Source organism: Prionailurus viverrinus, chromosome F2 (genome assembly GCF_022837055.1).
Source record: "Prionailurus viverrinus isolate Anna chromosome F2, UM_Priviv_1.0, whole genome shotgun sequence".
Lineage (NCBI taxonomy): Eukaryota > Metazoa > Chordata > Mammalia > Carnivora > Felidae > Prionailurus > Prionailurus viverrinus.
Window position 1 is genome coordinate 47,486,517 of NC_062578.1, and position 72,089 is coordinate 47,558,605.

Genomic DNA, 72,089 nt, shown 5'->3' on the forward strand with positions numbered 1-72,089 from the left:
CTGGCTTCAGATTCTGTGTCTCCCTCTCTCTGCCCTTGCCCCACTCATGCTCTGTCTCTGTCTCTCTCTCTCTCTCTCAAAAATAAATAAACGTTTAAAAAAAAAAAAAGAACATGAGCTCCTCGCCATTGGTTCTCCAGCACCCAGGACGGTGCATGGCACGTAGCAGGCACCTAACACAATGTCGTTTATTGAATGAATACATGAATATTTTGTATTGTTTTACCCTGTTGTTTTTATCATTTAACTTTTCTCTTTTTGGCTTTATTTCCCAAACTAGAGCCATAGTTTCTTGAAGACACGTCTCCAATCATCAATTCAGGATTATCATGAAGATTAAATGAAATTACACATATAAGCATCTAACCCAGAGTTTGATGTATACGTGTCAACTGCTTGTTTACTAGTTGATATTTTCTTCTATTCACTTCATACAGGTTTACTTTCCAGCCACTGTGAAAGGAATTGAAAGGCAAGGTCCTTAGACAAGTATGACATCTAAGACACTAACTGAGGTATATCATCAATGTAGCTGCATGAAATTGCCATATTTTAAACTCTGCAGTTCTGCAGGAAAGTGGTGGTATTTTTGCCACAGCCCACATCAAAGTCCAGATGGAGTGAGGGAGGGATGGAAACGGAGCCCCATAACCCCCAGGAACTCTTAAGATTTCATCTCCTGAGTAGTGTGGTCCATCTGTTTTCTGTAACTTCCTTAGCAACTTAACAAGTAAATCCTTAAATAGTAACTGCCAGCAATACTTCAGGGGTTTTTTGTATTTCTTATCAGGTACAAGAACCACGAAGGTAGCCCCTTATAAACTGTTCTGCTGTGAGAGACGTCCACCGAGTTGCTCTTCTGGATCCATATGCCCTTCAGTCTGTCTCTAGGGGAGGTCTCTACTCACAAATCCTTCATTGGACATCCATCGTTCCTACCAATTAGCATCCGATATCCCTTCCTGAGGCAGCAGCTGCCAGGTGTTCCCCGGGACACTTTCCCATCTCAGACTAATGGTTAGGGTAAGGATGGTGTCCCTTGGATAATTACTTATTTAGCAAATCATTCTGAGAAGCACACCTCTTATCTATCTATCTACCTATCTATCTATCTATTTTGGGAGAGAGAGAGAGAGAGAGGATCCCAAGCAGGCCCCCACTGTCAGCCTGGAGCCTGTCGTGGGGCTTGATCTCATGAACCTTGAGATCATGACCCGAGCCAAAACCAAGAGTCAGACACTTAACTGACTGAGCCACCCAGGCACTTGAGAAGCACATATCTTTTTTTTTTTTTTTTAAGTATGTAAAAACAATGCTTGTTCTTGCAACTTTCATCTCCTGGATGGTTCTGTCTTTGAAGAGATTTTTTTTTTTTTTTTTGTGGTTTGATTAGAAATGTGCTGGTTACTGTTTCCGATTCTGTGTCTCCCTCTCTCTCTGCCCCTCCCCCGTTCATGCTCTGTCTCTCTCTGTCCCAAAAATAAATAAATGTTGAAAAAAAAAATTTATAAAAAAAAAAAAGAAATGTGCTGGTCAGACCTGGAAATACGATGAGTGTGTTCACACGTCAAATCGGTTTCTTATCTCAGGTGATGTTTTTCAAATCAGGTCTTTTTGGTTTTCTTTCATTGTTATTTCAAATACGACTGAATTTAGTCACCACCAGACTAGTCAGTGCTGTTTTATCATTCAAACTCCCAATAGCTAGGATCCAAACCTCAGAAAATGTGCATTCTTACACTGTTGACCATCATGAAATGACATCAGCAGATTGGAATAGGAGGCTTCGTGTTCTTCATCTTGGTTCGTGGGTTCCACCAGCAAGTTCCCAGCACCCGCCAAGCTCAGAGATGACAATCATAGATATTTTCAGATTTTTCAGTCCTGATTTCTAAAATATCCTTTTGTCTCCAACCATGTCTAGTTGGCCAGCTGTCTCGATTTTTGGATTGGGAACCCAAATCACTGTAAGAATAGAGTGCTTGCTTTCATCACCCGAATTCTTAGCTCCTTCACTCCACTTACTCTGTTCCTTGTCCCTCTCGTTCTTCCTGCTTCTGGAATGTGAGTCTTTGGCTTTCAGCCCTTCCTTTTCTCCTGATGACCTTTTCTCCTGATGATTATTGTAGCAGACAATGTCATGCTTCCTGATCCTCTTGGGTCCCCTAAAATATTGCTATTTTTAATTATTGTTTAACTACACAAAGACACAGCACCGGAAGTGCTCAGGGGTTCCCCATCCCCTCCTCCATAGTCTCAAGACCATTAGCCACTGACTGTAGAAGGAGCACAAACACCCAGCTGAGGTTGGGACAACTGTGAGGCATTCCTTATGCCCACGGTTCCCCTGAGGTTGAGGCTGAGGCTGAGCCTTGCAGAGCCTTCTGCCTGAGATCTCCCCCTTGCTTGGTGTTATGGGTGGAACTGTGCCCCCCCCCCCCCTTGCACCCACCACCCAAATCACACATTAAAGTCCTGACCTCTAGTACCTTAGAATGTGAACTTATTTGTAAATAGAGTAGTTACAGGTATAATTAATTAAGATGAGGTTATACTGGAGAAGGGTGGGCCCTAATCCAATATGATTTGCATCCTTGTATAAAGGAGAAGTTTGGACACAAAGACGTACACATGTGCAGAATGCCAGGGGAATGTGAAGGCAGGGATTGGGGTGAAGCATCTACGAGCCAAGGAAGACCGAAGATTGCCGGCAAACTACCAGAAGCTGAGAGAGAGTCGTGGAACAGATTCTCCCTCTCAGCCCCCGGAAGGAACCAACCTGCCAAGACCTTGGACTTCTAGCCTCTGGAACCATGAGATAATACATCTCTGCTGTACAAGCCATTCAGATGGCAGCACTTTGTTAGGGCAGCCCTGGGAAACCGATGCCCTTGGCTTCCTACCTTTTCCTGTCCTACTGCCCACTCCCTTACAGGTGTCTTCTGGGAGCAGTTCCATGATCAAACCACTTGCACATGAATTCTCATCTCAGGGCCTGCTTCCTGGGAACCTTGGACAGATATCGGGTGTTAGATATCTCTCACCAGCATGGATCTCTCCTGAGCTAGACAGAGGATCCAACTGCCTACCCGACACCTGCACCTGGTCGTCTCTCAGATATTTTAAACTCAGTGTGACAAAATCAGACTCACCACTTATGGAAGTCTCTCTGCTCCCCAACCATGCTCCCCTCAAATGTGATGGCACCATCAAGCTTGAAATGGCTCATGTCAGAAATTTGAAAACTACCTTTGCCCACTTTTCCTCTCTCACTCTCTTAGAGCTCATCATTGTTCAAAGCCTGTCAGATTCCCCCTCAGGTCCCAAGTCTCTCCTCCCCACTCCATTCCTTTCTCTTACTGCCCTGGCCGGTCCTTCACTTATCTCTCTTGGATGATTACACTAGTCTTTTCGTCCCTAGTCTTCCCTCTTTTATCCCCTATGCCATTCATACCAGAATGCCTCCATGACCCAACCCAATGATGTTACTCCTTTTCTTAAAACTTGTCAATGTCTCTCTGTCACCAAGAGATGAGATCCAAATTCCTTGGCATGGTGAGCCTAGCTCCTGCCCCATGTGGCAGCTTCCACAAGGGCCTCACTGAACCATCAGGAGTTCCCTGGGTGTGTATGCCAGTGCTCTCCTGCCTTCTGCTTTAACTGTTTTTAAGTCTAGAACCACCCCCTGCCCTCATCCCACGGCTGGCTAATTCTCATTCGCGCTCCAATCTCTTCTGAAGCTTGACCAGCTCCATGGAGCCCCCCAGCCACTCCACCTGCCAACTCTGCTGTGCCCTGAACATCTTGGCCACACCCCAGGACGTTACCCATCATTCTGAATTGTAATCGTTCACCCTTCTCACTAGACTGAACTCTGTGAGGAGCAAAGGAGAGAACACAGCCAGAGTTAGAGCCAGAGTGAGGGAGCTGGGCAGAGCCTGGAGGAAGCTTTTCCAAGCCCTGCTTTGTTATCCTACCAGCAGTGTTTTCTTTAATACCATGTTCCTGGACACATTAAAACCAAAATTAACCTCATCTCCATCCCCCCTCTCCTCTCCTTGATTGGTGCTACCCTTTGCCTGGGACAGGCAGACAATCATGGTGGCAACAGAAAGACAAGTTCCTTCTAAGGTTTTAGGGGTTTGTGGTTGTCTTGAGTAAAGGAGGAGGGTGAAATGAGAACTCAGAAGGGGAGTATAAGCTCCCTTATATATAAAAGCTCATCTTTAAGTATAGTCTTTTTGTTTTCTGCCTCTTGTCTATTGCTTTAATGCAAAGGTTTCCATTGTTAAAGAAATGAGAACTCATTTAGACTTTGAGATTAGAATGAAGGTAATGAGTATCCTCAATGGACTACTTACATAAAATGCATTTTACTTTATCTTTACTGAGTTTACAATGGAAGGTTTGTGCTCTGTGACTCATTCATTCAGTAAGCATTTACTGAGCACCTACTATGTGCCAGGCACTGGGCTAGATTCTGGGGATACAGAATTGACTAAGAAATGGTGCATCTCCACTGGCAGACACCCAAACACTAAAGAGAACACTGTATGGCTGTCAGATGGCCAGTTGTTCCCCAATCTTTCTTCTTCCTTCTTCACGGTAACAGGTTCCTCAGCCCCTGTGGCACCTGGGGCAGATAGTGAGAGAGGGGCCGGGACTCTCAGAGGCCAGTAGGAAAGGATGACGGTGGTGTTGGATGGGGTGGGAGTGGGAGTAGTTCTCAGGAGCAGAGAGGAAGGAAACTTTGCAGCCATAACATGTGACCCGGACTTCAGGAATGAATACTGGAGTTTTGTTAATCCTTTTTTTTTTTTTTTTGGAGATGATTATATGGCTTTTCTTTGTTAATTTCTTAATATAGTGAATTATGTTGATTGATTTTTGAATATTAAACCCATCTTCCACATCTGGGATAAACCCCATTTGGTCATGATTTATGTATTGTTGGATTTGAATGGCTAAAATTTTATTTAGAATTTTAACAACTGTATTTATGACAGATTTTGGTCTGTAGTTTTTCTTCTCTTTTCTCCCTTCCCTTCCCTTCTGTTCCCTTCCCTTCCCTTCCCTTCCCTTCCCTTCCCTTCCCTTCCCTTCCTTTCCTTTTTTTTCCCTCTGTAGTTTTCTTATAAAGTCTTTCTCGGATTTTGGAATCAGGGTAATATTGTCTTCATAAAATGAGTTGGGAAGCCTTAGACCTTGGATTTCCTGGAAGATTTGATGTCGATTTGGTATTATTTCTTCCTTAAGTGTTTGTTTGAGGGAATTCACTAAACAAGCATCTGGGCCAGGAAGTTTCTTTGTAGGAAGATTTTTAACTAAATATTTAATTTCTTTAGTAGATTTAGGGCTATTCAGCTTCTCTGTGTCTTCTCGAGTGAGTTGTTAGTTCGTATTTTTCAGGGACTTTGTCCATTTCATCTAAGTTGTTCATAAAATTGTTCATATTATCCCATTATTATTTTTTAAAATATCTGCAGGATCTGTAGCAATGCTACCTCTCTCATTCCTGATATTGGTAATTTGTGTTTTTTCTCTTTTCTTTCTGATCAGTTTTGCTAGAGATTTATCAATTTCATTGATCTCCTCAAAGCTTTTGGTTTCATCAGTTTTTCTCTATTACCTCTCTAGATTTTTTTCTTTCATTGATTTGTATTCTTAGCTTTGTTATTATTTTCCCCTTCACCTTTCTTTGGATTTCATTGGCTCTTCTTTTTCTGGTTTCGTGAAATAAAAGCGGAAGTCCTTTCTTTGACAGCTTTCTTCTTTCTGAAGATTTGGTGCTATGAGATTCCTTTTAAGTATTTCTTTAGCAGAATCCCATACATTTTGTGTTTTCATTTTCATTAAGTTCTATTTTGCCTTTTGATTTCTTCCTTGACTCAGGGGTTAGTCAAAGTGTATTATTTTACTTCGTTTCCACATCCCTGGGACTTCAGAGATCTTTTTATTACTGATTTCTAATTTAATTTCATCATGGTCAGGAAACATAATGTGTATGACTTGAGTCTTTTTATACTTGAGTTTTATTTTGTTGCCCAGAATATGGTCTATTCTGGTAAATGTTCTGTGTGCACGGGAAAAGAACGTCTATTCTGCTGTTGGTGGTGTTCTATGAATGTCAGGTCGAGCAGGTTGCTAATGCTGTTCAAACTCTCTGTATCGTCACTGGTTTGCTCACTACCTGTCCTATCAGTTATTGAGAGGGACACATTGAAATCTCAGACTGTAATTGTGGATTTATTACTCCTTAAAGTTCAGTCAGTTTTGGCTTCGTGTATTTTGAATCTCTATTATTAGACACATAAGCATCTAGGATTTTTATGTCCTCTTGAGGAGCTGACCCGTTTGCCATTAAGAAATTGCCTTTTTAAAATTCCTGGTAATATTCTTTGCTCTGAAATACACTCTAATATTAATATAGCTACTCAACTTTCTTTTGACTGGTGTTGGCATGGTCTAGCTTTCCCCATCTCTTTAGTTTTATCCCATCTGTGCCTTTCTATTTTAAGCGTATTTATGAAAGGCCCTATACAGTTGGGTCTTCCCTCCGAATGCAATCTGACAGTCTCTGTACGTATTTAGACCATTTACATGTAACATGATGATCCGTATAGTTTGTTTAAATTGACCATCTTACTGTTTGTTCTCTAGTTTCACCATTTGATCTTCTTTCTTTTCTCTTTTTCTGTCTTTTGGATTCCTTAAATATTTTATATATTTTTTTTTTAAAGAGAGAGGGCATGAGTTGGGGAGAGGGATGGGGGGAAGGAGAGAGAGAGAGAGAGAGAGAGAGAGAGAGAGAGAGAGAGAGAATCTTAAACAGGCTCCAGGCTCAGCACAGAGCCCAATGTAGGGTTCGATCCCACAACCCCGGGATCATGACCTGAGCTGAAATAACAGTTGGATGCTCAACCCACTGAGCCACTCAGGCACCCCTGGATTCCTTAAATATTTTTAGCGATTCCGTTTATTGGCTGATTAACTATGATTCTTTGTTTTCTTTTATTAGTGGTTGTGTTAGGAGTTAGAGTATATATTTAATTTATCCGTCTACCTTCCAGCGATACTGTATCACTTCACATATAGTACACAGACCTTCCAATAGCGTATTTTCATTTCTCCCCTCCAGACCTTTGTGCATCTAGCACAAGCCTGGGAGGTGATTCTTTATTTCAATTTATTATTTATTATAATACTGCTATCAATAGGACAGTAGCTAACATATTGAGCACTTCACATGTGAGTTCTCATTTGGGCACTTGTTTCATCCAAGTAATCTCAGAATGGCATCTCCCATGTTACAAAATATCTTTCCATAAACAACATTTCTGAGTACTTGCTCTGGGCCCAGCACTGTTCCAGCTGCATGCAATCGCATGCACTGATTTATTAACCTTAGTAATAACCCTGCAAGGAAGGTAGAGGGAATTTGGGTAGCTTGCTCAAGCCTGGAATCTGAGCCTATCAATCTGACTCCAATATCTACCTTCTTAACTGGTACACTCTTAATAGGGACTATACTGATCTGTTAAATTGAAATAAATAATTATAATACTTTTCGTAGGAGGTACTTCACGTCAGGATAACAGATAAAGATATCAAGGAAGTCATCTTGGCTCTCCGAAGGCAACATTTTTCTTTTGAAGACCCACATACTAGTCCCCTCTTGGAGGCTTGCTGATTTTGACGGCTCATGGAGCCGTCAGGCACTCAGATCTCTTTAACTGTCTGCTTCCTCAGATCAAAGTCTTGGCTTCACTTTAGAAGTAAAATCTATGTTTTTAAGAGTATAATCTTACTTCACTAAGTTTTATTTTTTGATAAGTTTTCAGTGAAAATCATTGTCCAAGAACCATGAAGTTTAAAAAGAAAGGGCGGGGGGGCGCCTGGGTGGCGCAGTCGGTTAGGCGTCCGACTTCAGCCAGGTCACGATCTCGCGGTCCGTGAGTTCGAGCCCGGCGTCGGGCTCTGGGCTGATGGCTCAGAGCCTGGAGCCTGTTTCCGATTCTGTGTCTCCCTCTCTCTCTGCCCCTCCCCCGTTCATGCTCTGTCTCTCTCTGTCCCAGAAATAAATAAACGTTGAAAAAAAAAAAATTAAAAAAAAAAAAAAAAAAAAAAAAGAAAGGGCCAAAGATCTACTCTACCATCTGAGTTCTCCTTTTACTTTTAGAGTCTTGTAGGGGATTTATGCTTTAAAATGGTATCTCTTTTAAGATAGTTCTAGAAGAGCTATGGTGGATGGGTGCCTAGTTAACGCAACGATTTTTTTCTTGAATAAAAGAAGACTAAATCAACACGAACTAAAGTACTTGTGCTACGAGCCATGTAAATGCGGGTTATTCTGCAGGACTATACACTAAGGTATTCTTATTTCCATTTTACAGATGAAGAAACCGGGGCTCAGGTTAACACAGCTAATACATGGGAGAGGGGAACCGTGAAAGCAGGTCTCTCTTCAGCACACGCCATGCTTTCTCTAGTTCCGCTCATCACCAGAGAGTGCATCCGTTATTATTTTCTTTTTAGGGTTCTTATTTATTAACTGTAAGGGCTAAAGTACATTAAAAAAGAGGGGCGCCTGGGTGGCTCAGTCGGTTAAGTGGCCAACTTCGGCTCAGGTCATGATCTCGCGGTCCGTGAGTTCGAGTCCCGCGTCGGGCTCCGTGCTGACAGCTCAGAGCCTGGATTCTGTTTCAGATTCTGTGTCTCCCTCTCTCTGACCCTCTCCTGTTCATGCTCTGTCTCTCCCTGTCTCAAAAAAAAAAATAAAACCTTAAAAAAATTAAAAAAAAAAAGAAATAACCTTGTGGTTTCTTATTTTACATGGAAGGATATTTCTAAAGAAGTCAAGAAAGGAAAAGGAATCTGACGTTGATGCTTGCCTGGGCGAAGGTGGGGAATCCCATAGGTTTTTGTTTTTGTTTTGCATTGAGACACAGATTGCTGTAATCCGTATTCACTTTAAAGGTGATATAGCTGTTACACATTCTGCACATACTGTTTTATGTGCCCAATTTCACTGTTTTTGCTTTGGTCAGCAGGTGGCAATATTGGGTCGCAAGGAACATTTAATGTTCTTAAGCGATGAGGTCAACAGTGACTTTACTTTCATGTATATAACTGTATTTTACAATAAAATAATGGGTTACAATTTGAACTCTTGAATCCTATTTCTTCCCATGAAGAAGGTAAGACAAATATTTCAGGCAGCTTCTTTGAGGGGGGTGCGTAGACGTCAGGGTGCTTGTCCTGGAACCTCAGTGAGGAACGGGACCCGCATTCTTACCCTCTTGCAGTAGAGCCACTGGACCCTGATGGTGACCTCTGGACTCCTGAAAGTAGGCGCTAGTCACAGGGCTCAGAGTCACTTAATAGAAAGGTAGGTTCCTCACTTAAAGAAAGTGACGATGGGGCGCCTGGGTGGCTCAGTCGGTTGGGCATCTGACTTCAGCTCAGGTCACGATCTTGTGGTCCGTGGGTTCGAGCCCCGCGTCGGGCTCTGGGCTGACGGCTCAGAGCCTGGAGCCTGCTTCCGATTCTGTGTCTCCCTCTCTCTCTGCCCCTCCCCTGTTCATGCTCTGTCTCTCTCTGTCTCAAAAATAAATAAACGTTAAAAAAAAAAGAAAGAAAGTGATGATGGAGATTATAGCAATATCTCATTTCTTTAGAGATTCCCCAATCCAATAATTTCAGTTGTTAAGGTGCCATTCTAAAAGTGAATCAGGGTGGGAGAGGGGAGCATTTACACCAACAAAATGATTGTAGAGTGGATGCATAGAGACAAATTCATGTAACTTATGCCTGAGAGAGACACTGAGCTCCTATTAGAAACTGTTTACTCTTAATGCAGACGGAATTCAAATGTGGCTACTTAGTTTTTAAGGTACACAGCAGAGGTGGAAGAGAGAACAATTGCTGGGGGCAGGTGCGAAGACAAACTCAAGTTCATCCATCAGGGTAGGAGGCCTGGGAACAGGAAGATGAAAAGAACAGAAGGTGAGACTTGAAGGCCTGGGACTGCAGGGCTAGGACAGACAGCCCCAAGGTGTCACTGCACAGTGCTCAGCCCAGTGATAAAGGCCCCAAGCCATCCATCTGAGCAACGGTTGTATCTGCAATGCTCCATTTCATAAGGCAAGTTAGTGTGTAATGAGATAGAGATGAAGGGATTCCTACCAAAGTGGGAAAAGAGAAAAAATGGTTTGCTGCAAAGAGTGGTTGCAGTGACTGTGAAAGTGAACTCTTCCCCCAGGGAGAGGCAGTGTGAGCCCTTGGGCTCTGGAGGCCGACAGACCTGCGCAGAGATCCCAGCCGAGACATGTGGAGGGAGCAACCAGCAGGTGCTCACACTCCCTAAGCCTTGGTTTCCCCGTCTGTACAATGGGGATTAGAGGGTTTTGGGGAGCGTGCCAAGCCCTTAGCCCAAGCCAGCATACATCAGTCCCAGCTATCATTTTTTATGCCAGGTAAGCCAAAGTGTAAATGTGTGGTCATGACCTCCACCTCTGTTGGGATCCCTAGGACCACAGCCACGCCTTGGATTGCCCTTTTCCTGCACAGGTGTTGGGCTGGTTCCCGCAACTGGGCCCGGGGTTCTGGCTGTAGCCTACGGGACACTGTTCTCGGTGTTTGCTGCAAAGCGTGGCCACTGGTCCCACCCCACCTGTATAGCTGGGGATCCCTGGCCATATGGCCACTCTGCCCCCTGCACTTTTGGCCACTCTCAGTGCTGCTTCCACCTTGTGCCTGGACACTGCTATTCCATCCCACCAGCGAGGTCCTCACTGAGGCCCAACAGTATAGTGACCCTCTCTTTCAACTGAGGCTCAGCAAAGCCGGTGTTGTGAGACTGAGCCCGGCCTCGCGGACAGCACTGACCCCAGGATGAGTCCCTGACTGGCTGGACCCTGTCCCTTTCCTTATGTGAAATTCGCATCCCTCCTATCACCCCTCCTTGCTTCCCCCAGGAAAGCACTTTTAGCGCCTGGTGGCTTTGATGACAGCTCAGGGTTCCCACACTGCATTACAAAGTCGAACCTGGGGTGTGCCTGGTTCCCAGACACGCCCCATGTTAGTTTCTTGTGGCTGCTGTTACAAAGTACCGCAAACTGCGTGACTTAAGTCAACAGCAATTTATTCTTCCACAGTTTTGGAGACCAGAGGTCTGCAATCAAAGTGTCGGCAAGGCTGTGCTCCCTCTGCAGGCTCTAGAGGAGAATTGTCCCTGGCCTCTTCCAGCTTCTGGGGGCTCCATACATTACTTAGCTGTGGCTGCAACACTCCGGTCTCTGCCCCGACCTGCACATGGCCTTCTACCCTTCTGTGCCTTCTCTTCTTGTGTCTCTTATACAGACATGTGTCACTGGATATAGGGCCCATCAGGGTAGCCCAGGATGACTTTGTCTCCAGACCCTTAATGACATCTGCAAAACCCTTTTTCCAAATAAGGTCCCATTTGCAGGTCCCATATCTTTTGGGGGCCACCATTCCACCCAGTACACACCCCCATGCCTTGCTGGTCACTGAACGTGGAGGGAGAGCTGTGGAGGATGGCTCTGGAGTCTTTAGTTTGGGTTTCCCCAGGCTCTTATAGGAGTCCATTTGAGGTACCTACTCACCCTGCCCCTCCCCACTCCCCTCTTTCTTCCCAGTTCCAATGCCTTCCAGCAATCCAGGCCATGTTCATGCATGCTAAGAATGGACTGGAAAGATCTTCAGCATCTCCCGAGCTGTCCATAGGAGGCACTGTGGTCCCTGCCCTCATGCCACGCAGTTTTCCCAAAGCAGGGCCCTGTGAGTCCCACTAGGGGAGCCCCAGCACCCTCAACACTCTTACATTCAATCCGCGAACCTAGCTGCCTCCCTGGTAATCTACCTCGGACGTTGACATCACTCCGTGAGCGTCCCAACTGCAGCCTCACCAGGCTCTGTGTCTTAGATCACCTCCACCTGCTGAAAGTCCTCAGCACCGAAAGTGTACCCATCACACACACACACACACACACACACACACACACACACACACACACCAAGTCAATGCCTCAAGGTAAAAAACCTAGCACCGTTAATCCCCACAGGTATTCTGAAAAGATTATATCCACATTGGACTTTTGGAAACTGGCTTCATTTTTTGTAGGGATTTTCAATATTTTAGCAATGATCTACATTTCCTTTCTCATCATTTAAATGTCTTCTCTCCTAATTTAAATATTCCGGTGCAACTCCCAGTTGTGATTTGTAAGTGTTCACTGTAATGAACGCTCAAAAGTCACACAGGAGGCGGGATGACCCTTCATCTGGCCAGTCTGTCCCACACATCAGACATCGTGAAGTGTCTCTCAGCCCTGCCCCCTAAAGGCCAGCAGTGCCTCCTCATCAGTGAGGACCAGAGAGCAGCTCCAAAGAGCAGAACAGGACAGGGCACTGGGCCTGGGAACCAGAGCCCCTTCCCCCAGAAGGGATGGGGGGGAGTGCCTTCCGGGAGGAGCTGCAGGGCGTGCTTGCGAGCAGCCAGACTTTGTTGAAATGGGTTTCTCTGAAATGTTTTCTCAGTTCCATCTCTAAGAGTATCCTATTCCCTTAAAATAACCACAGATCTTGCTCTTCTGATATAAATCTGTTTTTTTTAGGTTTATTTATTTATTTTGAGACAGAGAGAGAGAGAGAGAGAGAGAGAACAATCAGGGGAGGAGCAGAAAGAGAGGGAGAGAGAGAAAATCCCCAGCAGGCTCCTTGCTGTCAGCACAGAGCCTGAGGCAGGGCTCAAACTCACAAACCTCAAGATGATGACTTGAGCTGAAGCCAAGAGTCGGGATGCTTACCCAGGCGCCCCTCTGATATAAATCTTGAAACATATTGATTTTACTGACGGGTGCTGGATAAGCTCTAGGTTTCAATCTGCCTAACATTTAATAATTTGAAGACCTGCCAGATCTTTGTGTCTATATGGGGAAATTTACCTATATGCAAATGGCCACATTTGCTGAACCCGACCAAATGCAAAGCAAGCCTTCATTCTTTCAAAGGATCGGTAGCCTTTGGGAGAGGTGCGTGAGCTGGATCCACAGATCCTTTGCCGGAGGGGGATCTGCTGGCTGCTTTCCGATTCGACAAAGCCAAGGTGGGGACTTCTACCCAGGCCCCTAGTTTCGGGTAGTGTGCTTTCCTCAGTGCAGCTAACTTCAGGACTCTGTGTGTGCTAATTACCCACATTCCCAGGGGGCCTGTATTCCCTGGAGGTTTGGAAGAGCCCTTAGATTTTTACTTCTTGGAGCAAGATCCTCAGGCCTCTGGCAGCCAGGTGCTCCCAAACTCTCCACTTGGAGCCTGCTTTCACCTGGCGTCGCTTGGCCAGCGGGTAACTCCCGGAAGTTGTAACTAGAGGAGGAGGAGACGGAGCTCTTTCTGGTGCGTAAATATTGACTTGTGGTTTTGTATCATGGCAATCAAGGCCCTTCTTGCCCTGGGCCTGCCACACTCTGGACTCCTATTCCTCCGCACATTGCCCCCCACCATTCTATTGCACAGACAATTAGATTGGCTACGATCTGAAAAATAAGCATGAAAAAAGCTCTATTTTGTTCGCTCAAGTCTTCATTTTAGATCGTCTTTCCTCTGCCTCGCTGCCTGGTAGAAGCTTCCTCCTGCTTCCTGGCCTCAGAGAAGGCTTGCTGGCTCAGCCTGGCTAACACTCCCACATAGCAGCATTTCGTGCCCAGGCCACGTGGGCCCAGGTGTCGCAGCTGTGGGCCGCCTGCCTTTGGGAGTCTGGGTTAGCCACTCCTCGCTTGTTCTTTCAGCATCTGGGCAAACATCTCACCAAAGCCCTGTCTCGGTGTCATAATGGCCCCTTGCTGAGCTGACCCCAAGGCTATGAGCTTCTGGAGGGCCCGCCCACATTTCTGTTTGATTGCTTGCTTTTGTGGCTCCCCGTCCTGAGCACAAGAAATAGCACAGACAAAACGTGCTCAGCTAAAATTAACTGAATTAAGTAGAATTTCAAAGCTGAAGGGAAGACAATTAAGTTCAGATCATCTACTCCAGAGATCACCACATGTCCAGAGAGACAAATTGGTTTGGCTAAACTCACCAGCAAGTTATGAGGGAGGGAAGACTAATCCATTCGCCAGGACAAAATGGTTCCAGAACACTTGCTTTTTACTTAGCGTTCTGCACGGCATCATGGGGTCAAAAGAGACAAGAACATTTGTTTTTCCACATAAGAAACTTACACCGCAGGGGCGCCTGGATGGCTCAGTCGATTAAGTATCGGACTTGTGCTCAGGTCATGATCTCGCAGTTCATGAGTATGAGCCCCGCGTCAGGCTGTGTGCTGACGGCTCAGAGCCTGGAGCCTGCTTTGGATTCTGTGTCTCCCTCTCTCTCTCTGTCCCTCCCCTGCTCACTGTTTCTCTTTCTCTCTCAAAAATAAATAAAAAACGCTTGAAAATTTTTTTAAAAAAAGAAACTTACACTGCAGCGCCCTGACAGTTAAATTATATTGTAGCTGACCCTCACCAAAGCCTTACTGATAGATCAGTGAGTGGGCGAAGGGCGAATCTTTTTATTATCTAAACTCCCTGGTGTAAAATGCACACAGATATGAGAAAATGCACACAGTTTCAGTATACAACACAGAATTCTCACAAAGTGAGCACTCACTTAACGACACTCCTATCAAGAAAGAAAATTACGCCGGTGCCCAAAAGCCGTCTCTACGCTTTCTCCCAGCTACTGCCTACTCCTTCTTCTTCAAAAGCAACTACCTTCTTGACTTAACCCTGGATTTGTTTTTGCCTGGTTTTGATCTGTATGTAAACGGAGCGGTGCCGGGATGGTTCCTTTGTGCTGGCATCTTTTGCCTAATGTCATGTTTGGGCTGTCATGGTATATTAGGTGTGGTTTGCTCCTTTTCATTGCTGCAGAGAATTTCATTGTATGATCCCACCAGCCTCACTGCCACTAACTTAGTTTGAACCCTAAACGGCCTGGTTTTAAACACTGCCTCCACGCCACGGTACCTGTGTGATTTGGGGTAAATTGATAAATTTCCGGTGCCTCCGTTCCTTCATCTGTAAGATGTGCATAATAATAGTTTATAATGTAAAAAGGATTTTATGTTATGTTCACAGGTCTATGCTTTGCTTTTTAAACGTAAAATTTTGTTTGGGTTATTATTGCTATACCTACGCAGATCTTGTGCGGATCTGTATCATTTTTAAAAATGGCCACACAGTATTCCATCCTATAAATGCATTATACCTTATTTAACCAGTCTCTTATTGGTGGGCATCTTAAGTTGTTGGCAGACTTTGCTAGCTTAAACAATGCAAGAATTACTAAGAATATACCTGGCTGTCCTTTTGCAAATATATTTTGGGTTAAATGTCTGGCAACGTGCCAGATCAAAAGGCACATGCTTTTGAGATTTTGATCACATTTTTCTCCAGAGGTTGTACCAATTTATGCTTTCAACAACCACATGTCAGACAACCCGATTCTCATCAACAATGAACATTACCAAATGTGTTGAGTTTTTGCAAACTGGCTAGGTGCAACATTTTTATCTTTTTGTTTGTTTTTATATTTAAACAATTTTAAGAACCGGGGTGCCTGTATGGCTCCGTCGGTTAAGCGTCCAGCTCTTGATTTCAGCTCAGGTCATGATCGCACGCTTGTGCAACCTAACCTGACCCTGCGTCAGGCTCCACACTTGGTGGAGGGTTAGGGTTAGGGTTAGGCTCCACTTGGCGTGGAGCCTACTTGGGATTCTCTCTCTTTCTCTCTCTCTGCCCCTCGCCCAACTCTGTCAAAATAAACAAATAAAATTTTTTTAAAAATTATGAGAACCATTTGCATCTACCTGCTCTTATTTTTAGTTTATTTTTCTACCAGATTGTTTTTGGTTTTGTAAGAAAAATTTAAAACTCTTTGTAAACTAAAGAAGCCTTATACATTCAAGAAATATGTTGCATATAGTTTCCTTCCAGTTTGTCATTTGTCATTTGATTATGTTTACCATACATAGTTTGACTATCTTGTTGTGCAATTTATCAGTACTTGCCTTATGGCTCTGGATCTTGTGTTTTGCTACACCACTCTGAGATCGTCTTTTGTTTCATTACTTTCATAGTTTGTTTTTTTTTTTTTAATTTTTTTTTTAACATTTATTTATTTTTGAGACAGAGAGAGACAGAGCATGAACGGGGGAGGGGCAGAGAGAGAGGGAGACACAGAATCGGAAGCAGGCTCCAGGCTCTGAGCCATCAGCCCAGAGCCCGACGCGGGGCCCAAACTCACGGACCGCGAGATCATGACCTGAGCCGAAGTCCGACGCTCAACCGACTGAGCCACCCAGGCGCCCCATGTTTGTTTTTTTAATGTTGAAGTTTCTGCCCTATTTGGGATTTATTTTGGTAAATGCGCTGGGCAGGAATAGAGCTTTATATTTTTTTCAAAGAGCTAGTCAGGGGGCGCCTGGGTGGCACAGTCGGTTAAGCGTCCGACTTCAGCCAGGTCACGATCTCGCGGCCCGTGAGTTCGAGCCCCGCGTCAGGCTCTGGGCTGATGGCTCAGAGCCTGGAGCCTGCTTCCGATTCTGTGTCTCCCTCTCTCTCTGCCCCTCCCCCGTTCATGCTCTGTCTCTCTCTGTCCCCAAAATAAATAAATGTTGAAAAAAAAAATTTTAAAAAAAACAAAGAGCTAGTCAGTTTTCTCATAATTTATTAAATGATCTAACTTGTCCAACTGGTTTCGAATGCTACTACCTTCAGAAGGTACTAAATAAGTCTATGTGTTTGGTTTTCTTTGTGAATTCTCTTTTCCATTCCATTGAATTATCTGGCCATTTCTTCTCTAGAAGAACATGGGATTTTATTCATTCAAAGGCTTTAATATCTGTTAGGGCCACTTATTCTTCCTACCCCTTCCCCCCCCCCCCCCCCCAGTTTTCTTTGTATTCATTTCTTTGAATTCTGGTATCATTTTGGAAAATTCCTTCTCTTCCGAGATACTATTTTATTGAAGTAACAACATTTATGCACTAATTCAGAGAGGTTTGATTTTATATTATTTTCTGTTTCCAGAATGAGAGAAATCTTCTGCTATATTGCTCAGTTATTTAAAAGTTTTCTGTGTATACGTTTTCCACATTTCTTCTACAATTTATTTCTTAGTATTTTACTTCTTCACTTGCTATGGTAAAAGGAGATATCCTTTCTATTATGTTTCCCAACAGGCTATTGTTTATTTATATTAAAACGATTTATTTGTATACTTTAATGAATCACCACCTTTTGATACTCTCTTTAGCTCCCAAGTTTTGGGGTGGGCCTCTTTACCTCTCTAAAAATATAACCACACCGTCCGTAAATCACAGTCACTTTACTTTCCAATATTTGTATCTCTTGTTCCTTTTTCGGACTGCTTTGGACTGTGCTTCCAGAACTCTGTTAAGCAACAGTGGGAGAGTATTCCTGATTTTAATGTTGTGCTTCCCTTTGGTGTGTGGGAAGACCTGTGGTTGAATCAAGATCAGACCCTCTTTCCTCTGTTCTAGGCCGAGCTGGGAAACTAAACTTTGGTGAGAGAATTCTCCCTGAGCCAGTCACCTCACAGGAGCTGTGTCAAAGCCCCACTCAGTAATAAAGTATTTGTTGTCTTTCTTTGTTTACCATGTGTGTCTGTCTCTCTCAGTCTCTGTAGAGGTGGATGATGTGGAAAGGGTAGCTACCTGAGACCAGATTTGAGCTTCCTTGTCTCCTAGCCAAGTTATGTCCCGCCCTGCTATGTCATTCCCAGTAATACATTTTTCACTTGCTAACTATAACTCATTTCCTGTTTGACATTTTTACCTTACATGTGTTTATTCGAATAGTCTGTTTTACCAACCCTAGTTTATGTTTTTAAAGTTCTGGAACCAAATTGCATTTCCCCACGTACACCCAATCCCCAGTGTGAAGTCCTGCATGCAGTAGGGCCCCCAACAGCTAATTAACTGACGTTACTTACGGGAGTACACCTGGAAATTAGGAAAGTACACTTTACGGACAACATGAAGATCTTAATAACAATGACAATGGGGAGGGGCGCCTGGTGGCTCAGTCCAGTAAGCGTCCAACTCTGGATTTTGGCTCAACTCATGATCTCACAGTTTGTGGGATTGAGCCCCACATTGGGCTCCATGCTGACAGCACTCAGAGCCTGCTTGAGATTCTCTCTCTCGGCCCTTCCCCTGCTCACACACTCTCTCTCTCTCTCTCTCAAAATAAATAATCATTAAAAACAAAAAACAAAAAAACAATGAGAATGGTTGCCTTCGTCACCTCTCAGCGTTGTTTCCAGAATCAAATGAATAATGGAAAGGAGAGTATTTTGAATATGTGTACCATTGCTAAGGCTGGTTTTCCACTCCGCCTACCATGTTGTAATGAAATGACGACTTTGGTTTTCTTGACTAGACCACAAGCTCCTGGAGGACAGGACCAAGTCGTATTCATCCTTGAATTCCTGGTATCCACCCCAGGTCTTGGCATATAGTAAGTACTTAATGTCTGTAGAGCTGAATAGAACAGCAAAAGGTCTTATTTTGATATGGGGCCAGTTGTGTGGTTGGTCTGAGGGTCACATGAGACATGGCTCCAGTTCTAAATGGCCACAATAGACCAATCACCTAAAACAGGACCCAGCTCTGGAGCATGCCAATGCCTTGGAGCTCCCCACCTTTGGTTTCTGATGATTTATCTGGTAATTAATCGCATGGTGCTTGGGGCTATTTCTTCTGCTGTTAAATGCTATTAAGTTATTTTATCATTTTGCTTTTTCTCATGTATTTAGGTCATTCCCTAAACAGATGGCATACAACTTGGGGAACAGTATACGATTATATCTGTTAAAGATTTCCTGCACTCCTGGTACAAAATATTGTCCCTGGCCCTGACCCAAGCTCATAAAAAAGTCTTTTTTCCTCTCTTCTATTTCTGGACTGATCGTTTGACTTCCTCAGTTAGATTCTTTTTATATTTTTAAAATCCAAAATGTTTTTCTGCTACCCTCTGGATTCGCGGGTCACTGAGTGATAACGATAATTGCCATTTATGGAGGGATTAGCATATGCCAAGCACTGTATGGGGCACTTAATATAGAGAAGGTGTCCTGACACATGCTTTGCAGAATAAGAAACACTTGAAAATTCCCTTTCTCTATTCTCTTCCCGTAGAGCAAGACATTTGGGCTATCTGCATTTCAGGATGCACACTGGGTCCCCATAGAGAGCACTGAGGAGGGATTGCTCATTTGAGGTGAAGAATCACATGGCAATTTTAAACGATTGTTAAATTACTCTGGTGACTTAGAAGCACCTTGAAAACTGGGTATTCTAAGTGCCCAAGGCATGCAATTTTCCAAGATGCAAACTGTAGTTTGGGAGTTTTGAAAGAGCCTTGGCTGCTTTTGCCCTGCAGCAAAATGAGGACTTTATTTGAAAACCGTATTCTGGGGGCACTTGGGTGGCTCAGCCAGTTAAGTGGCCGACTTCAGCTCAGGTCATGATCTCACAGTTCATGAGTTCTAGTCCCGTGTCGGGCTCTGTGCTGACAGCTCAGAGCCTGGAGCCTGCTTTGGTTTCTGTGTCTCCCTCTCTCTCTGCCGCTTTCTCACTCGCACTCTGTCTCCCTCTCTCAAAAACAAAATAATACACACTGAAAAAATTAAAAAACAAAAAAAGGAAACTGTATTCTGTGTGAAGCCTCATCACGAAAGCATAGTTCAAGGACCTTGGAGAGGTCCTAGGAGAGTGAAACCAAAGTGACTCTACAAATGCCAAAGGAGCCTTACTGGGAAGGGCCTGCCAGGGGCTGGCATCGACCTGAATTGGAACAGTAGTTGCTAAACTTTTTGTATTGTGTCTCTTGCTAGTAATACTGAAATAAACATTTGTGCCCATGTCTTTGCATTTGTTATTTTAAAATCATGCACATATACAGCTATGCCATTATATTACGTATGATACAAAGTATACACAAAAAGGGATATTTTTAAAGAATGAGAGAAAAGGGAAAATAAGATTTTAACAATAATTTAAGCTATCTATACAATACCAAGTTACTGAAAGTTGTGTAACTAAAAGTCCATTATTAGTAGTATATTTTTATTATTACTATCTTAAAATCTTATTTCGACACTTGAGCCTGAAGTCAGTTGACTTTAATACTAGGTTTAAATACTAGTTTTTAAAAAAAATTTTTTTTCAATGTTTATTTATTTTTGGGACAGAGAGAGACAGAGCATGAACAGGGGAGGGGCAGAGAGAGAGGGAGACACAGAATCGGAAACAGGCTCCAGGCTCTGAGCCATCAGCCCAGAGTCTGACGCGGGGCTCGAACTCACGGGCCGCGAGATCGTGACCTGGCTGAAGTCGGACGCTCAACCGACTGCGCCACCCAGGCGCCCCTAAATACTAGTTTTAAAATGGTATCTCATGAAGATATGCAGAGCCAAGTGCAAGAATACATCATTGGCTACATTTACTGAATCATATGTGTTTTTCAATATGTTTACATTATCCACTTTATAGAAAAAAAAAAAAGGTGCAGGAAGGTCCAGAACTTTCCAAAGCCTCTAGCTAGGGCCAGAGCCCCAGTGTCCTGACCCCCAGGACATCACTCCTTCCGTTCCAAGGAAAACCATTTTCCACCCAATGACATCTTTGCTTTACAAATACTCTCATACCAGGGGCACCTGGGTGGCTCAGTTGGTTGAGCGTCCAACTTCAGCTCAGGTCAGGATCTCACGGTTTGTGAGCTGGAGCCCCATATCGGGCTCTCTGTTGTCAGTACAGAGCCCACATCAGATCCTCTGCCCCTTTCCTCTCTGCCCCTCCCCCACTCATGCTCACTCTCTCTCTCCCCCTCTCTCTCTCTCTCTCTCAAAAATAAACATTAAAAAATTTATACAATTTATTGTCAAGTTAGCTAACATACAATGTATACAGTATGCTCTTGGCTTTGGGAGTAGATTCCCGTGATTCATCACTTACATACAATGCTCAGTGCTCATCCCAACAAGTACCCTCAAAAACATTAAAAAAAAAAAACAAAACCAAATACTCTCATGCCCTTTCACCTGTGTATGTCTGGGGTCATGTCCCTCCAAGTAATTGCAAGATTTTTTTTCAAGGCAAGAACTGTGTTTCTACTTTGTCGTATTCCCCTGGTGCTCAGTGGACAGTGGGAAGAAAGAAGGAGAGAGGTAAAGGAATCTGCTTTCACACCTCCAACAGGAGCAGCTCCACCAGCTAGGGATTACCAGGATAGAAACGTTCTCCTGTCGGAGAAAAGGTACACTCCTTGTACCACAGATGCATTCTTTCTGTCTTTTCCCATCTGTTCCTGGCACCTTGGGCCCAGAATATAATGATCAAGGATTAAGCTAACTTTACTTACCTTTCCGATCATAAATGTTGAGGCAGTTTTTTCCTTGTTTGCAATGGCTTATTAAATTGCACATTGATTTATTAAGCACCGCAAGGCTAAAAGTTCAAGTGGCAGATTTAAAAATAGTAATTTGTTCAAGTAAAATCTCAGCCATAGGATTAACCGGGACCTAGCCTCCTCCTGAGGGAAACCTGCAAAGTGGTCCCCCACAACATCTTTGTGTGGTGTTTCTCCCATTTCCTGATATATTTCTTCTTATCCCTCACAGCACACTGTTTCCAAGAATCACACCTAGATATTTCCCATTGTCCCCCTGAGATGAAGCATCAGGTAAGACCAAGGGATCTATGAAGATAGAAGAGAATACGGGGTCAAGTTCTCCTGGTGGGGCTGGCACAGTTCCAATGCCATTTCAGTTCGACAAAACCAAACTGGAGCCCCGGGGCAGTAATAAATTGTTTTGTTTGCCTAACACTCCTGGTAGCTTCCAGTAAACTTCATATTTCTCTCCTCTCGTTGGGGGAAATTGATCCTCTTCCCTGCTTCAGCTGTTCAGTTCTATCCATGGCTGCCAACAAGAACGCCCCACTCAGCTCACATTAGAACTAGGGATGGGACCCAGGCCATGCTAAGGAGACACCTTCGCTACCCTAAGGAAACTTTTTGGGATTGAATGTCTTTGGGTGGTGATGGTAGGGGCTCTGCTATCTCCTTTGGCCAGGCTGGGAAGATATGTGAGAGCGGATACTGCAGCCATGATTCCTCTGTGTGGAATAAGTCTATCTGCCTTTAGAGGAAGAAAAGAAGAGCTTATAAATACAGAGACGCAAAAAATGAGAGTGGAAAGACAGTCTTCTTTAACCACAGTTTTCCTTGTTACATAAACTCTAAATAACCCCTTTTGCTTCAACTACCTGGAACTGAGTTTCGGTCTCTTACGATCAAAACGGCCCCGATGAGGACAATGCTCCTTTAATGAGTGCCTGGTTCCATTCCCAGTGTTCAGAGACAAAGATGAATATGATTCTGCATCTGTCCTCAAAGTACTCAGAACCTATCAGGAGAGGAAGTTACAAACAATCACAAAGCAATGTGATGGCTGCCACGGTAGGAGTGAACACAGCCACAGGGTTAGGAGAAAGAATTCCGAAAGTGCTGAAACTAAAGATGGAAGTTTATCTATTTTTTAATGTTTGTTTACTTATTTGCTGGGGGGAGAGTAGAGAGCCAGCAGAAGAGGGGCAGAGAGAGAGAATCCCAAGCAGGCTCCTGGCTCTCAGTGCAGGGCCCAGTGTAGGGCTTAACCCCATGAACTGTGAGATCTTGACCTGAGCTGAAACCAACAGCCAGATGCTTAACCAACTGAGCCCCCCAGGCGCCCCACGATGGAAGTTTAAACTAGGCCTTCAAGTCTCTGGAGTCAAGGCAGATAAAGACCCAGGGGGATGGGCATTTGTATCCAGTCCCCTTCCCTTACTAACTGGGCAATTTACTTACCTTCTCAGTTCCTTCTGTAAAATGGAGACCATAATCATATCTATCTCATAGGTTTTGGCAAATATTAAATGCTATAATACTTGTAAAATGCCTGGCACAGTAAAAGTCTGGTAAATGTCAATGATTACCATCCTCCTCCCAAGCACAAAGTCCACATCTATGTATTTTTAGCGTTTACCTTTTAAATAGAGTCAATCAGGGCAACACAGCCAGGGGAGAGCGTATCTTACACTCTGCTTGATAGATACACTGCTTCCTAAAGAGGCACATTTACATCACCTCTCATGTATACTTGGTCACGGCCTGTGTATTGGGTCTGGATCCTTGCCTCTTTGGAGAGAAGAATCTCAAAAGGAAGGAGAGGCCCCTGCTTGGACCTGAATGAACTCAAGGTAACATCTTACAGAATCTGAACAGGAGGCAGAAATCCCATTAATTTACAAGCTGTTATGTAGGGTTTCGATAATCTCAGGCTTATTATCATTCACAAAATCCATGTTACTGGCTTGGTTGGTTCAGCTTTGCAAATTAATAGACAACGAATGAAAAGAGCACAGAGGGGTGCAGTTCCACATCTGACTCTTTAATAACCATTCCCCAAATTCTAAAGCCAAAGGCATCTAGGCCTGATTTTGTTTGGGGGATCCTCCCGGGACCTGGAGCATGATGGGATTCTAACGAGCCTTGATGACTGGGTGCTTAAATTTTGTTTCTTATGAAAACCTAGTTAGTCTTGTGTGGCAGACTGCTTTATTTCAGCACAAAGAGCATAGAATTGGAAGTCTGTCTCTGACCATATAATGGATTGAGCTAATATGCATGCCCCTCCTATTACAAACGCTGAGAGATGCTGGATGAAATAAAACCACCACCTCCTCTAATTTAAATCCAGAGTTGAATGAATAGAGAGAGATTACTTGGTTTAATGGCCTGATGTGGTGGTTTGAAACTCTTGATGATGTTATCTTGGAAGGCGTGTTTTGTACGTGAAGTCTGATGGACTAAGGAGTGTGCACGCGAGCAGAGGAGAAATAGGGAAGAACGGAAAAAGCTTTACATTTTCGTACATTTAATAACACTTTATTTCTGCGTCTTGAGTCAGAGGCCCCTCAGCTTCATCTTGCCCGGGCCCCATAATCATGTAGCCGATCCTAGGTAAGTTTCTATTTATTAACTTAGGTGGCTAAGTATATAGATGTTTGCCTTATTATTATTCCTTACACAGCTCTCCTGCATATGTGATACTGTTTACAAAAAGAAGAGACTAGGGGAAAAAAGACAGGTAAAAATGCTTCCAGAGCCTCTTTTCCATAACTCCAGTGAGGCCAGTCTTTCCTCTAGAAAACGGATTTTATTTTTGGATGCTACCAAAAGTAATGTGGCAATGAGTCTGATTCATGACTGCTGGAAAATGCCACTTGAATTCACACATAACATCATTACTATGACTGAGTTTGTCATATGGTTCACGAACTAAGATCTAAAGAAACACACACCCACACCCACACCCACCCACACACACACACACACACACACACACACACTCTGTTTTGAACATACTTTTCAATACATAAACATCACTAGATTGTTAACATGCTTCCAAGTAGACTCTTCTGATTGGATCAGTGAACTTGGAGAGTATGAGTCCTGATAAGACAGTTTAGAAATAGGCAAACTACTTTAAAGTCCTTCCTCCACGCAGTCCTTGAACCCTGTGAAAGTACAACAAGGATTCATTTCACAATTCCCTCTTCTAAAAAAATGTAGAGGAAATTCACCAGGCAAGTCAACATAAATGCATCTTGCACCGATGAAAAAAAGGCCTGTTTATCATTTGGCTAAAATGTATGTGGAAAAGATGAATGTGTGATGCCCAGGGTGTCCTAAATCTATATCACACTCCACCTGTAGGTTTAAGATAAGGTTGGGAGATAAAGTTCTTCACTTCTAACTAATCGACACCTTTTCCCCTGCTTTGCTTGACATTTGGTGGAGCTCTCGATCCTTTCTTTTCTTCTTCTTCTTCTTCTTCTTCTTCTTCTTCTTCTTCTTCTTCTTTTCTGGGACAATTTAATCATTCTTGCCTATTAATTTAGATCAAATTGGACAAGCCAGTTCCCATGATGTGGGATTTGAATGTGACTTCTACCACATTTAACTTGCAAACCACGCTCTGGGTGATGACTGCCGGCAGTGGTAACACGGTGGACGGAATTCCACGCTAACGGCATCCGTGAGCTGTATCTTCCCTGATGCTGGTTGCTTCCCATCTCTGGGGAAGAAGCAGGATGGGAGAGTCCTTAAGCTTGTTAAACAAGGCACCCGGGCCCCCGGGAAAGTTGCTATCTGCCTTGAGGACTTTCCTGCTTGGCCAAGTCAGCGGTGGGCCCGGGGCCCTCCCCCGGCCCTGCTCACCAGGAAGAAAAGGTGCAGGCCTCTGGCACAGTCACCAGGGAGCTGATCTCCAGGGCTCAAGCCAGAGACGTGCTAGCGCCAGCTCATGCCAGCTTGCTAGAACCAACTACACACGTCTCTTTCTAATTCGGTGTTCAGTGATCTCACGTTGGTGGATTGAAATCAGCCATGGTAGGTTTAGTTACACCAATAGAATTAGCAAATGCAAAGCTTTTCTGTTTAGAAAGCTTGCTGTTGAAATGTTTACCAGCACACCACTGGCTGAAGCCCTGAGAACTGAGACTCAGAGCCCGTTAGGAGGTGAGGGGTAAGGTAAGGGGTCTTGGGAAGGCTGGGCTGCATCCCTTTAGTTATGATTTAGTTGGTCACATTGTAGGAAAAATTCCAACACAAGGACCGATCTGGCAGGACCGTTCTCAAGAGCACAGACCAGCAGCTTGGCTGACCTCACAGGCTAAGGGTGAACTAGGTGTGTTAAATAGCCATTCGTTTTCCACCCACCCGTTTAGGAGCAGGGAAACACTGGTTCTTCCAGATGCAGATCTGGCCAGTGTTGAGAACTACAAAGATTTCATTACGTGTCCCAGAGTAAAAATAGACACCTTGCTTTCTTTAAATGAAAACCACATGATCTCTATTGATAGTAATTACCAGTTTTGAATTTAAAAATTTTAAAATTAGATAAAGAACTAAATTTTAACTTGAAAAAGAAAATCTTAATCAGAATTGATACAGAGGGGCACCTGGGTGGCTCAGTCAGTCAAGTGTCCGACTCTTAGTTTTGGCCCGGGTCATGATCTCACAGCTTGTGAGTTCGAGCCCCACATCAGGTTCTGCGCTGACAGCTCGGAACCTGCTTGGGATTCTCTCTCCCTCTCTCTCTCTCTGCCGCACTCTCACTCTCTCTCTTGCTCTCTCTCTCTCTCTCTCTCAAAATAAATAAATAAACAAAAAAATTCTTAAAAAAGAATTGATACAGAGAAAAAGGCTTGCATAGCATTTTTTATAGGTCTTTACCATGTTGTACATAGAGTGGTAACTTTCTGCAGGACTTGGCATCTGTTCATATAGCCTAGCAGAATGTATAAATGGAAACCCTTCTGAAGGATAATGCACTGTCACCCTTGGTGAATTTGGATGGATGGATGGTACACACTGAAAACTCCAGGGCTGCATGTGTATTGTGTATTGGATAGTCTGTCCTCACCGCTGTTGCCTCAGTTGATGGGAAGTCTAAGTGTGCTGCTCCCAATGCAGCTGACATTATCTGAACCAAACAGAGACGATGATGGATTGAATCCACTTAGCAATATGACATAGACAAAGTAATACCCGGAAGCGTGTTTTTGTCTCTGCAAAAAGGAAATAATTTCTGTTTCTTCTTTTAAGATGAATATCCAGTTTCTAGACTCCTCGGATTCTTTTAAGAACATCTAGTTTTTAGACTCATTAAACTGTCATTTCTTTTTAAATCCAAAATTGACGTTTCTGATCACATCACTTTTATCCACATCTAAGGGGCGCCTGGGTGGCTCAGTCAGTTAAGCTTCTAACTTTGGCTCAGGTCATGATCTCTTAGTTCATGAGTTCTAGCCCCCCATCGGGGTCTGTGCTGACAGCTCAGAGCCTGGAGCCTGCTTTGGATTCTGTGTCTCCCTCTCTCTCTGTCCCTCCCCCACTTGTGTTCTGTGTCTCGCTCTCTCTCTCTCCCTCAAAAATAAATAAAACATAAAATAAATAAATAAAATTTAAAAATTGAATTATTCACATTTAAAAATGTGAATACTAAAAAAATTTTACATAAAATTCCCACTTCAGAAATGCCTGGAGATTCTTTTGTTTCTTTGTGAACGTGTACGCAAGAAGAGTCCACACTGACAGCTGTAGGGAGTGTGAGAAATAGGCAGCATTGAGTTAAGTGTGTTCTGAATATCTGGGGAAAACGTTCTAGGTTTATTCAACATTTAGGCAACCGCTGTCTTTGTAGACTACAGCTAATTCTGCTCTCTGGAGAAGAAAGCTCCTAATCCCAGAATTTATTAAATGCTTAGTACCTTGTTGAGAAAAGCCTGAGGCTAAAAATGTCAACTCTAAAATGTCAGAAAAGTCTGAAGTTCTCATGGCGATGTTAATTTGCTCTTCTCAAAAGACGTTTTGACGTTAATAAAAATACTGTTAACAGACCAGGAAAGTGCAGCTCCTTCTGAATCGTGTTGAGTCAGCTCATCTTAATTAACCTACAAGATTCCTCCATTTCCTGGGCCCAGAAAAGTCTTTCTTGGTGCTATAGAACAAGAAAGAAAAATAGATGGACTCTATGGTTGGGAAGCATGAAGAAGAGAGACATGTTGTTGGAAAAGCTCTGAGCTGAGTTCAAAAGGGCCATGGCTAAAGTCTGGGATTGTGATGCCTCCCACTTTGGTTTTCTTCTTCAATATTACTTTGGCTATTCGGGGTCTTCTGTGGTTCCATACAAATTTTAGGATTGCGTGTTCTAGCTTCAAGAATAATGCTGGTGCAACTTTGATTGGGATTGCATTGAATGTGTAGATAGCTTTGGGTAATGTTGACATTTTAATAATATTTATTCTTCGAATCCATGAGCATGGAATGTTTTTCCATTTCTTTGTATCTTCTTCAATTTCCTTCATAAGCTTTCTATAGTTTTCAGCATACAGATCTTTTACATCTTTGGTTAGGTTTATTCCTAGGTATTTTATGCTTCTTGGTGCAATTGTGAATGGGATCAGTTTCCTTATTTGTCTTTCTGTTGCTTCATTATTAGTGTATAAGAATGCAACTGATTTCTGTACATTGATTTTGTATCCTGCGACTTTGCTGAATTCATCAAGACAGCATGGTATTGGCACAAAAAAAGACACATAGATCGACAGAATAGAATAGAGACTCCAGAATTGGACCCACAAAAGTATGGCCAACAAATCTTTGACAAAGCAGGAAAGAATATCCAATGGAAAAAAGACAGTCTCTTTAACAAATGGTACTGGGAGAACTGGACAGCAACATGCAGAAGAATGAAACTAGACCACTTTCTTACACCATTCACAAAAATAAACTCAAAATGGATAAAGGACCTGAATGTGAGACAGGAAACCATCAAAACCCTAGAGGAGAAAGCAGGAAAAAAACCTCTCTGACCTCAGCCGCAGCAATTTCTTACTTGACACATCTCCAAAGGTAAGGGGAATTAAAAGCAAAAATGAACTATTGGGACCTCATCAAGATAAAAAGCTTCTGCACTGCAAAGGAAACAATCAACAAAACTAAAAGGCAACCAGCGGAATGGGAAGAGATATTTGAAAATGACATATTGGACAAAGGGCTAGTATCCAAAATCTATAAAGAGCTCACCAAACTCCACACCCAAAAAACAAATAATCCAGTGAAGAAATGGGCAGAAAACATGAATAGATACTTCTCTAAAGAAGACATCCAGATGGCCAACAGGCACATGAAAAGATGCTCAATGTCACTCCTCCTCAGGGAAATACAAATCAAAACCACACTCAGATACCACCTCACACCAGTCAGAGTGGCCAAAATGAACAAATCAGGAGACTATAGATGCTGGAGAGGATGTGGAGAAACGGGAACCCTCTTGCACTGTTGGTGGGAATGCAAACTGGCGCAGCTGCTCTAGAAAACAGGGTGGAGGTTCCTCAAAAAATTAAAAAGACATCTACCCTATGACCCAGCAATAGCACTGCTAGAACTTATCCAAGGGATACAGGAGTGCTGATGCATGGGGGCACTTGTACCCCAATGTTTATTGCAGCACTTTCAACAATAGCCAAATTATGGAAAGAGCCTAAATGTCCATCAACTGATGAATGGATTAAGAAATTGTGGTTTATATACACAATGGAGTACTACGTGGCAATGAGAAAGAAGAAATATGGCCTTTTGTAGCAACATGGATGGAACTAGAGAGTGTTACGCTAAGTGAAATAAGTCACACAGAGAAAGACAGATACTGTATGTTTTCACTCTTATGTGGATCCTGAGAAACTTAACAGAAGACCATCGGGGAGGGGAAGGAAAAAAAAAAGTTAGAGAGGGAGGGAGCCAAACCATAAAAGACTCTTAAAAACAGAACAATCTGAGGGTTGATGGGGGGTGGGAGGGTGGGGAGGGTGGGTGATGGGTATTGAGGAGGGTACCTGTTGGGATGAGCACTGGGTGTTGTATGGAAACCAGTTTGACAATAAATTTCATATTTAAAAAACAAAGAAAAAAACCAAAAGGGCCATGGGCAGCCACATGGTTTTTATCATGAAACAAGTTAATGGCAATTGAATATTATGCCAGCCCCATCCACTGGAAGAAGGTGGCCTTAGGACTCTGGAGGGCTCAGAATCCAGGGAGAGTCATGCAATGATGGGGCTTTGGATCCCATGGCCCACAGTCTGCCTTAGTGGGCTAAATGTCAAAGCTTTTGCTAAAGTGTCCTTAATCTCTGTATGGTTCCTGAAGCTACGGCTGATGTCCTTGGTTTCAAATCTATTCTTTTGTCCTGCTTCTAGTAGATCATTAACATAAAACTGGAAAATGGCACTCAAGCCAATGAAAAAATCTAAAATAAATCTTTGAGATCATTGGATGCAAGTGTCTCTAAACTGTCCCTGGGCAGGCTAAGTGCCCAAGGCACTAGGATTGAGACTATGTTGGTTCCCTGGCCGTTGCTGGCTGACTGTAAGATCCTGGACACATCATTCAAATCTCTGACTTGGACCTCATGTAAAATACAGCAATAGCTATTACATATTTTGTGTGTATGTCTGTGTGTGTGTGTGTGTGTGTGTGTGTGTGTGTGTGTTTGTGTGTCAAATTAAATGAAATAATAAATTATAAATCCTTCATCAGGCATCTGGCCTGAGAAATTATGATTTATTTACTTAGACTCCTTCCTTCTCCCACTCCGTGTCCCCTTCTCCCTGGCTACTACATACACTTGTTGTTCTAAAAGCTATTTAAAAGGGGATGCTTTAGGGGTATCTGGGTGGCTCAGGATTCAGTTATTTAAGGGTCTCACTTCGGCTCAGGTCATGATCTTGCCGTTCAGAGTTCGAGCCCCACATCGGGCTCTGTGCTGACAGCTCAGAACCTGGAGCCCTGCTTCAGATTCCGTGTCTCCCTCTTTCTCTGCTCCTCCCCTGCTCACGCTGTCTCTGTCTCTCAAAAATAAAATCAACGTTAAAAAAATAAATAATAAAATAAAAGGGGATGCTTTATACATATTGTTTGCTTCACTCTCTTCCTAACCAAATTCTTTGTTTATCCACATACCTGGGGTTTCTTGTTTGGTGAGAACAAGCAATGTTGTTAAAGTGATGTGCAATTGGCCAATGTTCCTTGCACTAAAGATATCCTAACTGTCATGTCAGTATCTGTTGCATCTGTGAAGAATTTTGATTGGGATCAAGTCCAAGCAACTACCAGTGGTGGCTCAAGGTATGTTCCTTAGAGAACGAATCTGAAGCATTTCATAAACCAAGGCGGTGATTCTCCACTGTGGCTGCACATTGTGATTCCCTGGAAACCTCTAAAAGTACTGATGCCCATAAGAATCAAGAGCCTTTAAAAATTTCATACCATTGAACTGGGCAATTCTACTTCTAGGAATCAATCTACTCTAAGAAAAGAGAGATGTGAACAAAGACATATGCACAAAGCATCTCAAGCATTAAAAAAAAAATTTTTTTTAATGTCTATTCATCCCTGACAGAGAGAGAGAGAGTGCGCACAAGTGGGGGAGGGGCAGAGAGAGAGGGAGACAGAATCTGAAGCAGGCTCCAAGCTGTCAGCACAGAGCCTGACGCAGGGCTCGAACTCATGGACCGTGAGATCATGATCTGAGCTGAAGTCAGACACTCAACCGACTGAGCCACCCAGGCGCCCCGTCAAGCATCTTTTAAAAAGCATTTTCCAAGTCTAATTAAATGAATGGGGAATGGTTAGATAAAATATGATATGCCTGTAAACAATTGTAGATCCATTAAATGACACTTAGGATATGGTATTAGAAGTTGGGATATCATTACTCTTGGGGCAGGGATTGTGACTGGGAGGGGTATGGAAGAGGTATAAAGGGGTGCTGGTAATACTGAATTTCTTGACCTGAGTGCTGGTTGTACAAGTGCCTTCACTTCGTGAAAATTCATCAAGCTGTACTCTTTTAACATATGCATTTTTTAGAACACACATAAAATTTACCATATTAACCATTTTTAAGTATATGGTAGTATTCAGTACTCTCACATTGCTGTGCAAGGGATCTCCAGATCTCTTTTCATCTTGCAAAACTTTAGCTCATACCTACTAAATACTTCCTCATTTACCTGCTCCCCCAGCCCCTGGCAATCCCCACTCTGCTTTCTACCTCTATGAATTTGACGACTCTAGGTACCTCATGTAAGTAGAATTATTAACAGTATTTATCTTTCTGTGACTTAGTATAACGTCCTTAAGGTTCATTTGTGTTGTACTGTGTGTCAGAATTGTCTTTCTTTTTAAGCTGAATAGTATTTCATAGTATGGATAGACCACATTTTGTTTATCCATTCATCCATCGATGGGCACTTGGCTTGCTCCCACCTTTTGGCTATTGGGAATGATGCCGCTATAAACATGGGTATGCAGTTATCTCTTCAAAACCCTGCTTTCGGGGCGCCTGGGTGGCTTGATTGGTTAAGCATCCGACTTCGGCTCAGGTCGTGATCTCACAGTCTGTGAGTTCGAGCCCCATGTTGGGCTCTGTGCTGACCGCTCAGAGCCTGGAGCCCGTTTCAGATTCTGTGTCTCCCTCTCTCTCCACCCCTCCCCTATTCATGCTCTGTCTCCCTCTGTCTCAAAAATAAATAAACGTTAAAAAAAATTAAAAAAACCCTGCTTTCAATTCTTTTGGGTATGTACCCAGAAGTGGATTTGCTGGAGATAAAAATGCACTTTCTGTCTGTATGTTATACTTTAATGAAAATTTAACTTTTTATTTACATCAGCAAATACTGATGCCTGGGTTTTACCTCTAGGAATTTTTATGAAATGCCCTGGGGTCAGCCTAGGCATTAGAATTTGTTAAGCCCCCTCAGTGGATTTTAACATGCAGCCAAGGTTGAAAGTCTCTGACCTCAGAGATTCATTTAGAGCATTCTTACATACAGCTTGCAGAGAGCTGTGCAGGCATCAGGGACTGGGGTATTCATTGTTCACCCAACCTATGCTATCCCTTCAATATTTTAACTTCAAATCATTCCCATCACATGGTGACCTAGACCAGGAAATAGTAGGTCAGTCAATGCTTTGTGCCTTCCATTGGTTGCAGGTAAGGGAGACAGCACACCTGGGTCTTCATTTCAGCCCTTGCCAGAATGAGTGCACAGCATGCTCTTTCTGCCCATGGAACAGGTAGGTGGGTGTCTCCATGATGAGACTATTGGGATAGCCAGAAGGGCCTCCCCAACATGCACACATACAAAATATTTCTCCCTGGAGCTTCCCAAAAGTCTTCACTTCCTTTTTTTGCATGATGTAAATTCCTGCCAACGAGTAAGAACCTCCTTTATTTCTCCAAACTTTTGTTTAAATTCTAGTTCATTAACATGTAGTGTAACATTGGTTTCAGGAGTAGAACTTAGTGATTCATCGCTTACATGTAACATCCAGTGCTCATCATAACAAAAATCTCTTTTAAATGCCACTGACCCTGGCAGGTTATATGTAGACTATTGGCCATTTAAACCATATTGTGAATTAGTACAAATAGATATTTTTCAATAATAAAATTATTATTTTCAAAAATAAAAACCTGTGATGTCAAGACATGGAAGCAGGGTTTTTTCAGCCTCAGTACTGACATTTGGGCTGAATAATTCTCGATAACACATCGAGATCTTCTATACCTTGTAGGATGTTTAGCAACATCTCCAGCCTCTACTCACAGGAGGTGCCAGGAGCACTACAACCCTCAGGTGGAATCACTAAAAATATCTCCAAATGTTGACAAATGTCCCTTTGGGGGCAAAATCCTCTCCAGTTAAGAGCCGCTATACTGACGGAATGAGAATTTTGATGGAATAAGAGAGTAAGAAGAAATTTTGCAACGTTAGAAATTTAGGCACGGTTAGAGGCGATCAGGCCTGGATAAGGGGGGGTAGAAGGGTGTCAATGCCCTTTTACGTCTCCACTTGTGTCTCAGCCCCATAAAACCGTCCTCAGTGTTCTGAGGTGGGAAATAGGTGCATCATGGGAAACAGCAGGGCACTGAAGACAAGACCCATCCATATGAAATAGTGCCTTGCACCTGCATGAAAGCTCTGTGTCCCCTGGACACAGGAAACCAACTGGTCTCCTCTCCTTCGCTGCCTCCAAAATGTGGGATGTGGTGAAGTTAGGGCGTATTATGGGAATCGTCTTGCCCCACCCTCTCCCATTCAAAAATTCTTCCAGTTTTTCATGGCGACAAAGCTACCTCTTGTGAACGTCATAAATACGGGTGTTCATGGACACAACATTATGTCAATTTATCACCTGTGAAACCATAACACATATTCCTAAAGCTTCTTAAGTCTAATCTGCCCAAATTCTAAACGACTCTGTGTTGCTTAAGTACATAGATGGAAGGCACAGGAGGAGCATGCTGGCTGGTGGCTGAGGCCCTACTTTCTAGGGTGACCCGGAGCTTCTGCAAACCACCTCTTCCGAATCAGGTCCTTTCCCCACCTTGGAGCAGGAACCTTAAAAACTATTTCCCAAGACTGTCTCTAACTGACAGAGTGTGTTTTATGCCTGTTTCCTTCCAGTTCATTCTCTTCACCTGAGGCTTCAGCTTCATTCAGGTGATGGGACCCTCAGCCTCTCTCCGTGAGGAATAAGCAGCCGTAGGCAGGGGAGCCAGCACCCCTGTGAAGGCAGATGCTAACCCCCATCCCTGAGACTTCTCCGTCTCCTGCTCCACCCAGCTCCGCTCATGACCCTAGTGGGGCGGCCATTTTGCAATGAAAGACACTGAGTAAACAAAGCACTGGCCAGGGAGATTGGCTCAGATTTAACAGGGGATATGTACAGGCCTTCAGTGCTCCTCGGCTCACAAGCTTTAACCACTGTACAAACTGATTTAGAACACTAAAGCCCAACTGTTTGTTTAGTGCCTTTATTGACTCAATTCCCGCCTCTAAGGCAGGTGGCCTCAGCCAGCCACTCAGTCATTGTTCTGATTCGTTCTCCTCAGTGACATGGTGGCCTCCCTGTTGAGAGTTCTTTTCTTTATTTCATTTTCTGGTCCTTGAAAAGTCAGACAATCGACTCACGTTTACAGATGTAGTGTTTCATTTCTAAAGAGGCATAATTCCCTCTAGTAAAAGTTTTCAGCTGTCGAGATGGGGTTGTTGCAAAATAGGGACTTTTCTACCTTCCTCTTGGAAAGCGAAGGACTGATTTCCCTGGTGACTGTGAGGAGTGTTGTCCCTGTTCTGGTATATTAACTCTTTCTGACCCTTGCTTGTAAATGGCTTCCAAAGTGCCCTAATGTATAATTAAGATGGGCCAAAAAGCTTCTACAAACCTCCCATTGTGCCTGGCTCCACTGTGAGAGTTAATGATTTCTCCAAAAGGGCAACTTGGAAGAAAGAAGCTGGATTGTTTTTCTCGTGGTCTACTGGAACAATAATATCATTTATTAAGCATATATTTTGTGCAAAGTACTATGCCTGGTTTTGTTGTTGTTTTTAGATGCGTTGGCTCCTTTGATATTCACCATAAACTTGTGTGCAGGGTAGAATTGATGGGGAAGCTGAGGACAGAATGGTTAAGTAGCTTGTCCACAGTCCCTCAGGGTCCACAGGCAGAGCAGGAATTTGATCCCAAGTCTGTTTGACTCCAAAGCCTGTGCTACTCCATCTCTGGCCCCCGGTCACTCATCTAGGAGAAAAGGAAAACCCACGAGACCCCAGGTAGGGGGCGGCACGCACATGGAGTGGGCCAGGGAGCCAGGCCAGCAGTGGCACCACTGGGGGGGGTTTGCTATGGTCTGGCAGGTCAGAGTCCACTTGGCCACCTCCCCCAGGGGCACAGAACCGACATCCTCTCTTCTTCTGTGGCCAGGGCTGTCCTGGGACAACTTCCTCAAGCTTTTCTGTCAGAGAGCAGAGCTCATGTGTCACTTGATCTTTTTTTTTTCTTTTTAATGTTTATTTATGTTTGAGAGAGCGAGACACAGAAACAGAGTGCGAGCAGGGGAGGGGCAGAGAGAGAGGGAGACACAGAATCTGAAACAGGCTCCAGGCTCTGAGCTGTCAGCACAGAGCCCAGCGTGGGGCTCGAACTCTGAACGGCAAGGTCCTGACCTGAACCGAAGTCAGACGTGTAACCAACTGAGCCACCCAGGCACCCCATGCGTCACTTGAACCTGCCGCCAGTAAGGGAAGCTGGGAGAAGCACACAATACTCACACATTCACACACACACACATGCAACATGCAGACACAAATACACTTGTGGGTCACTCAACCACATGCACACGCACATGTATTCATTCACACACACACGTGCGCACACTTGGACATTCATATGCACATTTGCAGACACACGTATACACGCATATGGATGCACACACACTAACGCACACACATCCACACACACATGTCCAAATTCATCCAGACACATTTACATCCATCCGTACACATCCACCCTCAACAATTCACGTGCACACTCACAAATGCACGCTCGCAGTGAAACCCTTCCACTCATATAAAGTCATGCCTGCCCACTTACAAACATCCACTCACATGCACATTATTCACACACGCACACTCACACACCGTCACACGTATTTCTCTTACTTCCCGCACAGAAGCTAAGGTGCAAGGTCAAGAGGCCAACAGCCAACATAATAAATTGGAAGCGGGTGGTGTGTTGTGGGGTTTTGTGACTCCAAAGCCACTTGAAATCACTGGAGAGCTTAGAGCAAGGGCACTGGCTTTATTTTAAGGAAATGTGGTCTCTCTCCTAACTTTAACTGGCTCCAGTCTTCATGAGCCAGGCTTTTGGCCTCAGGCCCTTTGGTAAGAGTGTCCGCTTTGGAGTCTCACACACTAGCTCTGCAACCTTGGGCAAGTAGCTTAACTTCTCTTTGCCTCTATTTTGTCATCTGTAAAATGGGGGTCATAACAGTGCTTACTTTATAGAGTTATGAGCACTAACCAGGCTGACACATGTGAAGTTCATGGGCCAGGGAAGGGCACAGATTGTTCAATAATCGTGGGCTATGAATGGCTTGGGTTTACTCAGTTTCATTAATCAGGCAAACCTGGTTAATTTCATTAACCAAAGGCAAACATCAATGGAAATTTTGATATGGAAGTGAGGTCCAAGGAGAGTTGCCAAGTTTTCAGGGCTTTCTGCCCTGGTAGTTGTAATCTATAAGCTTGAGAAGGCCTCAGGGCAGGGGACAGCTATCTTTTCTTCTTCTCAGTCTAAGTGTCCTAGGGTCCCTTAGACTAGTGAGTGATAAATCAGTCGGGGGGCGGGGGGGTGGGTAGTCAGAAGGGCAGCATCTCAGACTGCTGAAGAGGCCAGGTTTACACCTTCCTGTCCTCCCTCCCTCCTCCTTAGTTAAATTAATCCTTATCTTGTGAAAATTTTGGAGAAGGAGCCATGCAACAAACAAGACTTTTATTTGTGTGCTCCGTTTACTTGCAAGCAGCTCGCGTTTATGGATTAGCACATTTAATCTGCACTCCCAAGGCCTCTCCTCTTAAAAGTTACAGAAGAAAGTAGAATTATTTTCATTAAAGAGTAGTTAGACCAATGGCACACTATTTCGTTCTATTTCTTTCTTTCGCTCAGATTCTGGATCAGTTTGCAAAATTTCCAAGTCTTCATTATTCCCCCCACCCCCAGCAGGCAGTATATTGCTTTGCTCTGGCAGCAACTCTGGGTCATGCCTTCTCTTTCCTTCTTCCCTCTGTGACAATCTATATCTTGGTTCTGTCTTTCCCTCAAAAAGTCCCCGTGGGGACTAGAGGCTGTTTCTCTCCTTCCAGCCTGCTTTCCACCCGAGTAGGTCAATGCTTGATCAGAAAGGCACTATTTGCCTTAGAATTCCAACTATTTTGTTATCAGAGCAGTCATCTCATCAAAGGAATGACCAGAAAAAGGCTATTTTACAGTCTCTGAAAGCACAAGTTCCTCTCTTCTTTGCCACAGAGATAAAGGGAGGTTTCCCAAGCAATTTTCCTTTGTAATTTGTTTTTTACGTTTGCACCCATGTTTACCAAATAATTCCTATCTATGCCTAGAGACTAATTGGAATGATATTCACTGACTGCTAATAAGAGTTACTTGGGGAGGTGACATGGGGTGATTTTTATTTAAGATTTCTGCTTTGTACTGTTCCAAATCAATTGACTTAAAATGAAGAAAAAACTTAAAAACATACACACAGCAATACAGCAATCATTTAAAAAAAAATTCTTCAAAATGCACCACTTTTTTTTTTTCGGTAGTAGTTTTTGAACACCTCACTCAGCTGGCCAGTTAAGCAGGACTCTTTTCAGAGCTCTGTTCAAGACAGGTTTGGGGATAAAAAGAGAGTTCCTCTGGACATGGAGCCAACATTTCCCTTCATTTTGGAAGGCATGGTTGAATTATCAACTCAGAAAGCTTATAAAATACACCTTCTGGGAGTGCCTGGCTGGCTCAGTTGGTGGAGCATGTGACTCTTGATCTCGGGGTCGTAAGTTCGAGCTCCATGTTGGGTATAGAGACTACTTAAAAAGAAAAACCTTTTTTAAAAAATTAACAGTAAAATAAATTAACATTAAAAAAAATACACCCTATGGACATATCTTTCTTCAGGTATTGTTTTGTCAGATTTCTCTAAGGACAAACACCACGGTCAGTTGGGAAGGGTTTCTCTAAGGACAAACACCACGGCAGTTGGGAAGGGTTAGTGTGTGGGCTATTCCTGGCGTCTTTAAAATGAAAGGAGGTCCTTCTTGTACAGAAGGAAAATGCCAGTTTTCCCTTGGTGAACACCACTGGCTACACTTCAGATATACATCCTTGGGGTTAATTTCAGCTTCCAGTCGAAGTCTAGCTTCTTTCATAAAATCACGTGTATGAAATACATCTAACTTTGCATATAATTATAGATAACTCATTTTCTTTGTTGTGGCAACATATCAAAACTTATTTATCCATTCTAGTGCATATGGTCATTTGGGTAGTTTACGGTTTTGAGCTATTATGACCTGTGAGACCATAAACATTCTAGTACATGTCTTTTGGTAACCGTATGTTAGCGTTTCTGTTGAGTATGCGTGTAATAGTGAAACAGAATACAGTATGCGAACATTCAGCTTTACTACATACTACTAAACAGTTTTCCAAAGTGTTTGTACCAATTTACATATCCAACTGAGTGTATGAGAATTTCAACAGACCATTTTTTTTTTTTTTAATGAGATTTGTGATGGATAGTGACTCTGGAGTGAAATACTAGCCTGAACTAGCAGATGATAATGCGCCCTGAGGACTTCCAAGAAGTCCAAAGCGCCATTCATTTTCACGTTAGACAGAAACATCCCTCTGAGATCGAAAGATCGAAACATCCTACTGAGAGATAGAGGGGCGTGCCTCATGCCAGGTTTTCCTGAAGCGGACGGAATTCTATGGAAGCAACTGAAATACTTTTTCTAAACGCCTTACTAAGCTCCATATCTTCCCATGCTCCCCCAGAGCTTTGATTTTAGGTCCAAATGCCTGTCTGTGAATTTGTTACAGGAATTTCATGGTCACGGTAGCATTTCTACTGTAACATTACTAGTCTCAAATAACAAAGCCTAATGCTGTCACCCCTCAGAGCATTTCCCGGGCATTCAGCCAGTAGAAAGGGGCATATTCGAAAACTCTCGGGCCTGACCTTGAAGGTCTTTGGACAGCCTGTCTAGGTTTCCTGGCCTGGCTGCTCCTCAGACACATCTGGGCAGCTCTTCAAACTACATCCCCACTCTAGAACAAGTGAGTTGAATTCCTTGGGGCTGGAACTTGGGGATCCGTATTTTATAAAGTTTTCAGGTGATTCCGATTTGATTGGAGACCACTCGTCAAACTTTGGAATCACTGTTGCCTCCAGATAGAAGGAGGAGGAGGAGGAGGAGGAGGAGGAGGACAAGGAAGATAGAAGATAGTCATCCAATACAAATACAATAGCAAAATCCCAAAATAAGAAGGGAAGATGAGGGAAAGGTCAGGCCTTATCCTCTTCTTCAAAGTATTCAGTGGTAGGTGGTTCTGATTCCAGGGTAATAATAATTATAAGCCACAATTACATGACATTTAGTAGTTTGCTGAATGATATCACATATATTATGTCACTTGATCACTCAAGACTTCTTCATGGTAGAAAGGATAATCCCCAATTTACAGAAGGGGATACTGAGGCTAAAAGATTAAGTGAGTGATATACATGCATTGAATAGTAGATCTAGGACACAAACCCAAGTCTCCTGATTCCCAATTAAAAAAAAAATTTTTTTTAATGTGTATTTTTGACAGAGAGAGAGAGAGAGAGAGAGAGAGAGAGAGAGAGAGCAGGAGAGGGGCAGAGAGAGAGGGAGACACAGAATCCAAAGCAGGCTCCAGGCTCTGAGCTGTTGGCACAGAGCTCAACGCAGGACTTGAACCCACGAACTACAAATCCTGACCTGAGCCGAAGTCAGACGCGTAACTGACTGAGCCACCAGGCGCCCCCCTGATTCCCAATTTTATGTATTTCTCTCCATCCCCTAGTACTCAAAGAGTCAGAAAGCTACATGGAGGCCAGCAGGAGCTAAGTGTTCCAACTAGTCTGAATGATCCCCATGAGTCTTACTGGATACTCTTCCATTCTCCTCCCTCCTCCTCTTCTCCTTTCCTTCAATATGCTTTCAATGTCTCCCATGCACCAGGTAACCTGCAACATGCTAGGGAATCAGAGATATTTATTTTTAATGTTTATCTTTGAAGGAGGGAAAGACAGAACGTGAGCAGGCCAAGGGCAGAGAGAGACACACACACACAGAAGCCAAAGCAGGCTCCAGACTCTGAACTGTCAGCACAGAGTCTGATGTGGGGCTCGAACTCATGGAACGTGAGATCATGACCTGAGCTGAAGTCGGACGCTCAACTGACTGAGCCACCCAGGCGCCCCTGGAATCAGAGATTTTTAAAAGTTCACCTTTCAGTGGGGAGAAAAACAAATCCTCGTGCAGAAATGCACCAAATGTCACGGTCACATCTAGAGAAATGACAGACCGCCACAATTAGACCAAAATGGAAAGGGGAGACTATTGCCGTGATCACCCATTCCATTGGGCATGTGGATTCATACTCTCTACTCCGACAATAGGTCCCAATTATTAACGATAAGAACTTGCTTTCATATACTCTCACTTCAAAGGGGGACTGTTTTATTTTGAAACAATCCCACTTTCTCCAATACCCTGTTAGTAGACCCTTGGAAATGTGCTGTTAGATTTCTCATCTATATTCTATAACATGTGTCTACCCTCTCCTGACTAAATTTAGAGGCATGCTGTCTTATTAGTGGTTCATTTAGATGCTCTTTAAAGAATTATCGATGTTCAAAAGAGGTAGAGAGGCTTAAGTAACTGTAGGGAGAAGCTCAGGGATTCCCTCCCGGGTCTGGTGCATTGGACAAACGGCTTCCATGCACCAGGAAATAGCTTTGTTTATACTCAGCCCCTGGGCTGGGCAGAGTAGGGGTAGGTACGTGTGTGTGTTCATATTTTCACGGCACAGGTTGGTAGCATGTGGATTTTTTTCCAACAAGCTATTCCAGTAGTGACAACAAACCACTCACTTTATTTTCAAACACCTACGAATTATTCAACAATAATAAATAGTTGTCAGATGCCCAGTGGGCACCAACAGCATCTTAAGCACAGAGTCCATGGTGGTGAAGGAAACAGATACGCCCCTGCCCACACTCCCCGCTTTCCAGGTTGACTGCTGAGAGCCCATTAAACATTTCTGGAAGAGCAAATGTGGGCAATGCTCTTAAAACTGACACTTCACATCACTGCTTAACCCGCTTGACATTTCAGAAGCACCGCACATGACTGATGGCCCATCAACTGTGCCCTTGTTCACCCTTTGGTTTCTGTGTCCCTGTCCTTCCAAGTCCTCATAGTCAGGAGTGCTTGCTCGCCTTCTCGTGATCAGTGCGTCTCCTCGGGACAACCGTGGCGTCCTCTTGACTGCTGTCCCTGCTCCGAGGTCTCTGACTCTTGTCCTATCTTCCACGTGTTCATTGGAGTTATATTTCGTTTTTCCCCTTTCCAACTCAAAATAGTCATAACTGACAACTACGCGTGTTTTAAAAACATTTACGGAGAAAGTTCCATCTATTGTCTGAATCAACGAGCCCTCGTTTGGAACCTTCCGTGGACCAGGCTGGTACTAACCTAGAATTAACATGAGGCTGGTCCAAGATAACACAGTCAGGATGTGATAGGCACGAACAGTCTTCTCATCCTTAATTCTGGTTCCTTCCATCTGCTGCAAGGTGGTTCCCTAGGAAGCAGACCCTGAGACGATGATTCATGTGCAGGAGGGTTGGAAGGAATGTTCTCAGGACTGGAGTCTATAGAAGGGAAGGGGAGGAAGTGGCATTGGGCAGAGGGAGAAGTTGGGTGACAGCACAGTCTCAAAAGAAGTCTTGGCATTCTGAACACGGGGTGGCTCTCGGAGTGTCTGCTTTGAAGTAAGACTCACAGCGGGAGGGGGTGTGAGTTCTCTGGTTTTGAAGGGGGATCAGGGCGGTGCATCTCAGCCTCCACCACACCTCCCACGTTGCTAGGATTCACTGCAGGTGACTGATTTGACTTGTTGCATTGAGCTTTAAATAAAGGGCAGGGAGTTCCTGGAGAAAGAGAGCTGAGTTCCTGCGGTCAGGACTACTGCCCTAGGTGGTGGTAGAACAGGAAGAGGCTGGAATGGGTCTGATCAAGTCCCACCTGATAAATGAGCAAAGGCCAAGGTCAGGCCAAGGTGGACAACCGTATTTCTTGGCTCAGGTCTTCCTTTACAGATGCTGCCCCTTTTGCCTGGAATGTTCTTCACTCAATCTTCAGGCCTCTGCCCACATGTGACATCCTCTGTGCTATCTCCTTGGGCTCAATCTAAATTAAAATCTTAGAGACCCACTTGCTTAATATCCTGAAACCTGCTTTTGTCACATTAGTCACTCTGTGGCCCACTGGGGGACTATTTATTCAATTTTTTCTCCTATTTTGCTGAGAGCCTCATGAAGGCAGACATTTTTTTTTTCACATGGCATCTCCCGTGACTACTGGGTGCCTAACACATAGTAGGTGCTCAATAAATACCTTTTAAATGATTAAAACTGCAAAAAGAGCTACATCAGGGTTCTTTGCTTGCACAAAATGGAAACTGACACTGACATTATTAAGCAAAAAGGGGGTTATAGGAAGAGTGTGGGAGACTCCCAAAGCCGCAGAGAATAGGGGTGAAAATAGGCAATACCCAGAAGCTCTACAGAGGGTCATGAGGCTGGGGCTCTTGGACAAATCAATCATTTTCAGTCGCTACCATTCAGCCTAACAGTCAATTTCCACAGGGGAAAGGGAGTGTTTGACTGGTCTAGCCTCAGTCATGTGCTACCTCTGCGGCTGGAAGAGAACAGAAAGAGGAGAGCAACCTCACCAGGGTATATACAAAAGGAAATTGGGGGAAGTTGGAGGAGAAGAAATGGATTAAGGGCAACCAATCAAACCAAACAAACCCATTTCCATGATAGGAGCCAGAGTGAGGAAGGAGAGTCCTGACTACCTGGGGGTATCAGGGAAAAATCCATGGCAGCAGGGAAGAGTCTACCCTACTTTCTCTATCCCAGCACCAAGCATGATGCCTGCCACCCTGTAGATGTTCTAAAAATTTGTGTGTGCGGATGACGTTCCTACCATAAGCATCTGAGGCTCTGGTCACTGGCCCATGTTTAGTCCGTTGGTGGGCCTGCTGGAGAGTTTACACCGTGGGAGCAGCCTGCAGCCCATGACAGATGGAAGATGGTGGGTGAATATCTCAGCTTCCATGCTCTTGTTCTACGATGTCACCCAGAGGTCCACTGTGACTGACTCCCAGCTGCCCATGGCAGGAACCTGCTCTTTTTTTTTTTAATGTTCGTTTATTTTTGAGAGAAAAAGAGGGAGAGAGGGAGCAGGGGAGGGGCAGAGATGGGGGCATAGGATCTGAAGGGGGCTCTGTGCTGACAGCTGAGAGCCCGATGTGGGGCTCAAACTCACGAACCATGAGATTATGACCTGAGTCATAGTTGGACACTTAACCCACTGATCCACCCAGGTGCCCCAGGAACCTGCTTTTTAATGCACGCTATAGACTTCCTTTTCTCCTCTGTCTCACTTCCCCACACCCCTCCTGGGGCTTCCTGGAATTACTTCCCAAACAAGTCACTTGCATTCAAGTCCTTGTCCCAGGTGGGCTTCCTAAAACAGCAGGCAAGAAGGCAGGGGCAGTGAGGAGTGGCTGCTCTCAGTAATTACATGAAGACGAGCAACGCTGTCAGGAGGCATCAGAGAACATTTAGTCTCAGGGTGATTCATTCCAGTGTTCTTCCCACCCCTGCAACCTTCCTCACAACTCTGAGCCTTCCATGGTCATGTCCACTGGTACCAATGGGTAGGTACTCAGAATGGTAACTCAGTTTTCGGTCGATCTGAGAGAGACATAGTCAGGTGGTGGCTTGGTCCATTCAGGCTGCTATAAACAAAACACCATAGATTGGGTGGCTTATAAACAACAAATATTTATTTTCTCACAGTTATGGAGGCTAAGAAGTCCCAGATCAAGGCACCAGCACAAATGCAGTGTCTGATGAGGGCCTGCCTTCTGGGTCATACATGGCCATCTTCTCTGTGTCCACACATGGTGGAAGGGGCCAGGGGTGTTTCTGGAGTCTCTTTCGTAAAGATACTAAGTCCCGTTCACCTCTCAAAGGCCCCACCTCCTACTCCTATCACCTTGGGGGTTAGGATTCCAACATATGACTGTGGGTGAAGGGGACAAATACTCAGTCGATAGCAAATGCATAAACTGCTATCAGAGAATCTCCCTACACACTGCCAAAGCTGACTGGACGTGCTCTGGGATCTTTGCTGCCTGGATGGCCCGTCTTGTGGCTTGCCTACTTGCCTGGGACATGGGATTTCCATAGCTCCTCTCCCAAATGATCGCCAGCGTCACCCCTAAAGCATGAGAGCCCACACAATGATGTCACTTCAGTGCCAGGTCAAGGATCGGGGCCCTGTCTCTCAGTGATCTCTGAAACGCAGATCTAGTCATGACCTGGGTTTGCTCAAAACAAGGACTCCCCGTTGTTTGTGGGATGACATTCAGACTTCTTTTTTAATGTTTATTTATATTTGAGAGGGAGAGTGAGCACAGGGGCAGGGCAGAGAGAGGGGGGCGGGGGGACAGAGGATCTGAAGCAGGCCCTGCACTGTCAGCACAGAGCCCCATGCGGGGTCGAACTCATGAACTGTGAGATCACGACCTGAGCTGAAGTCGGACGCTCAACCGACTGAGTCACCCAGGTACCCTGACATTCAGATTTCTAAGTGTGACTCTTCGGGTTTTTCATTCATGACCTGCCAGCCTTTCTAGAATCTTCTGCCACGGCTCCTCCTTGTGGCCCCCAGGGAGCCACACCAGACTGCTATTCTCACCATCCTGCAAACGTGCACCTGTTGTCTTAAACTTGCAGCTTTGCTCTTGCTGATCCTTACTCTCCCAGGCCCCTCCCCGCCCCCGTCTGGGTCTGGTAAAATCTCTTCTGTAAAGCTGCTCAGAATGCCCCTTGCATACCTAGCTAGGAGTTGTTGCTTGCTGTTTCTGTCTGCTTGGTTTTTACTGTTAGCAAACGTTACCGCACTTAGTTGCATGCAAATCTGATTTCCCTAATAGAACTGAAACTACTTGGAGGCCGGCTTTGTAGCTGCTGATCTGCCATGCTACTATGGCTCCATAAATAGTCTGCTGCTTTAAATGAATAACAATAGCGCTTTAAAGAATACCTTTCTCCTCCACTGTTACCATATCTTTCAGGGAGAACAAGCTAGAAAGAAATCGTTTCCACCGAGAAGTCACTTCATTATTTTTTTCAATATTTGGTTTTTATTTGAGGGAGTGCGTATGTGTGAGCGAGAGAGAGGGGCAGAGGGGGAGAGAGCATCCTAAGCAGGTTCCATGCTGAGTGTGGAGCCTGATGCAGGGCTCATTTCCACGACCCTGGGATCACGACCTGAGCTGAATTCAAGAGTCGGACATTCAATCGGCTGAGACACCCAAGAGCCCCGAGAAGTCACTTTAATATAAGGCTCCCTGAGGGGCGCCTGGGTGGCTCAGTCGGTTAAGCCTCCGACTTCGGCTCAGGTCATGATCTCACGGTTCGTGAGTTCGAGCCCCGTGTCGGGCTCTGTGCTGACAGCTCAGAGCCTGGAGCCTGTTTCAGATTCTGTGTCTCCCTCTCTGTCTCTGACCCTCCCCCATTCATGCTCTGTCTCTCTCTGTCTCAAAAGTAAATAAATGTTAATAAAAAAAAAATATAAGGCTCCCTGAGAAGAGGCCTGAAATAGCAAAATAACAAGCAGCATCAAGAAACCCTAGATATGTTCCTGGTACAAACCTGAAGGTTCTTGGGGCACCTGGGTTGCTCAGTCCGTGGAGCACGTGACTCTTGATCGTGGGGCCATGAGTTTGGGCCCCATCTTGGGCTAAGAGTTTACTTTAAAAACAAACAAACCTGAAACGAGGCTCCCAGTGCCATTTCCTGGTAGGATCTCTCTCTTCTCTCTCAGAAAGAAAGTTTAAAGGAAGGAAGGAAGGAAGGAAGGAAAGAAGGAAGGGAAGAGAAAGAAAGAAAGAAAGAAAGAAAGAAAGAAAGAAAGAAAGAAGAGAGAGGGAGGGAGGGAGGGAGGAAGGGAGGAAGGAAGGAAGGAAGGAAGGAAGGAAGGAAGGAAGCAAGGAAGGAAGAAAGGAAGGAAGGAAGAAAGAGAGAATGAGTGGGGGGCGGGGAGGAAGGAAAGATTTCAAATGAAAATTTCAGATACAATCAGCACATATATTCAATTCCTCAGAAGGAGTTCCCCAGGGTTCAGTTTCCTCTGCTGATATTGCCTCTAGCTGGGGACCTTGGGCAATTGCAATTTCAGTATTCTCCATTTTGCTCCAAGAAACTGGTGCAGTCTACGGAACAGTTAAGAGAATGGGCACCAAAGAAAACCTAGGCTCTAAAAGGACAAGCAGGTGCTTTGCTAAATGACCTCAACAAGTTCCTCCAGAAAAAGAGAGGCAGTAACTGCGGCCAGGCTTGCTTAGCCCCAGGCACTGTTCCTAAGCAGGCTGGGCACAACATGATGGAGGAGGACAGTCATATCCCAGCTGGTGGAAACCTTGTCGGTTACTTAGGCCTTAGTGTGAGCCAGGCACCGCGAGCGGAGCCCAATGCTTGCAGGTCTCATTTAATCTTCACAGGAAACTAGGAGACAAGAAGGACTTCTGTGACTTGCATTTTGCAAATGAAGTTTCGAGATGTTAGGGAACTACCCAAGGTCATGGCACCCCTCGACTGCAAGACAGGACTGGAATGGATGTCTGCATAACTCTGAAGCCTGTGCCCTAAAGTTGCTCCTTGCAAACTTGGCTGCATGTTAGAATCACCCTGGGATCTGGGGAGATGAAAATAAACCAGACAAACAATAACAACAATAACAAAACAAAATATATAGCATGTTACATGGTGATAGGGATCTAGAGAAAAATAAAGAAGAGAAGAGGGACAGACAGCGTGGGGAAAGGGTAGGCTTTAGTTTTAAATATTGCCAGGAAAATAATCAATAAGATAACATATCAGCAAAGATCTGGGGGGAAAAGAAGAGGAAGCTTTGTAGCTATCTAGAGGAAAAGATTTCCAGACAGAGGCTATATGGCAGGTGGAAGGTCCTGTTATCAAACAATTGGCCAATATGGCCAGAGAGATGGAGGTGGGGGTGGGAGTGGGTGGGTAGCAGATGAGGTCAAGGAATCATGTGGAACCTTGTACCACTATAAGACTTTTCTGACTCTGTAAGTCTACTGGTCAAATTACTCATATTCAACTTCAGCAAGCATTTAAAGCATCTTACATCTGAAAGTAGAATTGACCTAAGCGTCATTAAAAAAATGTATCTTCAAGTTGGAGCATGTGAGCAAATGTTTGGGACCAGGGTCCAGAGAAGGGAGGGCTGGAAAACTGGGGAAGATGGCAGAGAGGGGCAGTAGGGTCCAGCTAGGGCTCTAAGGAGTCACCCAACCACCACAGGCCATCCTTCCTTTGAATAAAAAAGAACAGGCACACCTGAGTGGCTCAGCTGGTTAAGCACCTGACTCTTTATTTCGGCTCAGGTCATGATCTCAGGGTTTCTGGGATCAAGCCCCACATGGGGCTCTATGCTGACAACACAGAGCCTGCTTGGGATTCTCTCTCTTTCCCTCTCTCTCTGTCCCTCCCCTGCTTATGCACGCTTGCTCACTCTCAAAAAAAAAAAAAAAAAGGACTTAAAAAAATAACATTATAAAAAAGAACATCACAAGGGCTACTTGGAAAATCCAAGCTCCTTCATTTAAAAAAGTAATGGTACATGGATTTGTAAGCATTTTATTTCCAATTCTCCTCTTTCAGAAAGAAATCAGCAACTTTTTCTCTCCATTGCCTACCTTCTGCCTTGCCACCTATCTGATTTCTTTGATTTTTATCCTGCTCTCCTAATGATGCTCTAGATGGTCTCTGTTTAACCAGCCACAGTCCCTTTGTTGGTCTCTTCAGCTTGATCTCTTTGTCCCCGCCCCCACTTCCAGTTAAAGCACTATTTTCGGTGGTGGTTACATTCTTATTGTGGCCTATGCTCAAGGCCTATGTCCCACCACAGCACCCCCCCTTCCTCACTGCATCCTCCTATCACATCCTCTATCTCATCCTATGTCCACATCTTGGTCCCTGTGGGAGACTGTTGGACCGAGGGCCCTCAATAAACCACACCTTGGAATAGTTGCCACCTGTACAGATCCTCCTACGCTGACCGTGGGGCGGGCCATGTGACCTGCTTTGTCCAGTGGGACATTAGCAAGTATGAAGCAAGCAGAGGCCTCATTAGTGCTGACACATCGAGGCTTACATTCTGGAAGTCATCTGTGCCACTATAAAATCGCCTGAGCTAGACTACTGAAGATCGGGAGAGACCCTGATGGATGACATGCCACCTCAGATACCGGGCCAGGCCAAGTTCCCAGTGGAACGCAGCCATGTGAGGTCAGCTGCAGCAGGTGAAGCAAAGAAAAGCTACCCGCCGGAGTCTGTTCAACCCTCCGGCTCATGAAAACATAATAAATACTGTATTTGTTTTAAACCGCTACGTTTTGTGGCGTTTTGTTATAAGGCAATAGATAACAAAAACAATCCTCATCTGATCTGGTCCCAAACCTGTCAGTCCCAGACGAGGCCAGGACATCCCCATACCTGTGTCAAGGTCAGTTTCTGCACGTCTACATGCTTTCACCGAGACCTGCTGACCTGGCTGCACCTGAACCTTCTACAGGCATCTGGTTTGGGACAGCTTTGCATTTGGACTTTCTGAGCAGGAAACACATTGAGGGAAAATTGGGTGTACAAATATTCACTAATAGCATGCTGTGTTGTGACTTATGTGTGACTCACCTCATTCACTCCTAAGCCTGTATTCTATCTGTCATTACGCTGAATCATTGTTTGGAAAGGGATTCAAATTTACACTCTCTGTCAGACAGGGAGCACAGCACTTATGGTTTGGGGTTTGTTTGTGTTTTTGAAAAATGCCCTCTTTGTGGGGTTGCCTGGGTGGCTCAGTCAGTTAAGCATCCAACTCTTGATCTCAGCTCAGGTATGGATGTCAGGGTCCTGAGTTCAAGCCTGGTGTTGGGTTCTTCCCTGGGTGTGATGCCTACTTTAAAAAAAAAAAAAGTGCATTCTTTATAACGGTATTGTCTCTGTATTGATTTCATCCTCCTCACATCCTTTAGTGTAAGAGAGTGTTGGCAGCTATAACTAATTTTTTTTTAAAAGATAACTGATCCGGGGTGCCTCAGTGGCTCAGTAGGTTAAGTGTTCAACTTCGGCTCAGATCATGATCTCGTGGTTCAGAAGTTCGAGCCCTCTGTCGGGCTCTGTGCTGACAGCTCAGAGCCCAGAGCCTACTTCAGATTCTGTGTCTCCCTCTCTTTCTGCCCCTCTCCCACTCATGCTCTCTCTCTCTCTCAAAAATAAACATTAAAAAAATTTTTTTAATAAAAAAAGACAACCGATTTAAAACAACTTAAATGTTCATTTTATTTTATTTTAAAATATTATTTAAAAATGTTTATTTTTTTAGAGAGAGAGTGAGGGAGACAGAAGTGAGAGAGGAAGAGAGAGAGAATCCCAAGCAGGCTCTGCACTGTCAGCACAGAGCCCGACGTGGGGCTCGAACTCACAAGCTGTGAGATAATGACCTGAGTCAAGATCAAAAGCCAGACACTTAACTAGCCAAGCCACCCAGGTGCCCCTAAAACAACTTAAAATTTTAAATTTTAGCTGCAGAAATATTTTAAAAAACATATTCATTTTTCAGTAAGAAAGCTATATTTTCATTTTGAAGGGTTACTTACAAGCTTAGGCTAATAAACTTACTTTTGGTCCATTAAATGTGCACTAAAGGGACCTGGGATTTTGGACGAGTGGCCTTCACTTGAGAAGCGTTCACGTTGGCCTGAGGAGTGGGTTGCCAAGATATGTACACATCCAGTGGGTATGCTCTGGGCCATGAGCACAAATGCAGAAGTGATTTGGTCTGGTCTGTGTCCTCTATTGTCAGCCTTGGGCACAGTGCAGGGACAGAGGTGTGCTTCATAAATATTGACTGCATAAGTGAGTGAATTACCTTTATGAGCAATACAGTACCTTGGAAATGGTGTTCCATTTTATATAGGAAACGCAACATCTTGATAAGTAAAAAAAGAAGGAAAGGAAAGGAAAGGAAAGGAAAGGAAAGGAAAGGAAAGGAAAGAAAGAAAGAAAGAAAGAAAGAAAGAAAGAAAGAAAGAAAGAAAGAAAAAATTAGAATAAAGAAGCCATTGCTCCCAAAATAGTAAAAACTAAGTTCAGTACTCTCCTTCAATCCCTATGTCAAGCATTGATGTGAAAACAAGTTCAATGTATGAACAAATGAACTCTACAGAAGGTCAGGGAGAAATTAATTGTATGTGTCCTATTACCCATTTCATTTGAAATATGAAAGGGAAGGTGACATTTTGAAGGCAAAAGAGATTTGAAGGATCATTTTTTGATTAAAAGGAATAGTTTGCTTTATTTTTTAAGATCCAGATATGTAAAAGTGAATGATATAAAAACTACCTCTACAAATAATAAAAACAAATTGTTGTCAACCCTATACACATATAACAAAAGTAAGGTTACATTTTGCAATATGCTTTATTTTCTTACCAATGTATTAGGCATAACTTTTCATTTTGTTATCTTTTCAAGGATTGCATTGTGTTACTCTACCCCATTTAGTGTGGCTACTAAGTTATCGTGGACAATTTTCCAATTTTGGATGCTTATAATTATACTGTTAGAAATGGCGCTATGATAAACAATCTTATAAGTGAATCTTGGCAAATATATGATTTTTTATAGCCAAATCCTAAAACAGTGGATTTCCTGAGTTAAGTGGTATGCATTTAAACCTTTTCATGTTTCCCTCCAGAAAAATATTGTACTTTTTTTCTATTCCTCCCACTTAGTTCCTGGACATTCATCACACCACTAATTATTATGATTTTTTGTTATCTTTTTAAGCATGATAGATAAAAAATAATAGCTCATATTTGAAAATTAGCTAATTATTAGTGAGATTAGATATTCTAATATGTTCAGGGATCATTTGTATATCTTCTTTTGTCAAGTACCAGTGTGTATCTTCTGGCTACTTTTTCTATTGTAATGTTTTTATTTTATGTATTACAGAGAATTGACATTAACTCCTTGTCATGTAATTTGCAAATATTTCGCCTGTGTGGTCATTTGTCTTTTAGTATTGATTGATATTTTTACTTTTTCCCCAAGAGAATGCGAGAATCTTAGGAAGAATTTCATGGATTTTGATAATACCATCTGGTCTCATTTTGCACTTGACTTTCAGATATTGCATACACAACGTTGTAGAATAATTTCAAGTCTCCAAGGATGCTATCATCCTTCAGAGAGGACTTACACTTGCTTCTGGAAGAAAGCTTAGGGTTCTAACAATCCAGGATCAAGCTAATCTAATTCCCAGGTTTGAGATGATTGGAAGCTGCGTTCAGTGTGAAGGTTCATGTATTTCCACACTCTGTCAGGTCAGATGTACCTTTCAGGATGCCGAGCCAATGCATGGGGCATCTACTAGAGGCTTCCCCTTTCAATGATCTTGTATTCTTAATTTTTATCCCCATCACTCCTCAGAGCTCTCCAAAGTGCCGCTGTCTCCAGCCTCTTGGCCACCTACTTTGGAATCAGCTAGCACTTCGAGGAGTAAAGCATCCCCAGGTGCTGGGTTTATGCCCCTGAGTTTCCTCCTTCTTTTAGACCTTGGCCATGCCATTCTTCACAGGTTTTTTAGCTCTCAGATGCCTTCAAGCAAATGTATTTTAAACTCTGTTCAGTTTTTGAAATTGCAGCAAAGTGGTCGATCTCAATTGCTTAGTCTGTCATTGCTGGAAAACCAAAGTGCTTTTGAAAACATGAATTCAGTTGGAATGTATTTAGGGTGAGTTACCCTTTCATTCCCAGGATAATTCATGGAGCAATATTTTTATAATGACATGAACTGTCGCCATTACCACACTGTAAGTGATTGTATAAATCCTGATTATATAAATATTTGGGTCTATTTCTGGACTTTCTATTCTGCTGTTCCCTTTTGTATATTTCTGCACCAGAACCAAGTCATTTATTGGGTACAGTCGATTGCTCTAACTTTATAATACATTTTAGTACCAGGTGAGAGTTCTCTTTTCTTCCTTTTTTTTTTAACGTTTATTTATTTTTGAGACAGAGAGAGACAGAGAATGAATGGGGGAGGGTCAGAGAGAAAGGGAGACACAGAATTCAAAACAGGCTCCAGGCTCTGAGCGGTCAGCACAGAGCCCGACGCGGGGCTTGAACTCACGGACCGTGAGATCGTGACCTGAGCCGAAGTCGGAGGCTTAACCGACTGAGCCACCCAGGCGCCCCTCTTTTCTTCCTTTTCACAAAATGTGTTTTGGCTCTTCTCATGTCTTTGTTCTTTTGGGTGAATTTTAGTCTTTTTAAATTACATCTGCCCCCCCCATCTCATTTATATTTTAATGGGAATCTTAGGAACAACTTTTAATATTTAGTTTTTAGTGCAGAAGCATGGCATAAAATCTATTTAGACAGGTCTTTTAAAATTTATCAAAGCCTATATACAAGTTATCTTTTATTCCTGAGCTTTCTTAAGATATTTTAGTACACTGCCTGGGGTTTTTCAAGTAGCCAGTGTCTGCTGGTAATGATTAATTTATCTCATCTTGCTCAAAATACCTCATTTCTTTTTTTTTCTTTTCTATTTTGTCTTATTGCATTAGCCAGAACATCCACTATCCAGAGCACTGTTAAACACTAATGATGATAATGACCATCCTCGTATTCTGATTTTTTAACTGGATTACTTGTTCACTTCTCTCAGTAAGTATAATGAATGTCAGCTATTGATTTAAAAGAGTCTTCACTGAATCAATTTTTTTGAAAATATTGATAAAAGCTGCATGATCTCATGTAAAATATAGGATGCAATATAGATTATACTCATATGCTCGTATGCTTCCTATATCTTGTATTTGTGTTGTAGGTCGGTATATTAGCTTCTTAGGGCTGCTATAACAAAATGCCACAAACTGTGGCTTAAAACGACAGAAACTTATTCTTTCACAGTTCCAGAAACTGAAATCCAAAATCAAAGTGCTAGCAGAATCAATTCCTTCTGGAGGCTCTGAGGAAGAATCTGTTCCATGCTTCCCTCACCCTTCTGGTTAGCAATCCACAGATTGGCCTTCTAGATCTTTCACTCTAATCTCTGCCTCCATTTTCACATGACTGTCTCCTCCACCTCTGTGTCTCTGTGCCCAAATTGTCCTCTTTTTATAAGGACACCACTCTAATCCAGCACGACTGCTTCCTAATTGGTTACCTTAGGTCACACTGACCGATCCCAGGCAGACATGATTTTTTTCAGGACATTATTCAATCCAGTGCAGTTGGGATCCCCCAGAAGCAGACTCTGAGATGAAGATTCATGTGCAAGCCATCTATTTCTGAAGGGCTCCCGGAGGAGGCCAGTAAGAGAGCAGGAAAGCAGAAGGAGCCAAGCAAGAGTGTGATGGCAGGCAAGACTTTTTGGAGAGATGATGCTTTGATATAATCAGGGAAGATCTGCATTAAAAATTATGCCTCACATTTGTCCCCATCTGAGGCAAGGGAGTCTGGACTGTCATATTTCCAAACCAGTTAATCATGAGATAAAGGTTGCCCGGGAAGGTGTAAAATCCCAGGCACTTCTGTCTCTGCATTTGCAAGTGAAGTGTTCCAGTAACTTCAGGGAAATGTTCCAAAGCAAAGTCATAGCTGTAAGCTATTAGAGTAAAAACTCACCTGAACTAGGTGAAGGGTACACAGAAATAGTGAAGAGGTCCAAGGAAAGTCAAAGTGTCTGCCACAGGTATCTTTTTTTGGTGTGTGTGCATTCATGTGTCAAAAATGTCATCAAATGTGTCCATTATTTTTTCTGGAAATCTGCCGGGCCTACTTAGTGTAGCTTCTAGCATTCTTCCCTAGGTAAGTCCTAGATTCCTTCCATTTCCTTCCTCCCTAATTTAGTCATCATTTACAAAGTATTATAAACCTGCTTCCCTATACTCATTTGTAGCTCTTCACATTTTAGTACACCCCTAATGCTGGAAGTCTCCAAAAAAGCTTTGAAATATGCGGTGACCAAAAAAAGTTGTCAAGGAGAAATATTGGTAATAATGAGAGAGCCTCAGGAGTGGAGGCAGATGGCAGAGAAGGTAACAGAGGCAGTGAGAGACAGTTTGCCATCAAAGTGGTGGATGTGGGGGCATCACGAGGCAGGAGACAGACAGGCAAGAACCACACAAGTTCTGTTACACACACCCCATACGAGCACATGTGTGCACACGCATACACACACACACACACACACAGCAAGCATGCAAGCGAACAATCCACAGAATCCCGATGAGAGCAACCCAGAGTGTGCTAGGCCAAATTTGGGCCTAGAACCACTCTGGAATCTGAACATTCTGGGGGACCCACAATAAGACTCTTCGAATGAAGTTTTGTAGGAAAGCCTTCATCTGAAGAGATAAGAAAGTCAGGCCCTCCCAGTGTAAGAAAGGAAGCACAATTTTATACATAGGACTCTGTCACAGAGCTGGTCCTTTAGCTGAGGATTGAGACTAAGGTCAGAGGAAAGGAGGGGCGCCTGGATGGCTCAGTCAGACCGTCCAACTCTTGGTTTCGCCTCAGGTCATGATCTCAAGGTTCGTGAGATCGGGCCGCATGTAGGGCTCTGTGCTGACAGCATGGAGCCTGCTTGGGATTCTCTCTCTCCCTCTCAGCCCCTCCCCCCACCTCTCTCTCTCCGAAAATAAATAAATATGTTTTTAAACAATTGGATGTTTACCTTCTAAAACAGCAAATAAATTTTGGTTGTTATTAACAACAACAACAACAAAACAATGGAAAGGAGACTGTGGGTAAAAACGAAATGACCTCTTCTCACAAAAAGTCAGATGTGACAATGGCAGCACAAGGCAGCTGTCCACAGGGACCCTTGTAGTGAGGTAAGGGTGAGGCACTCGTCTGAGCAGACAGGCCTGGCTACTTTTGTCTGCAGTGGGCATGACCTCAGGTAAGCGCAGGGTTCTGGTGTATTGGGAGTCCCACGGCGTCAGCAGAAGTGGGCGTCAGGGGGCCCACAGATAGGAGCAGATGTGGCTCAATGAGGAGGAGACTTCGTGAGGCTTTGGGAACATCAGAGACTGTGGTGCAGGCATCTCTCCGGGAAGCCAGGGTGGGAGCAGGAGCAGGGGGGACAGGAGTGGTGTTGGGTAACCCACATCTGTGAGCACGTGCGTTTCCTCCAGGAAACAGCTGGGGGTGGGTGAGACCGACTTTAAAAGAGAGCAGGGTAGAGGCTCCTGTGTTTGTTCAGGTCCTCTGAGAAGCAGACGCCATGCCAGGGTTAGATGTCAAGGGACTGATGGAGGACAATACCTGTGAAGGGGAAAAGAGTGAGCCAGCGAAGGCGGGGAGAGCCCTCAGATTCGTGTTGTGTGTCTGACTCCTGTGAAGGAGGAGTTAACTAGAAGAGTCCCAGACTGCGGGCCAGTTCTCAGACGGCGTCAGCCTGGCTGAGGGGAGATCTGGAGCCAACATCTCCCAGTTGAGGAGTCCTGTGTCCAGCCATGCCCAGGAACTCCATCATGCTTAGTCGTTGGCTGGGTGCAGCCCATGGAAAACATGGCGGTGACACCAATGTGACAGTAGAGCAGGAGGGGCTGTCATTGGAGCCATCAGACAACCCTGCTCCCACCTTCATGACTACCACGGTCCCATACAAGCGGACGGCACCAGCACAGAAAGGCATCATTTGTGATAGTCTGTGAGGCCCATGTGATCTACATGGAAAAACTTAGGTTGCAAATGCTCACAAATTTTAAAACTCTTTGGGGCTGAAAGAGTTATACTCTTAGTTAACTGAACTCTTTTATCCAGAACTATGCCCTTATTCCCTCATGATGCCTGCTAACTAGGGCACATCTATAGGAGATAATATTAGAAGGCATCAAAGAGATTCTGAAATCACTGATAACTTGTGCAGACATGGTCAGAATGAGAACTCTTGGCCTCAGAATATCAGAAGATAACAGAATTGTTTGCATTTCTCTACATGCACATGGGGTTGGCTAGGGTGATACAAGCGAGGATATATGAAGGAACCCAGGTAAAAGAGAAACAACCAAACACCCCTCCTCCAACTGAGCAGAACTCTACAGCTGTTCAGTTGTCTAAGGAATAGAAAGACTGCTTGATGGGCCCAAGATTTCAGAACACTGGTGAGGGGAAGGCTTTGGTTTTTTTTTGGTTATTTGTTTTTAAAAAAAAATTTTTGTTAACGTTTATTTATTTTTGAGACAGAGAGAGACAGAGCATGAACGGGGGAGGGTCAGAGAGAGAGGGAGACACAGAATCTGAAACAGGCTCCAGGCTCTGAGCCATCAGCACAGAGCCCGATGCGGGGCTGGAACTCACAGACCGTGAGATCATGACCTGAGCCGAAGTCGGACGCTCAACTGACTGAGCCACCCAGGCGCCCTGAGGGGAAGGCTTTTAACGGGACTGAAAACCTGACCTAGCGTGTATCTGCAACGATGCCATTTGCCAGGACTATGCATTCAAGAATTATTTGCTCAACTGGTGCTTCTGCCGCTTCAGGTTGAGCTTGTTTACCAACACACAGCACGTAGGGGTCACCCCTGGAAAGTGTGACAGGTAAATATAGGCCAGGGGAGAAAAAGGAAGTGAATAAGTGACGGCAACTTACTGAACTAGTTGTGTTAAGAGGTGATGGCAGCCCAAACCATAAACAGCATCACTATTAAAAACCTTAAATGAGTTCATGCCCGACAGATCATTAGCTGTGATGTGAAGGTGTCCTGCTTTGGTCTTTAGAGGGAAACATCAGAGAGATTGTCCTGTTTGGGCCACAACAGTATCTACTGGGGCCTCTGTGAGAGCCAGAAGTACAGTGGTTCTAATTTAAATATTCTCAAGTAAATGAATGAGTGAATGAATGAATGAATGAATGAATGAATTCTAAGGTAGCTGTTAACTTCCGTGGTTGTGCTAGCTTCTGGTCATCACACTTTTGTTGGTGTTGGAGGGCTTTTCAAACAAGAAGACAATTCTATGGGCACCACCCAGCCTATGTGGTGCTCAGCCCTGGAGGATCCTGGAGCCCTGTGAGTTTCCTTTTATACAAGGTGTTGAACCAGAAGCTGCAGCATGTGGGAGAACAGAGGTTATGGGAACCCTTTTCAAACACATGCTTCCAACCCATAGAACGGAGCATTTCTGGTTGAAGAGATGGTTGGGGGAGGATGGAGGTTGAGTACAGACAGTGTGTCACCTGTGCCCATCCTCCTTCACTGTCCCCAGTAGAGTCCCTAAGAACCCTCTTCAGGGCATATGGCAAAGGAAGCTGATTTATTTAGAGTTGGACTGGATGCTCTTTGACCATATGATGACAGAATGCCACACCATACTGGCAATCAGAGTTTTCTGGTGAATGCTGACAGGCTTTTCTAAATTTCAGCGTGGTGACCTGGATAGAACACAGACTTCAGAGTCTGAGCACGTGGGTTCCAGGCTTGACTCTGACACTGGCTTTGTAACTTTGGCTAAGGACTCCAAGTTTCACTTTCATGGCCTTTACGATGGGGAGAATAACATTTCCCTCAAAGAACTCAAAGCGAGATGCCCATGTTGTCTTGGCCAAGAAGAGACAGTCCTGCTCAAACCAACATTCTCCAGGAGCCCTTCTATGGTTCTCTGACAGCCTTTTGTACCTTGATTCCCAACATCCCCCGCAGGGCCCTGTCTTTGGCCATCTACTCGGTAGATATCATTGCAGTTCAATATCAGTTTTTCCTGGGACATGATCCTAATACCACTCTTTGACTCAACCTACCATGACCACGTATGAAAAGCATCAGGGCACTCTTGGACTAGCCTTGCAGGACTCGGGCTGCTGGAGGGGGAGGGCAGTAGGTGGGCCTCAGACTCTAAGGCCTGCTTGGTTTCTGATCTAGCTCAGAGGCAGCCTTCCTACTGGGACTTGGGTTCTGGGCCCTATCCACTGAGAGAACATGCAGTGACTTCACCTTCTGCCAGCTGAATTTAGGCATCTCGATCTTTCACCCCAAATAAGCATCTGTTCTACTATAAGCCACTGGGGGAAATCTTTAAGTCTGTAGTGGGTGGCATACACTGGAAAGACCAAACAATAGCCAAAGCTGAAGAGTAAGAGAACAAGTTGGGCTCACCTCAAATGAGTGCTCGCTGCCTAGAACAGTCAAAAAAGTCACCAAGGAGAATCCACTCCAGCCATGAGCATGGAAGGCAATAAGGGCTCTAAAGAGGCAAGAGTGGTAGGGTGCCAGGGTAACTCGGTCGGTACAGTCCTCATCTCAGGGTTGTGAGTTCAAGCCCCACACTGGGAGTGGAGCCTACTTTAAAAGTATTAATAATAATAAAGAGGAAAGAGTGGTGGCCTGAGAGTTGGGAGGACTGGGCTCCTGTCTTGACTCAGTCAGAATCCAGCTGTCACCATCCTTCTCGCCTTCCCCATCAGTAAAATGAAAAGGTTGGATGAAGGGATCCCATAGCCTTTCATAAGAAAGATCCTATGAATACAGGGCTTGAGTTACACGCGTTATTTATTCTCCAGTGCCGCCCTCCCCGCGTGCCCCTACCCCCGTACCCCCCCCCCCCCCCCAAATCTGGGCACATGGGAAAGTGGAAGGAAAGCCAAACCTTCCAATCTGGCTTATTTGTGAGAAGAGGCCCTCAGTTCTGAAGAAACTGAGTGGAAGAAACACCTTGGCCTTATCACAATTTATGCTAAATGATGCACCACTGATATCTATAACACATGTTCTTGTAATTCCTGATCTCAGGAGATAAGCTCCCTTCTGTTCATTGTGAGGGAGTTAGCAGAAGTGAAAGGATGTGGGTAGCAAGAACTAGGGAAAGAGCTTTGTCAAGCCCCATCACCCTGGATGCCTGGCAACTCAATCTGGGGAATATCAGATAGGTAAACAAATCTGTTAATGGGAGGAAATGGAGCGCAGCCCCACAAACTAAGAAGAGAGACCGGGCCCGATACTAAAGGCCCCTTTCCTTTCCAGAGGCCATCGTTTCTGTCTTCTTGCTGATAAAGAGAAGGAGACAGGGGCTTACATTGTACCCAGAACACGAGGTGGTACTGTAATCACATGTTCCAAATGTCGAGCAGCTCGACAGGAAACAAGAATAACAGAAGTTGGCAGAAGGAAGATGGGAAAGCAAGACGCCAGGATCCCCGTGATTCTGAAGGAGACAATCAAAGGAGCCAGAACACATGTCACCTCTGGGTTCAGCAGGGAGGGCTGTGGAGCTGGAGGAGGTCCCAGGCCAGCGGGGAAAGGCCAATGGGTCCTCCCCCACAATCTTCCTTGAGCCTGCACCTTGTCCCTAGGCCATCAGAGGACTTTCATGACAACCCAAACCCAATTTACGGCCGTTTGACCAAATCATTTACGTGAAAATTCTTTATACTGTGTATGCCACGCATGCCTGGTATACCAGGCTTACCGTGTTTCAGCCTGTCTTCAGGATATGTTTGGATATTAGGGAACCAATGAATATTAATAGTGACCCAGATCATGACCATCATTAGAATAGCTAACTGGAAGAAACTCTCCCAAGCACTTTGAGCATATTTTCTCACTAACGTAAGTACTATTATCATCACTACGTTACAGATAAGAAGGCTGAAGCTCTAAGAGTTGAAGTCATTTGCTCCCGGTTACAAAGCTGCTCAGTGGTGAAGCTGAAACTCCATCCAAAACTAGTCACACCCAACTCTATATTTTTAGTAAATCCATATTCTCAACCAGGCTGGACAATGCAGCCAACAGTAATCAGGGGGCATTTAGTGAGCACTCTCTAATTCTCAGATCTGCCCATGCACCTTCTACTGATAATTCCCTTTAAATATTCACGGCAGCCCATAGTGTAAGTGCTATTATTACCACTCTTTTTCTATTATTATATTGTTACAGGAGAAGACGATGAGGCTTGAGAGGTTGAGTAATTTGCCTGGGATTACCTGGGATGGGAATCCAAGCAGTCAATTTTGGATGCAACCCTGGGAAGTCTGACCCGTTAACTCGTGCCGTTAGCCACTGACTTAAATTTAGAGAGAACCCTTCTGACTCACTGACCCAGAGGTACACATGCTGCGTGTTGACAACAATCTGAATTTCCAGGGTAAATCCTATCTGTTCAGCAAGTTCAAGTTCATATTTTAACTACCTAGGACTCTTCTCACAGGAGCAATGTTTGATGCATGGTTAGTCACCAACAGTATGAATCTTGGGTCAGTTTCATTGCTCCCCGATTCATGCTTGGGCTTGAAATATTTATTGCACACCATTAGTAACTTCCCAGGAAAAGGAAATACTCCTATGTGAATTGAAGGATGATGGGCTTTACCTCCCCGTGAAACTTTGTATAAACCTTCCCAAAATCAATACGTGGCCAACTCCACATTTACTTTGCTCCCATTCACCATCCTGCCAGGACTCAAGCCCTGTCACTAGTAAGGGCCAGGTTCTTAGAACTATGCTGGCTATTCTAAGAGCCTCTGTGTCATCAAGAGCTTTGGGATTTCCCAGCACTAGACTTCTATTTGACCAAAAGTTCTAATCTGTTCTAGACCTCCTTTCCCCTGTCACTGCCTCCAGACCTCCAACACATTTGAAAAGGCCCACTAAAGCGTTTCTAATGTTCACCTCCATTTCCTTCAGTTTCGATATAAGTTTTCAAGAGTCTTACCAGCATGAAGAATCTTGAGGTTTTTCTGATGCAATCTGCCCAATTCCCAAATCTTCCACATCAATCCATCGTAATTTGATTCCAGACTAAAAAACAAACAAACAAAATCGTCAGTTCTGGGGTGCCTGGGTGGCTCACATGGTTGAGTGTCCAACTCTTGACTTTGGCTTTCGTTATGATCACATGGTGCGTGAGTTCGAGCCCTGAGTCGTGCTCTACGCTGACAGTGTGGACCCTGCTTGGGATTCGTTCTCGTTACCTCTCTCTGCCCCACCCCTGCTCATATTCTCTTTCTTTGGAAATAAATAAATAAACTTGGAGGAAAAAAAACATCGGTTCTTTCATATGAATAAATGCAGGGTGCTCCAAGGGCTTCACAATTTCTTTGTCCTTATCTCTTCAATCACAAACACATTATTGCCATTAGAGGAAAAAGTTTCTTTTGCATCCTTAATCTTTTGTTTATTGTTAATTGTTTTTCTCCCTTTGAATGCTTCAAAATGGCCATTTGCATCTTTCTATAACTGTGATTTTTGTCTTTTTGAACTAGAATTTGCCCAACCTTTAATTTTCTCAAGCAGTTGGACTAGATTAGGGCCAGCAACCTTTTTGATGTAAAAGACCCGATAGTATTTTAGGCTTGTGGGCTACGTGATCTCCATGGCAACTGCTCAACTCTGCCATTGTAGTGCAAAAGTAGCCAGAGACAATACACAAATAAGCAAGAACGGCTCCAATAAAACTTAATTTATGGTCACTGAAATGCAAGTTTCACATAAGTTTTCACCTTTCATGAAATACTATTTTACCAACCACGTAAAAATGTAAAAGCCATTCCTAGCTTGCCATGCACAAAATCAGGCAGTGGGCCAGACTTGGCCCCTAAACTAGATGATTCTAAATTTCCTCTTTATTCGAAGTATCATGACATTTCAGAACTAGAGGGAGCCTTAGAAGCCATCAAATCCAGTCACCCTGTGCGCCACAGAAGGAAAGAGGAACCCCCAAAGGGAAAGGGACTGACCCACACTTACACAGCCAGCAGGTGAGTGACAGTTCAGGACCATAGCAGGAGTCCCTGCCCTGCCTACAGTACGGAGACACTGAGGCTGGGTTCCATGTATAAGCAGAGGAGATCTCTTCAAAAAGTTGCAAGTTAGGGTTACCACCCTTTACTCTTTCCTGGAAATTTTAGATCCTGGTGTTTGAGTAAAAATGTGACTTTGAGCACTTAATTTGAATACATGTATAAAGTACTTGCTTCTAATGTAAAACACTAGAGAATTTGTGTAGTATACAAATACACTTTTTATTATTGCTGTTATAGTGAAGGTCAAATTAGACAACGGTTTCAATGAATTCAGAGCAATTTACAAATGTCCGCCATTTGTGACACTTTGATTAAAAAAATAAATAAAGTAAATGTATCTAGAAAATCTTCTTGGGTGATTTGGACTAAAGTGCTGAATACAAGAATAATCACACATATACGCACACATTTTTGACCTGTCCCCCAAAGACTGGTAAAATTAGCACAAATAAATTAAAAACTTCTAGACAAGCTGTATATGCGGCATGCCACCTCTACCCTCTAAGAGGCCCTCCAAAGTATTAGTGACAAAAGCCTTATTGTTGTAGCAAAATTGAGTCCATCACAGGGCAACCACACTAAAATATGAGGCATCTTTGTAAAGTCTATCATTCCCCATCCAAACGATTTAACCAAGTAATAAGACCATCAAAAATACCACACTTTCCTTTCCCTTTTCATCTGTTAAAAATGAATAAAGTATTTTGGAGGGATGTGGTGTATATGTATGGGGGGGTGGGGTGCGTGCGTGCGTGCATGAGTGCATGCGTGCATGTGTGTGTGTGTTGGGAGGGGGTACAGGGCAGCTGTTTTAAAAATCAATGCTTTTGGGGTGCCTGGGTGGCTCAGTTGGTTAAGCATCTGACTTCAGCTCAGGTCACGATCTCACAGTTCATGGGTTCGAGCCCTGCGTAGGGCTCTGTGCTGACAGCTCAGAGCTTGGAGCCTGCTTTGGATTCTGTGTCTCCCTCTCTTTCTGCCCCTTCTCTACTCATGCTCTGTCTCTCTCTCTCAAAAATAAACAAACATCAAAAAACATTGAATGCTTTCGCTTCCCTTTTTGGTGACCAGAAAAATAGGAAGCTGATGTAGGAATAAGAGGGAATTTCATAAAAAACAGCCTATTAAAGCAAGTTTTAGAATGGTAGTGGAGGAAGGAGGAGGTGGACCAGAAAGAGAGGACTGTTCCAGCAATTCCCATCTGGAACTTGGTTTACACTTCCTGATTCTTCACACAAAGCCTACAGTTTCTTAACTTCCAGAGGGTCCCTGCCTTAGCAGCCAGCTCTGGCAAGTGATCCGGGGAGACAGTATTGCAAAGAGAGAGATGAGAGAGACCTCCAGAAGTTTTGCTGATGGCCCCCATCTTCCATAGTCATCCTGTTGTGGATTGCAGGCTCACTCACCTTTCTGAACCCTTTCCTGACTGAGGCTGTCTGTGCACACCTGGGAAGAGGGATCAGGGGTTGGAGCAGCAGCAGCCCCAAGTGATGTAAGTTCAGGTCTCCATGTACCAGACCTGGGGCCAATCTCCTAATGAGTCAGGCCTCGGTGATTCAAGGATTCAGCAAGATGCACTGAAGCTCCCAGTCAAGAGGCTGGGCTACATCCTTATGTGTGGAACCTTACTTTGCAGGTGCTAAACCATTGCCCCTCTGTTCCCCAGACCTTTTGGGACCTCAGGGCCTTCATCTCACAAAAGAAAAGGATCCCGGCTTACTTTGCAGCGTAGGAAATGATTGGCTTAGCTTTTTCTCTAGGCTCGAGAGGCCCTTGGCCTCGGTGTACCATCTCGAACGTGGTGGCCTGCCTTCTCTGTTCCCTTAGCTACACACACCACCCCGTCAACACCTGGAAAGGAGAATCTGGGCATCCCACGTCCACTCAGTCAGAAGTCCTAGACTTTTGCTTCTTTCTGTTCACCTAGCTCCATTCTTGGACATATTTGATTCCTAACCTGTCAGTGCTGTCTTTCTTTTCCTACCCATTTCTAGAGCTGTGGGCTTTTATTCATGTTTGTTTATTCTTTTATTTATTCCTGCCACCAGCGTTGGATGCCACCATATGCAGGCACCATGCCAATGCTGGTGGAGAACAAGATAAAGGAGGTCCCCATGTGCTTGGGACTTGAAGCTTAGCAATGAACAAGACAGCTGAGAAGGAATGACCTAAGGGTTTACATCTTTTCCATGTGGCGAGTGCTATGAAGGATATCAGCTCACTAAATATTTATAGAGAACCTAGTGGAGCCAGGATGAGTGCCCAACTGTGATCATAAAGACACCCTCTCCTCCCTATTTTCATGAAAACAGACCATTAATAAAAAACTCAGGCCTGGAGCGCCTCTGTGGCTCAGTCAGTTAAGTGTCCGACTTCAGATCAGGTCATGACCTCATGGTGCATGGATTCGAGCCCCATGTCAGGCTCTGTGCTGACAGCTCAGAGCCTGGAGCCTGCTTCGGATTCTGTATCTCCCTCTCTCTCTGCCCCTCCCCCATTCACACTCTGTCTCTGTCTCTCAAAAATAAATAAATGTTAAAAATTTTTAAAAGAAAAGTCACACTCGTGAATGTCACAATTATAATCTGAGTATCTAACAGGGGAACGTAGGGTCCTGGGGGTCAGAAGTAACTTCTGGGAGAAAATGTTATTGAAGCAGAGACCTGAAGGGGGTAGGACACAACGAGGCCCATCTAGCACAGGGCCTGCACTAATTAGCAGCCATTCACTAAACAGTAATATTTAATATAAAGTAAGTAATTTGCATTTCTTTGGTAACACTCTGGTCCTCTGGGTAGGGGTCTCCACTCACCTTATTCTCACATCCATTTGCTCTCTGGGAAGAACTTATTGCTAACATACTTCTATCTACCTACCTGAGGTTATTGCTACCCACAAATATAAGACCAATAGCTAATTTATATTTTGGCTTCTGAGGTGGATGTCTCACTACTCTGATTAACTTAAACCCATAGCAGTCCATCCTTCCTTGGCCTCTGTTTGTACAAGCTGGAAGATTAAGCAGGAGGAGTAGGAATAGGGTGATGGATTTGTAACAACGGAAGCTCAGGGAGCCAGCAGGTGCACAGAAGTGTGGCCATGCACTCGGGGCAGAGCTTGGGCCGCAAGCCCTCAGTTCCCTCCACTGCTTATTCTTTTCAGTGCTTGTTGTCCTGAAGCACTGCCCAGGCTCAGAGAGCTTAGAAACAGTCCCAAGCCCCAGGAACACAAAGTTCTCGTTTTAGGTCTTCTCCTGGGGAAGAAGCCCCTTAGTGACCCGTTGTACTTGCCTTGAAAGAAGAGTCATAGGACAGCCCTGAGCTGACTTCCCAGGGGGTGGAGGGAATCCTCATTAAGATCATTTGGAGGCACTTAGCAAAGATGAAGTTTAGGTTCAGTACTGAGTACGGTTCTTAATAAAACCCTTGGAGCTTCTGGGAGGAGAGCTGTTGAGGCATGGAGGCGGTGATCCGGGGGAGGAGGAGGGGGAGGGAGGGCAGTGCCTGGTCAGGATCCTGACTCCTGTGCTCACTGGGAGGACATGGTCTGACCTCTTCTCCCATTTCACAGCTATTTCGTGGCAGTATTTCTGCAATGGGAACAGGCTGCAAGACCTGATCATGCTCACGCGGTCACCTCGTTCTCCTCCTGGGCTTTATTGAGGGACTGTTGTTCATGTCCCAGCCGGCAGGTGGGCGTCCCCTTTGATGCACACAACCTCTTCCTCTGGTGGTTTTCTCTGATTCCAGTTCCTTTTAGACATATGATCTGTGATGATTTGAGGGCCTCACAGAAATTACCCAAATTGCTCAGAGGTGGGATGCAGGAAGAAGAATTGTTTTAAATTATCTGCATAAGATAGCCATGTTTTAGAAATAAACTAGGAAAATTAGGGGGAAACACACATGATCCCATTAACTTAAGACATTACTAGATTCCCATTTTGATGTATTTCCCCCATCTTTTCCCAAATGCATTTTTTCACATTGCTGTGATAATGGTCCGTTAAAACCAGTGTCGTATTTTGCCTTATGTTTCCATGTCTTCATAATAATCACTCTGAATGGCTAGATACTGCTCATCGAAAACATAGATCATATTTATCTTAATTGTTCCTTATGACTTTACATTTTCTTGCACCCAGTTTTTCCACAGCGTATGACCCTAGAAGAAATGTTTTTACACATGATCCACGGTATAGGTCCAAGAAAGGGCCTGAGCCATGTGGCAGAGCAGTTCTCTGTGCTGAAGGCTGGCTCAAGTCAAGGATGCCTTCATAGGTATCTGGAGTGAGGTTAATTGCATATCAGCCAGGTAGTGCCCCATACTGTAGATAATAAGACTATCCTGGACCCTGGATTGTGAAAAGTCAACAAGAACCTTTCTCATTTCTCATCTCTGCAGGCACTTTCTTCAAGCTCTTTCCACTTCTTTGAGCGCATGGTGGATGGAAAGTGGCCACCCCTTGGTTCCTGGTTTCAAATCACCATTCAAGAGACATTCCCAGACTGGCTTGTGTCCCTTAAGCCTTGCTCCAAATTCCGGAGAGAGGAAATCTAATAGCCCCATTTAGGCCTCTCTTCTGTCAAATACAGGCAAGGAGTTAAAGTCATTCAGTTCCCACTAGAGGCCTAAGCTGCTTCTATAATGGGTGATATATCCTGTCCCTTATCCCAGGCCAGCCCTTCATTTGTGACCTATCTCCTACTTCTCTCCTTCTCAAAGTTGTGACTCCTGCAACCATCCCAGCCCTCCCTTGGGTCTCAATTTCTCCCATCATTCATGTCATTTTGGGGGTCAGCAAATGTGTTCTAGTGTCTTTCAACTTAAACAACAAACCTCCCTTGACTCCACGTCTTTCTCTATTTACCACCCAGTCTCTCTGCCCCTATTGACTGGTAAGTCTCTGTCCTGCTGTCTCTATTTCCTCACCTTCTATTTTTTTCTCAGTGTCTTCAACTGGATTTCATCCTTCCACTTCCATTAAAATTATGCTGGTTAAGGTGACCAAGACCTTCAACTTGGCATATGTCTATCCTCCTCTAAGTCAAGCTTTCAGAAATATTCCATACAGTCAACCACACCTTTCTTGAAATATTCTCTTTTCTTGGATGAGGATACCATATATAATAGATGCTTTGCTGTGCCAGTCAGATTCCCCCAATAAGGCCAAGGAGCTCTTCCTCCAGTTGTCAGGCATGTTGGTGGTTAATCAGCTTGGGGCTCACTCCATCTCTGGGAACTGCTCTCAGACAAACAAACTGCCTTGCCCAAACCTAAGCCCCTTCTCAGGGGTAGTCCATACCCAAGGACTGGTTGATGTGAGTTGATGTGAGGGTGCAAAGTCCAGCTCCCTTGCCTCAATTTGGAACAACTCTAAAGGTCCATCCAGCTCCAGAGCTGGGCTGGACTGACTAAAAAAACCATGGCATCACATCTGAATTTCTCCCTCTGCCCAGTCCTGCTTCTCTCACTTCCCTAAAGATGTTGTTCCTGAGAACTCCTGAATCTCCAGCCCAGAATTCATTTCCAGGGGACCTGACCTAGGATAACAAAGTCTCCTGGTTTTCTTCTTACCTTGTTTTCTGCCACCTGGAATTCTTACAAGTTCATTCCTGTATATCTTCATTCCTGGTTTCTTTTCTGCCTCAACAACTTTAAAATGCCTCGTTTTTCCTCTCTTCCCCTCACTACTTCTGATCTCTCTTTAGCTTTCTTCTTTTCTTTGTTTGTATGATCGGGTTGCTACACAGGCACTAAACAGAGAACCTATAAGATAGTGGTCCCAGTCTCTCGGTTTTCCTTAGAAATAACCGTATTACCCAACAGCTATACTCAAGTTGTCTGACACCTAAGGGACAGAGAAATGGCAAGTTGGATTTTATCTGCTGGGTCAAGTGAAGTGTGTGCAGCAATGTTTATTCTTCCATAATTGGTTAAGTAAATAGTATTTACCCACGGCACAAACCTGAGGACCTGTTATACAAAATCAAACCAGTGATGGTGAAACCATGTACTTAGCTCCAATTCTCCTGTAAGTACATCTCATTCTTTCTCTTAATCCATTTCTATAATAATAACAATTAAAAAAAAGGGACCAAAAGTTTGAATTTGCAGCAGCTATAAACTTTCCAGCGGGGCAAGGGAACACTTTGTCACAAAGAACTTCACAAGCTGAGGCGTCAAGAAGAAATCGGCTTCCTAGACTATTATGTACAAACGAGATCGCCTAGATAATTAGGAAATACCTGTTACACAATGTAGTGTGCACGTCCTGAAGCATATTAAAACATACAAATGATGCTGATCTCTTTGTTCTGACAAACACACATGGTTATGTAAGATGTTAGAGGAAGCTAAGTAAAGAGTATTGGGAATCCTTTGCATTAGCTTTGCAACTTTTCAGCAAATCTAAAAGGAAACGTCTCAATACTACCCAGTTTAATTTGTAAGTCCAATTTGATTAGTACCTCTGTGATGCTGAAATGGAGTATTTGGTGACCCAACCCTTCAGAGAATTGCCATGCATACCGAAATCAGAAAAAAAAGGTCTTTAGGCAGCTAAACGCTCTCAGAAACTCAACAGGACAGGCGATGTCATCCCAGGCCCGCGCACAGCAGCTGTGCACAAAGACAGTGGAAAGACTGGAAGCTGCTGAGAAACACAGACTGCAGCAAGAAGTGCTAGGAGGAAAACTACCAACAAATGCACAGCTGGTTGGGGACATCTGGTGCACAGCACGCGGAACCACACGCTTCATGGAGTTGACTGAATTATAATGTGTTTCAACGGAGGACATTCATAATGATGCTCTTGGATGACAAAGAAAGGTTGAAGTCATTTTTGGCTTAGACAGAAAATGCTTCTTAGAAGGTCCTGCTCAACTCTGCTCACACACCCTCCACCCAGGAGAAATGTGGTGGAGAAGGAAGAGCATGGGCTGTGGAGCTACCATCCCACACCGTCTGACCCTGGGCAAATTCTTTCATCTTTTTGAGTCTTAGTTTCTCCATCTATAAAATGAGAGTAATGATCGATATTAGATCGGTATTAGAATCTTCATAAAACAGAGAGCAAATGCCTGGCACTCAGAGGGCATGAAGGGTTCAGGGAGGTGATGAATATTTATGCGCACACCTGACTGTCTTGAGATTTGGGGTTGATGCTCAGATCACCTCTCCGGCTGTGGGACTTTGGAGCCCCCTTCCCGTATGATCCCTGGGCACAGGAGGGACTGATATGGGTCAGGCCAACAATGTTGTCAAGTCCCAGTGATCAGGGTGAAGCTTACGGGCTGAAGAGCAAAGAGGTGAGAAGCTCTGGCATCTTTGTGGTCTCGGCTTGACTCTGTCATCTTCTCTCTGCATTCTTTCTCATCCTTGAAGTTCCCATGAGGCTGGCAGAGTAGGTGAGTCTGGGGCTGCCATTGCCCTCAGGCTCCAAGATGGTGGCAGATTGCACACTGGCAGGTGCCAGGTCTGCTCTGAGCCTTCAGGAGAAGCACTCCTCCTTTGGATTAATTGTCCCTGACCCTTTCCACCATAAGAGTGATAAGACCCGGAGAGCCATGAAGGTGATGAGCCGGGTTTTAACTGAAGCCAAAAGAGTCCTCCTCCCTGATCTATGAGGTCCCTCCTCATTCGTCAGGGGCCAAAGGCTACAGATGGTCATCTGGGGCCAATGCCTAGAACAGAATCTTCCCCGCAGAGCTCCCTCAGAATCCTCAGCATAGACAGAAGTAGAGGATTCTCTCATGACTAACACAGTCTCTTGAACCCTTCCAATCTGCAGACATTACTTGACACCCTAGAAGGGATCATCTTTCACTTGCACCAGTCAGTATCCCTGCTTTGGGCTGAGCCCTGGCTTACCAGTGCTCCCATTCTATTCTCTAAGTCTTGCTGCAAAGAAGCTTGTCCCAGGCCCATGCTTTGCGTCTGTGCTCCAACGCCCTGGCAAGAAATGTATACCCTACGCCTTAGAAAGATATCTGTTCAAATTGGCTCAATATACAAGGACTGGCAATCAAAGAAGAAAGTGCCATATATTATGAAAATTCATACATGTGGATATCTTATGAATCTTGACATTACTGAGCACATAGTAGCCAAGCAGATTTTCCCTGACTGTCCTTGAAAGAGGTGGCAGTTTAGAGGCACGGCTTGAGTTCTCTTGAAAGCACCTGTCACTTTCCACTTCTCACTTTGCTACGGATTTCCCGAGTCCCCGCTCATATGTCTCCACCTTCTCCACCTCCTTCTGGGACTTAGGACTGAGGTCTGTCACTTCCCAACATACTTAAAACCAATTCTCAGCTGCCAGACTCTCATTTCTGACCACATATATACAGCATCGTTTCAGATATAAACATGATAATAATCACTCATAAAATTTTGTCGATAGCAGTGTCCTGATTTGAACTTCTCATAAAAAGCAGACAAAATCTAAACTAAATGGCCATGAGGTTGTGAATCTTGTTTCCTCTGGAACTGCTGACACTCAGCTCATTTCCTTTTCCAGGAGGAGGCAACAGGTTCCCATTCTTTTACCTCCTTGCCTCTCCCCTGTCAGATCTATCCTTGTCCAGTGTCCACAGGCAACTCCTTGTTATGTTAGTGGCTTCCTCAACCCTGTCAGCAACTTTCATTTGCTCCTTTCCCTTCAGGTTCATCTTAACAGTGTCACCCTTGCTTCCCCTCCAAGCATAATTGCTGAGAACTTTGCCCCTCTCCCCAAATCCTCTTGCCATCACCCACCTCCCCTTGATCAGTGGGCGCCGTGATGGCTAGTCCGGAAGGGGTGAGTACATCAGCTTTTTTGTTGTTGTTTTGTTTTAATTTACTCTCTCTTACAGGCAAGTGTGGATAATGATGCGGAGAGTATGAAATCTATTTCAGCCAAGCAATGAGCAATGGTCAGTGCACACTGAAGAGGTGAACCCAACAAAAGCCTTTCGAGCGTCCAGCCCCACACGTGTAAAATGAATCTATGGGAGAACCCGACTAGAAACACGAAGACATCATTTTGTTTGTTGTTAAGATAATAGAAATCAGGCAAAATTGACAGAACACGCTTATCTTTAGCATTCCCTTCTTTACTAGATTCAGAGCCTGAGCTCAGTTCCATTCTATCTGCCTAAAAGCTGGCCCTACGGGCTCATTTTCACAACGGGGACAGAGAACCCCAAATACGTGGTAGTGTTTCAAACAGAGGAGCAGGTTACTAATGGAGAATTTAAAAGATCCGAAGCACTTGTTTAAATTGAATACGGACCACGAAGATGGGAGACGAGGCCTTCCCAACCTACTTAATACTGCATGCTGACTGCTTCCGGTATCTTCCATGTAGCAAACTGGCCCCGGGGAGGGGAACGGCTCAAACACGCGCAGAGACATTCTGGGGCACCAAATCATCAAGGTGGGACTTTCTGAATCTTTACCTATTTTTATCTTGTTTTCCCAATCTTCAGATGGGTGAATGGCCAAATAAATGCAAGGTTCCAGGTGTTGGGGAGACAAACATGGCTAACACACATTTCTGCTCTTGCAGAAAGCAGACATATATCTTCATTTTCATGAGAACAATCCAGCAGAAAGAGCTCAAGACAGGACAACCACAGGAAAAGCAGAAAGGGGATGACCAAAAGGAATGGGTATTTAGGAGGGTTCTCTGCTCCAAACCATCCCAAGCCTAGTTCGGGGAGTTTTGGGTTTTGCCCACCTAAGCCTCCAGAGATCCCTTAGTGGGGAGAGTTGGGGTTGGGTAGAGCCCCAGCTGGTCTCCTCCACTTTTCTGGGG